This window comes from Pongo pygmaeus, chromosome 7 (genome assembly GCF_028885625.2).
Source record: "Pongo pygmaeus isolate AG05252 chromosome 7, NHGRI_mPonPyg2-v2.0_pri, whole genome shotgun sequence".
Lineage (NCBI taxonomy): Eukaryota > Metazoa > Chordata > Mammalia > Primates > Hominidae > Pongo > Pongo pygmaeus.
Window position 1 is genome coordinate 156,624,323 of NC_072380.2, and position 69,745 is coordinate 156,694,067.

The 69,745-nt window shown below is 49.8% G+C and overlaps 2 protein-coding genes and 1 non-coding gene across 17 annotated transcripts in view; 2 read left to right on the forward strand and 1 right to left on the reverse strand.

The window, feature by feature from the left end:
- The first annotated feature begins 11,671 nt into the window (after window positions 1–11,671).
- Window positions 11,672–27,359, forward strand: ZNF623 (zinc finger protein 623). 7 transcript variants are annotated; one of them, XM_063669187.1, is made up of 4 exons: window positions 11,691–11,825; window positions 16,259–17,097; window positions 17,609–18,698; window positions 24,887–27,359. In XM_063669187.1, the coding sequence occupies exon 4, from the start codon at window positions 24,982–24,984 to the stop codon at window positions 26,470–26,472; it is 1,491 nt and encodes a 496-aa protein (XP_063525257.1). In that variant the 5' UTR covers window positions 11,691–11,825; window positions 16,259–17,097; window positions 17,609–18,698; window positions 24,887–24,981; the 3' UTR covers window positions 26,473–27,359. The 7 variants fall into 7 exon arrangements, with proteins under 7 accessions (XP_054354746.1, XP_063525257.1, XP_063525255.1 ...); XM_063669186.1 differs by having other exon boundaries at window positions 11,702–12,095; XM_063669185.1 differs by lacking the exon at window positions 17,609–18,698.
- LOC129043294 (U7 small nuclear RNA) lies at window positions 21,235–21,294 on the reverse strand. Its single transcript, XR_008504386.1, has one exon. It is a non-coding gene; the product is annotated as a U7 small nuclear RNA (small nuclear RNA).
- A 32,409-nt stretch (window positions 27,360–59,768) lies between the features above and the next one.
- ZNF707 (zinc finger protein 707) overlaps window positions 59,769–69,745 on the forward strand; it is a 10,160-nt gene continuing 183 nt past the window's right edge. The window contains exons 1-7 of one of the 9 annotated variants that reach the window (XM_054498953.2): window positions 59,769–59,868; window positions 60,082–60,440; window positions 64,503–64,600; window positions 65,346–65,412; window positions 66,363–66,489; window positions 66,890–67,003; window positions 68,238–69,745. The exon at window positions 68,238–69,745 is cut by the window's right edge and continues 183 nt beyond it. In XM_054498953.2, coding sequence (XP_054354928.1) covers window positions 65,398–65,412; window positions 66,363–66,489; window positions 66,890–67,003; window positions 68,238–69,097 — 1,116 coding nt within the window. In that variant the 5' untranslated portion in view covers window positions 59,769–59,868; window positions 60,082–60,440; window positions 64,503–64,600; window positions 65,346–65,397 and the 3' untranslated portion in view covers window positions 69,098–69,745. The remainder of the gene's footprint in view (window positions 59,869–60,081; window positions 60,441–64,502; window positions 64,601–65,345; window positions 65,413–66,362; window positions 66,490–66,889; window positions 67,004–68,237) is intronic. The other 8 variants (XM_063669188.1, XM_063669190.1, XM_054498955.2 and 5 more) reach the window with 8 other exon arrangements.

Below are 69,745 nucleotides of genomic sequence, written 5' to 3' on the forward strand. Positions count from 1 at the left end.
GGAGTGCAGTGTCCAATCATGGCTCACTGCCTCTTCGGCCTCCTGGGTCCAGGCAATCCTTCTACCTCCTGAGGAGCTGGGACTAGGGGTATGCACCACCACACCCAGCTAATTCTTGCATTTTTTTTGTAGAGATGAGGTCTCCCTATTTTTTTTTGAGACGGAGTCTCGCTCTGTCGCCCAGGCTGGAGTGCAGTGGCGCAATCTCGGCTCACTGCAAGCTCTGCCTCCCAGGTTTGTGCCATTCTCCTGCCTCAGCCTCCTGAGTAGCTGGGACTACAGGTGCCTGCCACCACGCCTGGCTAATTTTTTGATTTTTAGTAGAGACGGGGTTTCACCGTATTAGCCAGGATGGTCTTGATCTCCTGACCTCGTGATCCGCCCGCCTCGGCCTCCCAAAGTGCTGGGATTACAGTCCTGAGCCACCATGCCCGGCCGAGGTCTCCCTATTTTGCCTAGGCTGGCCTCAAACTCCTGTACTCAAGCAGTCCTCCTGCCTTGGCCTTCCAAAGTGCTGGGATTACAGTCCTGAGCCACCATGCCCAACCCAGAATTAGTTTTAAAGAGTTTATTCAAGCAAAAAGCTGGGAATAGCTACCTAGGAGACACTGACTCCAGAGAAATGGGTTCAGTGTTCCTGTATTAGTCTGCTTTCACACTGCTGATAAAGACATACCCAAGACGGGGCAATTTACAAAAGAAAGAGGTTTACTGGACTTACAGTTCCATGTGGCTGGGGAGGCCACACAATCATGATGGAAGGTGAAAGGCATGTCTCATGGTGGCAGGCAAAAGAGCTTGTGCAGGGAAACTCCCCTTTATATAACCATCAGATCCCGTGAGACATACTCACTATCACGAGAACAGCACAGGAAAGACCTGCCCCCAAGATTCAATTACCTCCCACCAGGTTCCTCCCACAACACGTGGGAATTCCAGATGAGATTTGGGTGGGGACACAGTCAAACCACATCAGTTCCAAACAGGCAGAAAACAAAGACGTTTACCTGGATTACCAAATTTTCTATACAAGGCTGGTTTAAGAGGTGCAACAAATTAATTAGCTGGTTTCAGTCTGTTTTCTTTTCCCTACAGCTTTTCATTTCCTTTCTAACTTAAAAGAGTATATTTAGCATTCCATCTTAACACAACTCGAGAGCCATGAAGCCTTTGTGTGAGGCAGGTAAGAAGGAGGTTAATCTACAGTGAAAGTCAACATTGGAGAGGCAAGGGCTCTTCCCTGGTGCCCTTCAGCCATTTATAGCCTTTTACAAAACAATGCAAGTAAGGAAGAAGGCTTAATCTAAAATCAGAGAAAAAAAAGGTTCTAGTTGCCTAGGTTACATACAACTGTCCGTCACACGACTCAGGTCCTAAGCATTCTTTTTTTTTTTTTTTTTTTTTTTTTTTGAGATGGAGTCTTGCTCTGTCGCCCAGGCTGGAGTGCAATGGCGTGATCTCAGCTCACTGCAACCTCTGCCTCCCAGGTTCAAGCAATTCTCCTGCCTCAGCCTCCTGAGTAGCTGGGACTAGAGGCACACACCACCACACCCGGCTAATTTTTGTATTTTTAGTAGAGACAGGGTTTCACCATGTTGGCCAGCCTGGTCTTGAACCCCTGACCTCAAGTGATCCACACCCATCAGCCTCCCAAAGTGCTGGGATTCCAGGCATGAGCCACTGGGCCTCATCTCATAATCATTCTTTTAAGGCTTAAAATAATTTAGAGTTTCAACAGCTTAGATTTTGAATTATTTATTTTCACTGATAATTTACAGCTTCATTTATTGGCAAATCTCAAAAATCTCAAAAAACATAACATGGAATGAAAAAGGCAGTGCTGTGGGTTGAATTATGTCAACCAAAAAGCTGTATTCAAGTCCTAACCCCCAACTTACCGGTGAAGGTGACCTTTTTGGGAACGGGGTCTTTGCAGATGTCATCAAGTTAACATGAGGTCATATGGAGGTAGGGTGGGCCCAAATCCAGTGACTGATATTCTTTTTTTTTTTTTGAGACAGAGTCTCCCTCTGTCGCCCAGGCTAGAGTGCACTGGTGCCATCTTGGCTCACTGCAACCTCCACCTCCTCCCAGGTTCACGCCATTCTCCTGCCTCAGCTTCCCGAGTAGCTGAGACTATAGGCGCCTGCCACCACGCCCGGCTAATTTTTTGTAGTTCTAGTAGAGATGGAGTTTCACCGTAGCCAGGATAGTCTTGATCTCCTGACCTCATGATCTGCCTCCCTCGGCCTCCCAAAGTTCTGGGATTACAGGCGTGAGCCACCGCGCCTGGCCTTTTTTTTTTTTTTTTTGAGACAGAGTCTCGCTATCGCCCTGGCTGGAATGCAATGACACGATCTTGGCTCAGTGCAACCTCCATCTCCCGGGTTCAAGCAATTCTCCTGCCTCAGCCTCCAGTGTAGCTGGCATTACAGGCGCATGCTGCCACGCCCGGCTAACTTTTTGTATTTTAGTAGAGACGGAGTTTCACCCTGTTGCCCAGGCTGGTCTCAAACTCCTGAGCTCAGGCAATCCGCCCGCCTGCCTCAGCCTCCCAAAGTGCTGGGATTACAGGCATGCGCCACCATGCCTGGCTAATTTTTTGTATTTTTAGTAGAGATGGGGTTTCTCCATGTTGGTCAGGCTGGTCTTGAACTCACGACCTCAGGTGATACGCCCACCTCGGCCTCCCAAAGTGCTGGGATTACAGGCTTGAGCCACCGTGCCCAGTCCGATATTCTTATAAAGAGAGGAAATCTGGACACAGGAAGAAGACGGCTCCGTGATGATACAGGCAGCTATTGGAGAGGTGCCGCTACAGCCAGAGAGTGCCAAGGATTGCCGGCCATCACCAGAATCAGGAAGAGGCAGGAAAGATTCCTCTAGAGCCTTTGGAGGGAGGACAGTGCTGCTGACACCCTGATTTTGAACGTTTAGCTTCTAGAACTACAGGACAATAACCTTGCGTTGTTTTGTGGCAATTAGCTGAGGCAGCCCCACGAGGTGTCTGCAGGCCTGCGTACACATCCTGCCTGTGCAGATGAGCGCCCTGACAGGGAGGGAGAACTTCCCCTCCACCCTCTGAGCATCTGATACCTGAGCCTGTCAATCAATTGACCACAAGCAGATGAACAGGAGAAAAGGTGGACAAATATCTTCCATGCACAGGGCCATCCCAGGAAAGAAAAGTAAATATCTACACTAAACCCAGGGAGATCTAGAAGCTCTGACACTCTCAGCACAGGGGAGATGCAGGGAGATGCAGGCAACTTCAGGAGAGTCGATGTATTACATGATATTTTTTGTATTTTTAAATTTTAATTTAATTAATTAATTTTTTTGTTTTTGAGATGGAGTCTCGCTCTGCGGCCGACGCTGGAGTGCAGTGGCACCATCTCGGCTCACTGCAACCTCTGCCTCCTGGGTTCAAGCAATTCTCCTGTCTCAGCTTCCCAAGTAGCTGGGATTACAGGCGCCTGGCACCATGCCCAGCTAATTTTTGTATTTTTAGTAGAGGCAGGGTTTCACCATGTTGGCCAGGCTAGTCTCAAACTCTTGACCTCAAGTGATCTGCCTGCCTCGGCCTCCCACAGTGCTGGGATTACAGGTGTGAGCCACTGTGCCCAGTCCCTCTGTTTTTTTTACTCCAAAGGTAAACCATTTTAAATGATTTCTTATTAATACCTCCAATAATCTTTCTCTAAAGAGAAAACCAATTTTTATCTTTGCATCAGTATGCTACTAATAACAAAGTTAATTTTTTTTTTTTTGAGACAGAGTCTTACTCTGTCACTCAAGCTGGAGTGCAGTGGCATGATCTCGGCTCACTACAACCTCCACCTCCTGGGTTCAAGTGATTCTCCTGCCTCAGCCTCCTGAGTAGCTGGGATTACATGTGCCTGCCTCAATGCCTGGCTAATTTTTGTATTTTTAGTAGAGACAGGGTTTCACCATGTTGGCCAGGCTGGTTTTGAACTCCTGACCTCAGGTGATGTGCCTGCCTTGGCCTCCCAAAGTGCTGGGATTACAGGTGTGAGCTATCGTGCCCAGCCCCTGAAGTTAATTTTAATATAACTTTATAAACATATATATCTGATTTCAATTTTTACCACAGAAGATAAGATTTCCAAAAACATTTTATAACCTTTTACAACTTTCTATTAAAGAGCAGATCAATGCTCCAGGAAAAGTCTGTTATTCCAACACAGGGGCCCAGACTCTGGCCCTGCATCTGTGTGCTTTGTATATTAATGCTCAATTTTTAGTAAAACTAAATAATCCCCTTCTAATTTTAGCCAACTTGATCACACACAATTTTTTCTTTTCTTTTCTTTTTTTTTTTTTTGAGATGAAGTCTCGCTCTGTCACCAGGCTGGAGTGCAGTGGCGCGATCTCAGCTCACTGTAATCTCCGCCTCTCAGGTTCAAGCGATTCTCTTGTCTCAGCCTCCCGAGTAGCTGGGATTACAGGATGCATCACCATGCCTGGCTAATTTTTGTATTTTTAGTAGATATGGGGTTTCACCCATGTTGGCCTCTTATTTTTTTTGAGACAAGGTCTCACTCTGTTTTCCAGGCTGGAGTACAGTGGCATGAACGTGGCTAACTGCAGCCTTGAACTCCTAGGCTCAAGCAATCCTCCTGCCTCATCCTTCTGAGTAGCTAGGACCACAGGCATGTGCCACCATACCTGGCTAATTCTTTGGATTTTTAGTAGAGATGAGGTCTTGCTATGTTGCCCAGGCTTATCTTGAAGTCCTGAGCTCAAGCAGTCCTCCCACCTTGGCCTCCCAAAGTGCTGGGATTACAGGTGTGAGCCACTGAGCCCAGCCAGAAAATTCTTTTCACAAGATTAATCTTCCACAAACCTTGTACAACTCACTACACCTCCAGTTTTAGCCTATACCTCCTTTTTATATTGGCATTCTGTATTAGGACCAAAATTTGTTTTCCTTCCCCCATTATTTTGACCACACAAAATTCTCTTACGTAAAAGAAAAAAATTGGCCAGGTGTGATGGCTCACGCCTGTAATCCCAACACTTTGGGAGGCTGAGGCGGGTGGTTCACAAGGTCAGGAGTTCGAGACCACCCTGGGCAGCATGATGAAACCCAGCCTCTACCAAAAATACAAAAAAATTAGCTGGGTATGGTGGAAGGCGCCTGTAATCCTAGCTATTCAGGAGACTGAGGTAGGAGAATCACTTGAACCTGGGAGGCGGAGGTTGCAGTGAGCCAAGATCACACTACTGCACTCCAGCCTGGGCAACAGAACGAGACGCCGGGTGCGGTGGCTCACGCCTGTAATCCCAGCACTTTGGGAGGCCGAGGCCGGTAGATCACCTGAGGTCAGGAGTTCGAGACCAGCCTGACCAATATGGTGAAACCCCGTCTCTACTAAAAATACAAAAATTAGCCGGCATGGTGGCGAGTGCCTGTAGTCCCAGTTACTCGGGAGGCTGAGACAGGAGAATTGCTTGAACCTGAGGCAGAAGTTGCAGTGAGCTGAGTTCGTGCCACTGCACTCCAGCCTGGGCGACAAAGCGAGACTCCATCTCAAACAAAACAACATACACACACACACACACACACACACACTGTGAACCACTGCTGTTGGCCACCTCCAAAACTGCACAGCCCCTTGTGTAATTAACACTCACTGCAGACCACTGCTGTCAGCCACCTCCAAAACTGCAGCTCTCACCTGTGACTAACTAGCCATCACACACGCAAAAGCACGTAGTGTCTCACCGTACAAAGTAATCTCTGGTGGCCAGGTGCAGTGGTTCACACCTGTAATCCTAGCACTTTGGGAGGTCGAGGCTGGTGGATCACCTGAGGTCAGGAGTTCAAGACCAGTTTGGCTAACATGGTGAAACCCCATCTCTACAAAAATTCAAAAAGTAGCCTGGCGTGATCGCGGTTGCCTGTAATCCCAGCTACTCAGGAGACTGAGGTGGGAGAATCGCTTGAACCTGGGAGGTGGAGCGTGCAGTGAGCCGAAATCGTGCCATTGCACTCTAGCCTGGGTGGCAGAGCCAGACTCTGTCTCAAAAAAATAAAAACAAAAAAACAAAGTAATCTCTGGTGCCCCCCAAAGCCAAAGAGATCAGGTGATACAATACAAAGAGAGCAGAGTTTTAGACCTGAGAGGACCCTGTCCATGACTCTTCAGCCTCCACAGGAAGACCCAAAAGGGTGTGAGGGCGTCTTTTTCTGTGTTCCTTAAGGGGTCTGAGACATTGGACATCTTATGATACCAAAGACAGCAGAGGAGGGAGGAGTTTGAACCTCAGCTTTCAGTTAAGCTGACTTTTAACTATAGAGCTCTTTTTTTTTTTTTTTTTTTTGGATATGGAGTCTCACTCTGTTGCCCAGGCTGGAGTGCAGTGGCGTGATCTTCGCTCACTGCAACCTCTGCCTCCTGGGTTCAAGTGATTCTCCTGCCCCAGCCTCCCAAGTAGCTGGGATTATAGGTGTGCGCCACCACACCCAGCTAATTTTGTATTTTTAGTAGAGATGGGGTTTCACCATGTTAGCCAGGCTGGTCTTGAACTCCTGACCTCAGGTGATCCGCCCACCTCAGCCTCCCAAAGTGCTAGGATTACAGGCGTGAGCCACCATGCCCGGCCAGAGCTCTTTTAAAAAAATATTTTTGATGAAGGGCAGGCAAGCCCCAAAATTGTGGCTTAGCCCACGAGGGTTCTTGGCTTTGCCCGGGAAAGAATTCGAGAGCGAACCTATGGTGTTCGAAGCACCTTTGATTGAAGCGGCGTGTACAGCAGCAGCAGAGGGACTGCTCCTTGCAGAGCAGGGCTACCCCATAGGCAGTAAGCCCAGGGAAGCAGCTCAGAGGCACTTCTGCAGTCACATGTATATCCACTTTTAATCATATGCAAATTAAGGGGTAGCTTACGCAGAAATTTCTAGAATTAGGCCAGGTGAGGTGGCTCATGCCTGTAATCCCAGCACTTTGGGAGGCCAAGGCAGGCAGATCACCTGATATCAGGGGTTTGAGACCAGCCTGGCCAACATGGTGAAAACCCATCTCTACTAAAAATACAAAAATTAGCCAGGTGTCGTAGCGCACGCCTGTGGTCTCGCTACTTAGGAAGCTGAGGCAGGAGAATCACTTGAACCCTGGAGGCAGAGGCTGCAGTGAGCTGAGATCACGCCATTGCACTCCAGCCTGGGCAACAGAGTGAGACCCTGTCTCAAAAAAAAAAAAAAAAAAGAAATTTCTGGAATTAGCGTGGTAAGTTCCGCATTGTCTGGTTGTTGCCATGGAAAGAGGCGGTAGCTTCCGGTGTTACCATGGCAATGGTAAACTGATATGGCACACTGGTGGGTGTGCCTTGTGGGAGGCTCTTCTGCACTGGACCCATTTTAGCTAGTCTTCAGTTTGGTCCCGTGTCCAAGCCCCGCCTCTGGAGTTGAGCTCCACCTCCTACCTCATTTTCTTTTTTTCTTTTTTTCGAGACGGAGTTCCACTCTTGTTGCCCAGGCTCTAGTGCAATGGCATGATCCTGGCTCACTGCAACCTCCGCCTTCCAGGATCAAGCAATTCTCCTGCCTCAGCCTCCCAAGTGGCTGGGATTACAGGTGCATGCCACCACATCCAGCTAATTTTTGTATTTTCATTAGAGACGAGGTTTCATCATGTTGGTCCAGCTGATCCGCCCGCCTCAGCCTCCCAAAGTGCTGGGATTACAGGGGAGAGCCACCCCACCCAGCATCATTTACTTTTGGATGTGCTTTGTGATAGTCAGGAGAGACCTGCCTCAGCCCACCCCTACGTTCTCTCTCCACCTGCAGGCACCTGAGTCCGCCTCTGTCTCATCCATCTCGAGTCCCATGTGGGCTCAGTGATGCCCCTCCTTGCACAAATCACTCGTTTTCTCCCGGGGTCTGTCCCTCAAGATAGCCACTACTGCCACAACTCCCATCTGCTCGTCTCAGGTCCCTCTCCAGCTACCAGCAGATTTTAAAAATCTTTTAATTCTTTGGCCTCACTTAGCAGCAAGGTCTCAAACTTACACCCCAAAGTGACCCTCTGTTCTTCTTTCACCTTTCTCCCACCTGCCCCACCCTGCGTCACCATGGATGTCAGCTTCCTGCCCACTCCCCATCCTCCTGTGAACCCTTCCTCGGCCTTCAGAGCCGGTCCCTGCCTCTCCTTCCTGGCTTGGTCCAGTCTCACCCCAGCTGCTCTGCCGTGTGGCTGCCATCACCACCGTCCTCACCCTGTCCTCTGTGGTCACCATGTAGCCATGTCTTTCCAGCGTCATCTGGCTTTCGTCACACTCCTGCTCAGAAGCCAGCGTGGGCTTCCTGTGTGGCTTGGACCGGGACCACACAATCTGCCCCACCCAGTTATCTTGGAAAGACTAATTCCCAAACTGTCTTCAACCCTCCATTCTCATCAACTTGTCCCCAGACTCCATTCGCCCAAAGCAGGAAAGCTCTGCTCATGGCCCGGACACAGTGGCCTTCCTCGGGGACATTTCCCAGACAGTTGTGTGCTTGCTCCCGCACCAAGACCACTCATGGCCTGTTTTCCTAAACCCCACATCCCAGATAGCTTGAAACTACGTTTTGGGATCTTTTATCAGAATTTCTGCTTTGTCTTCAGAATGGCTCCGTCCTCTCAAATTCCTACAAATTCCCTTTCTGGCTGAATGCAGTTTCTTTGGACAGCTTTCCTTTCTTGAGCTCTGGTTATGGCAACAGCGCCAGCCTCATCTTGCATGGCAGCCTCCCCTCGGGCCTTTTGCCTTCCAGCCACACCCCCTGGTTTTGGCTTTGTACTTGCTCTAGGTCAAGGACTTTGGAGGCAGATGGCCACATCTGAGGCCTCCTCCAGCATGTCCTGGCTGATGCGTTAGGTGAGCCATTCGGCTTCCCTATTTCTCAGTTTCCTCATCTATAAAATGGAGATAATATTAGAAGTCACCTGACAAGGCTGTTGTGGCTCAAGGGGGCTCCTAAGTGGGTAGCAGACTTTCACGGAGTGGTGTTGGGCCTGTGGAGGGGAAGACACAAGAAGCAGCAGTGGGGCTGTGATGCCATCGAGCACAGCAGCTACTGGTCCCCCCCCCAGGGAGCTCTGCAACAGAAGTGGTCCTCACGGCTGTTCTCGGTTGGACCAAGATGGCCAGGACTTTGCAATGTGGGCTGTCCCAGGGAAGGGTATGACCCTGGCAAGTTGCAGCTGATGGCTGAAGGCCGCTTACCACACCCTGAACAACTGGGACACCCAGCCTGTCACTGGAGGGGTCTCCCGGGGCCTCTCATCACAGCATCCACCACAGTTGCTGAGGTCCACATGGGCCAGGCACTGGGCTAGACATGGAACGAGACGGGGGTCCCTGACCTCATGGAGCTTCCTTTCTACTAGCAAGGACAATCAGTACCAAACAAGTAAACTCAAAGTATTAAGCGCCGGCGGGGCGCGGTGGCTCAGGCCTATAATCTCAGCACTTTCGAAGGCCGAGGCGGGTGAATCACGAGGTCAGGAGATCGAGACCATCCTGGCTAACACGGTGAAACCCCATCTCTACTAAAAAACAAAAAATTAGCCGGGCATGGTAGCGGGCGCCTGTAGTCCCAGCTACTCGGGAGGCTGAGGCAGGAGAATGGCATAAACCCGGGAGGCAGAGCTTGTGGTGAGCCGAGATCGCGCCACTGAACTCCAGCCTGGGTGACAGAGCGAGACTCTGTCTCAAAAAAAAAAAAAAAGTATTAAGTGCCAAGATGCAGCCATGTGTTAGCTGTTGGTGGGGTTGAAGTGGCAGGCGTCAGGTGTACAAGGCAGATTTTGATCTGTGACAACCTACTCAGGTGGTGTTCTCAAGCTCTTCGGGCCTGCAGACAGAGAGGCTGAAAGGTCTGTAAGCCCTGTGGGGAAGAGGCCCCAAGTCCTTCTCGCCTTAAGAGCTGGGTCCCATGGTAAGCTGGCAATAGGGTTGTTGTAGCAGCTGAGGTCTCCGGGCCTGGATGAAAGGTGGGGTCACTCAAGGTAGGGCTTTCACACACAGCCCTGGAACACAGAAGCCTTTCCAAGAGCCAGGGAGCCCCTGGAGAGTCACAGCAGGACTTCCACATGGATTCTGCCCTGGAATTCCTGTAGAAGGTCCTTGGATGAGGGCACGCGCCTAGCGTGTCCCCCTTGGCCACAGCTCCTTCCCCCACGTTGCTTCTCTTCCTTTATTCACCCTGGTACCTGGGCTGTCCTCCTCATCAAAGGGACAATTCAAAACTCTGCAGTTGATTTTAAGAAAGTAGGTGAATTTATTGGCTGGGAAAGACAATGTAGTTTGCACTTTAGGTTACTTCTAATTCTTTGTTTGCTTCTGTCAAAATTTAAAAAGGGCCTATTCAAGTGGTCAACTGACAGGTCATTAAGTACACTTGGTGATAAACTGCTGTTATGTTTTTTGCATATTAAGTCAGAAGCAGCTAAAGAAATTGAGCGTTGGCTGGGCACAGCAGCTCACGCCTGTAATCCCAGCACTTTGGGAGGCCAAGGCGGGTGGATCATGAGGTCAGGAGATCAAGACCATCCTGGCCAACAAGGTGAAACTCTGTCTCAACTAAAAATACAAAAATTAGCTGTGCGTGGTGGCGCGTGCCTGTAATCCCAGCTACTCCGGAGGCTGAGGCAGGAGAATCGCTTGAATCAGGGAGCCGTAGGTTGCAGTGAGCAGAGATCACGCCACTGCATTCCAGCACTCTAGCCTGGCGACAGAGCAAGACTCCATCTCAAAAAATAAAAATAAAAATAAATTGAGAGTCATTGCTAAAACAAAATTCCTCCCAATCCTATCTAACAATTTAGGTAAACAAGATTCCTCAGTGCTAGCAGAAAAACGGAAAAAGAAAACCCAAAATGCGAATATAATTTTTTTTTGGGGGGGACAGTGGAATGTAATTATTTCGATTATTTCGGACTGTGACTCATTCTAGCAATGAGTAATGTCTACCAAGAATCAATGAGCCTCCCAGAGGCTCGCGCCTCTGGTCCCAGCACTATGGGAGGCCGAGACGGGAGGACCACCTGAGCCCGGGAGGTCGAGGCTGCAGTGAGCCGAGATCGCGCCACTGCACTGCAGCCTGGGCGACAGAGAGAGACCCTGTCTTAAAAAAACCAAAACCCGGGGGGAGGGATACCATTAGGAGATATACCTAATGCTAAATGACGAGTTAATGGGTGCAGCACACCAGCATTGGCACATGTATACATATGTAACTAACCTGCACATTGTGCACATGTACCCTAAAACTTAAAGTATAATAATAATAATAAAAGAAAAAAAGTTAATTACAAAAGAAAAAAAAACCCAAACCCGAAAACCAAAAAACCCCACAGCGCGCCGCTTCCCCGCCTCTCTGGGGCGCAGAAAGAAGTGAAGTTTGGCCCTCACGGTATTTACTTCCCCGGGGTCCTCGCCTCCTGAGAAGCTGGTCTTGGGTTGCGGTCGGACCTCGCCGCGAGCTCCAGACCCGAGTTTCCGAGTCCCCGCTTCCCGGCACGCAATCCTCTCGACCGCATAGCGACGCCGGGCCTGGCGGACACCCCTAGACCCTCCAGGGGTCTTAGTCCCCGCGCCCGGAAGTCCGCACCACCGAGAGGGGAGCCGATCCCTGGAGCTCCTAGAGCGGCGCAGGAAGTTTCCCAGGCGGGGCCTCTCGCGACTTCCGGTCGCGGCGGGCTGGCGGCGGTGCGGGCTTTGTCTGCGGGTCTGCGGGTCTGCGGGGCCCGCGCCCGCGGGGTCCAGTCAGCTGCTGCGGGGTCGGGCTCGCGCCGTCCTCTCCCCGCCCGCGCCGGGTGAGTGGCGCGTTCCGGACGGGGGCGGGTAACGCCTTAGCCGCATCCCCGGCTGGCTCCGGAGCCCGGCGGCCTTGCCAGAGCACAGTCCGCCGGGAGGGCCGGGCGGGGTCCGCAGGCCGCGGCCCGCCCCGCTAGGGCGTCCAGGAGCGGGGCCTTGGCTAGCCAGTCTCCCGGACGCAGCCACGGCCGCCCCCGCGAGGCTGCAGCGTCTCTCCAGCGAACCCGCCTCGGGCCCGAGCCTGGGGTCTTCTCCCTGAGGAGCGACGTGTGGGTACCCCTGGTTCCCTCTCCTTCCCCCCGCCCTGAGCCCAGGCCGTAGAGCCGCGGGCTTGAGTTTCCGTGTCGCAGTCTTCAGGCCCGCCAGGCCTGCGTGAGGTTGATGCCGCAGACATGTTTTACGGTGTGACAGGACTGGGTGTGGGCGTTCCCGCAGCTGTGCCTGAACCCTGCCTCCGCTCCCTGGGGCCTCGAGGCCTCTCGCTGCTGGAGGAGATGCAGCGCCGGCATCTTCTGTGCTGTTGGGGATGGGGTGGGGAGGGAAACGTGGTGAGCAGAATTAGAATTAAGTACAAGACTTGGACCTGGAGGAGAATTCGCAGATGGGGAGAGGTGGTTTGGCTACGCTGTCCTGCTTTTTCTTGAAGGTACCCTTTTCCCTTCGAGTCTTTAGGACTCCCAGTGGCGTTCTCTGTGTTTATGTCAAGGTTGTCTTGCTCCCATCACACACAGGCTACGTCATGGTCCGGGGACTCTCAGGGTCTGAGCAGCGCCTGGATGCAGGCCTCAGACTCAGGTAGGTAGTGTGAAGCAGCTCAGGGAGCGGCCGAGCTTGTCTTCGCTGCCTCAGCGTCATGGAAGATGACCGAGGAGAGGACACGGGGGGCTCGTCGTTGTCTTTGGGCAGAGCCCTGAGCAGCATGTCGGTAGCAGAAGTCAAATGGCCTGGGTGGGGCGGGGGCAGTTGACAGCTGGCTCCAGTTCTCTGACCTTACGCTTGTTACCTCCCTGAACCTCCGGGGCATCGTGGGGAGCACTAGGAACACAAGCGCTCCCTGCCTAGCATGTGGCGCCCAGTAGGCCCCTTGATGTGGCGCGGGGCAAGGAGGTCCAGATGTTGGTGGAGCTCTAGTCCACTTCTCAGTCGGTTGCCCTCTGGTTCTGCTTTTCCTGTTTCCTGGGGTGAAGCTTGGTGTATCCTGTTAATTTCTTCAGGCTGTAAGCAACACACAGTGACTCTGGCTGGGAGCTTGAGGCTGGAATATCCCCTTACCAGTGTGGGTGCAAGAGCTGGGGGCTTCTAGTGCTAGATGGGACACCCCTAGACACCCCAGAGCTGCTGTGGCTGCTGATGATACACAACATCTGCTGTTGAGACAATTTCAGGTGATATTTATTTGTTTATTATTTATTTTTGAGACGGAGTCTTCCTCTATCGCCCAGGCTGGAGTGCGGTGGCATGATCTCGGCTCACTGCACCCCCTGCCTCCCGGATTCAAGTGATTCTTCTGCCTTAGCCTCCTGACTTTTTGGGACTACAGGCACACGCCACCACGTCCGGCTAATTTTTGTATTTTTAGTAGAGATGAGAGGTTTCGCCATATTGGCCAGGCTGGTCTTGAACTCCTGACCTCGTGATCTGCCCACCTCGGCTTCCCAAATTGCTGGGATTACAGGCATGAGCCATTGCGCCTGGCCTCAGGTGATGTTTTATCCAGCAAATTCTGTGTTATAACAGGAGATGGGTCCATGCTAATCAGTTTGTTGTGTGGAGCCACAAGTCAGGTGGCTTCTTTTTTTTTTCATTTCATGTCAGTTTCTTTAAATGAAAATGTATTGATTTAATTTTACTTAAATTCATACAAGAAAAAGTTAAGCAAAAACTGAAGATAGCTGTTTTGAGATAAGTGTTTCTTCAAAGCAAGGTATTTGCAATTTTAGAAACTTTCTCTAGAGGCGGGCAGATCATGAGGTCAAGAGTTCGAGACCAGCCTGACCAACATGGTGAAACCCCATCTCTACTAAAAGTACAAAAGCATGTGCCTGTAATCCCAGCTAGTCAGGAGGCTGAGGCAGAAGAATCACTTGAACCTGGGAGGTGGAGGTTACAGTGAGTGGAGACCATGCCATTGCACTCCAGCCTGGGCGACAGAGTGAGATTCTGTCTTAAAAAAAAAAAAAAAAAAAAAATTTCTCAAAAGTTCAAAAATTATGAAAATTATTAAGAGGCACACATACGGTTTTAAGATACGTTCTTGTAAACAGAAACAGCTTGTTTCTGGCCGGGCGTGGTGGCTCACGCTTGTAATCCAATCCCAGCACTTTGGGAGGCCGAGGTGGGTGGATCAGCTGAGGTCAGGAGTTTGAGACCAGCCTGGGTAACATGGTGAAACCCCATCTGTACTAAAAATGCAAAAAAATTAGCTGGGCATGGTGGCAGGCTCCCGTAATCCCAGCTACTTGGGAGGCTGAGGCAGGAGAATCGCTTGAACCCATGAGACAGAGATTGCGGGGAGGCGGAGATTGCAGTGAGCCGAAATTGTGCCACTGCACTCCAGCCTGGGCGACAGAGTGAGACTCTGTCTCAAAAAAAAAAAAAAAAAAAAAAAAATCAAATAAATAAAAAATAAACAGCTTGTTTCCAGGTAGTATAACAGCCATTTTAAAATTTAAAATCAGAAGATATCAACTGAGTTCCAAAAGAAGAAACCAACATCTCCACCCCACCGTTCCCCCACTTTTTTTTGAGACGGAGTTTTGCTCTTGTTGCCCAGGCTGGAGTACAATGGCGTGGCCTCAGCTCATTCCACCGTCTGCCGCCCGGGTTCAAGAGATTCTCCTGCCTCAGCCTCTTGAGAAGCTGGGCTTACAGGCGTGTGCCACCACACCTGGCTAATTTTGTATCTTTAGTAGAGATGGGGTTTCACCATGTTGGCCAGGCTGGTCTCGAACTCCTGACCTCAGGTGATCTGCCTGCCTCGGCCTCCCAAAGTGCTGAGATTACAGGCATGAGCCATCATGCCCAGCCCACCCCCTTTTTAATTTATTTTTATTTTAATTTATTTTTTATTTTTATTTATTTATTTTTGAGATGGAGTTTCGCTCTTGTTGCCCAGGCTGGAGTGCAATGGCGTGATCTCGGCTCACCGCAGCCTCCATCTCCGCCTCCCGGGTTCCAGTGATTCTCCCGTCTCAGCCTCCCAAGTAGCTGGGATTACAAGCATGTGCCACCATGCCCAGCTAATTTTGTATTTTTAGTAGAGACGGGGTTTCTCCATGTTGGTCAGGCTGGTCTCGAACTCCTGACCTCAGGTGATGTGCCTGTCTTGGCCTCCCAGAGTGTTGGGATTACAGGCGTGAGCCACTGCATCTAGCCTGTCTTTTTAAAGTAGAGACTGTGTTTCACCATGTTGACAAGGCTGGTCTCTAACTCCTGAGCTCAAGCAGTCTACCTGCCTCAGCCTCCCAAAGTGCTGTGATTACAGGTGTGAGCCACCACACCTGGCCCAGTTTGAATTTATCATCATGGGGAGAATTGAATCTGAATATTTGAGTTGTATATTAGCATTATTTAAGACGTACGTTAAAGTTGCTATAAACAGATTCAAATACAGTGTTTCAAATAAGAAACTTGAGTTGTCTTATTCTCTCTTAAAGGTAGGGGGTGGCCTCCAGGGACTCTGGCTGCCCTGCCTCATCAGCACTGTGGGGAGGGGAGAGAGTGGACGGCACGCACACATCACTTCCCTTCTCGCCTCGTCTTGGTCACAAACTCACCTAACTTCAGGGGAGACTAGGAAATGTCATTTGTGGGGCAGTCATTAGTAATTTGATGGGGTTTCTAACACTAAAAGGAAGAAGGAAACAGGAATGCTGGGGAACCACATTGGCCACCCAGGAGTCCAGTGGACCTTTCATCCCACACCTGGGGATGTGCTGGTGTGGGTCCAGACCACTGCAATAAAGTGAATAGCAAAACAAAGCAAGTCGCAGAAACTTGTTAGTTTCCCAGTGTATATAAAAGTTACGTTTAAGGTATGCTGTGGTTACTATTAAGTATGCAATAGCATTATGTCTAAAAATGTAAATAATTTAAACATACTTTATTGCTAAAAGATTATCATCTGAGCCTTAAGTTGTAATCATTTTGCTGGTGGAGGGTCTTGCCTTTCTTGATGGCTGCTGACTGATCAGGGTGGTGGTTGCTGAAGGTTGGTGTGACTGGCAGTTTCTTAAAATGGGACGATGAAGTTTGCCACATCAGTGGAATCTTGCTTTCACAAAAGATTTCTCTGTGGCATGCAAAGCTGTTAGCTAGTATTTTGCCCAAGTAGAACTTCTTTCAAAATTAGGGTCAAGCCTCTCAAACCCTGCCTGTGTTTTATCAACTATGTTCATGGAATCTTCAAAATCCTTTGTTGTCGTTTCAACAGTGTTCACGGCATCTTCACCAGGAGCAGATTCCATGTCAAGAAACGTACTTGTTTTCCTCATTTCTAAGAAGCAACACCTCAGCCAGGCACGGTGGCTCATGCCTCTAATCCCAGCACTTTGGGAGGCTGAGGCAGGTGGATCACCTGAGGTCAGGAGTTTGAGACCAGGCTGGCCAACATAGCCAAACCCTATCTCTACTAAAAATACAAAAATTAGCGGGGCGTGGTGGCGCACTCCTGTAATCCCAGCTACTCAGGAGGCTGAGGCAGGAGAATTGCTTGAACCCAGGAGGTGGAGGTTGCAGTGAGCTGAGATTGCACCACTCCACTCTGCCTGGGGAACAAGAGTGAAACTCCGTCTCAAAAAAAAAAAGCAGCAACACCTCATCCGTTCAAGTTTGATCACGAGATTGAAGCAATTCAGTGACATCTTTAGGCTACACTTCTAAATCTAGTTCTCTTGCTATTTTCACCACATCTGCAGTTGCTTCCTCCACTGAAGTCTCAAACCCCTCAAAGATTGATGAGGGCTGGAATCAAGTTTTTCCAAAATATCAAATGTTGATATTTTGACCTCCTCTCACGAATCATGAATGTTCTTCGTGGCATCTATAATGATGACTCCTTTCCAGAAGGTTTTCGGCTGATTGCCCAGATCCATCAGAGGAATCATTATCTATGGCACCTACAGCCTTGTGAAACATATTTCTTAATAAGACTTGAAAGTTGGAGTGACTCCCAGCCACAGGCTGCAGAATGCACGTTGTGTTGGCAAAAGAAGAACATCAGTCTCCCTGTTCATCTCCATCAGAGCTCTTGGGTGACCAGGAGCATTGTCAGTGAGTAGTGTTTTGAAAGGAATCTTTTTTTCTGAGCAGTAGGTCTCATTAGTGAGCTTTAAATACTCTGTAAACCATGCTGTAAACAGATGCGCTGTCATCCAGGCTTTGTTATTCCATATCTAGAACACAGGCAGAGTGGATTTGGCATCATTTTTAAGGGTCCTAGAATTTTTGGAATGGGAAATGAGCATTGGCTTCACGTCACCAGCTGCATTCGCCCCTAACAAGAGAGTCAGCCTGTCCTTTCAATCTTTGAAGCCAGGCATTGACCTCTCTAGCTGCGAAAGTCCTAGATGCCATCTTCTTCCAATAGAAAGCAGTTTTATCCACACTGAAAATCTTTTTAGAGTAGCCACCTTAGTCAACCATCTTAGCTAGATCTGGAGAACTTGCTGCAGTTTCTCCCGTAAAACTTGTGGCTTCACCTTGCACTTCTATGTGTGGAAGTGACTTCTTTCCTTAAACCTCATGAACCAACCTCTGCTGGCTTTCTGCTTTTCTTCCGCAGCTTCCCTCACCTGTCTCAGCCTTCACAGAATGAGGACGGTTACGACCTTGCTGTGGATTCAGCTTTGGTTGCCAGTCACACCAGGCGTCGGGCAAAGTTGTTTTAATCTCTCCAGACCACTCAGACTTCCTCCACATCAGCAATAAGGCTGTCTTGCTATCCTATCATTTGTGTGTTCACTGGAGCAGCTCGTTTAATTTCCTTCTGGGGCTTTTCCTTTGCATTGCCGCTCGGCCGTTTGATGCAAGAGGCCCGGCTTTCTGACTGAGTTTTAGACATGCCTTCCTCACGAAGCTTAATCATTTCTAGCTTTTGGTTGAAAGTGAGAGGTGTGGGATTCCTCCTTTCACATGAGAAGCCATGGTAAGGTTACTAAGTAGCCGAATCTCAATATTGTTGTATCCAGGGTAGAGGGAGGCCGGAGGAAAGGGAGAGAGATGGGGAACAGCTGGTCGGTGGTGGATGTAGGAAACACACATTGATAATTCAGCTTCTTATATGGGTGCGGTTCGTGGTGCCCCAAACAGTGACAGTAGTTTTAGATTCCTGTTACCTGCCGGGCACCTGGCATGGGTGTGGAGGGCAGAGTTCTGAGGTGGTCTCTTAGATTCCTGGCCCCTGATGTACACACCCCTTCTTCCAGTTACTCATTCGGACACTCATCTGGTACTGTCATGAAGAGACTTGCAGATATTGGGAGGTCCCAGGTTAGTGAGGTGAGAAGGGAGGCCGTCTGGGAGAGCCTGACCTAATCACACAGGCCCTGGGAAGCAAAGGTTCCTCCATCTGGTTGGAGAACAGAGGCTGAGATTAGACGTGTGAGAAAAATGTGATGTGCTGTGCCTGCCTTGAGGTTCAGGTGGCCCCTAGGGACGGCTCCTGCTCACAGCCAGTAAGCACGCAGGGTTCTCAGTCCTACAGTTGCAGGGAACTGGATTCTGCCACAAAATCTGAATGAGTTTGGAAACCAGTTTTCCTCAGGGCCTCCAGATGAGAGCTCAGCCCGATGACATACAGTTGCAGCTTTGCGTGACCCTGCGTGGAGATCCCAGCTGGCCTGGCCTGGATGTGTGACCTGCAGAACTGTGGGGTAACAAATGCATGCTGCTTTAAGCTGCTGAGTTTGTGTAAATTGTTTTTGGAGCAGTGGATAACTGAGTGGGAGAGGGCTTGGCACTGGGCGGATGGAGTCCCCTTCTTGGAAGCAGTTCCCAGAGTGAGGATTCCCAAACTGCAGGCTGGGGCATTGCCCTCCACAGCGGGGCTGGGTAGAGCATCCCAGTGCCTGCGTGAGGTCGCATAATCCCGGGCCCAGTCAGCTTTTCCAAAGTGAGCACCTGTGTGACTCAGGGCACCATGTGCCCCTGCCAGCGACAGTGTCTCCTGAACACCATTGCAGCTTACATCCTTCCACCAGGGATTGGCTCTCTGTTTTCTAGCTTTATGTAAATGGAGTCGTACAATATGAGCTCTTTTGTGCCTGGTTGGTTTTGCTCAGCACTTCGTCTGTTGTGAGGTCCACCTGCGCTTTTGTGTGTGGCAGTTTTTTTTCTGTGCACTATTGTTTGCGTGTCTTCTGTTGCTAGATATTTAGGGTGTAAGAATATTGCTAAGAACACTCTAGCTACAGACTTCTGCAGGGTAGGCTTGCAGTTTCTCCAGCAACCTAATTCCCTTGAAAATATCATCACTGTTGGGGCTGCTTGCTGCCAGTGCATCCCATGTCACAGCTCTGGTTTTTGTTTTTGTTTTTTATTTTTTGAGATGGAGTCTCACTTTGTCACCCAAGCTGAAGTACAGTGTTGTGATCTCTGCTTACTGCAACCTCCGCCTCCCAGGTTCAAGTGATTCTCCTGTCTCAGCCTCCCAAGTAGCTGGGATTACAGGTGTGTGCCACCGCCTGGATAATTTTTATATTTTTAGTAGAGATGAGGTTTCACCATAGCCAGGCTTGTCTCGAACTCCTGACCTCAAGTGATCCGCCCGCCTTAGCTTCCCAAAGTGTTGGGATTACAGGCATGAGCCACTGCACCTGGTGCAGCTCTGGTTTTTAAACCAGCAGATCCTCCAGTTTTATTTACTGGCTTCTGCACTGGGCTGATCCCCCTCTCTCATTATATTGGCAGTGGCCTTGAGGTACTGGAAACAGTAGTGGATGGGAAGGCAACATTACCGATCTTCGCAGTGGCCCGGCTCGCACTGCCCATCAAGAACCCCAAAGAGAAGGCTCCTGAGGCGAGAGAGTCAGCTTTCTCATCCTGAGAGCCACATTAATGGGTCCTCAGTGCATAAGCAGAATACATATGGAAATTAAAAAGCAAATACATGGCCAGGTGTGGTGGCTCACCCCTGTAACCCCAGCACTTTGGGAGGCCAAGGGGGGTGGACCGCTTGAGGCCAGGAGTTCGAGACCAGCCTTGCCAGTATGGAGAAGCCCCATCTCTACTAAAAATACACAAGAATTGCTTGAACCCAGGAGGTGGAGGTTGCAGTGAGCTGAGATCGCGCCACCATGCAATCAGCCTGTGCGAGAGAGCAAGACTGTATCTTTAAAAAAAAAAAAAAAAAAAAAAAAAAAGGCGGGGCGCAGTTGCTCATGCCTGTAAGCACTTTAGGAGGCCGAGGTGGGCGGATCACCTGAGGTTGGGAGTTTGAGACCAGCCTGACCAACATGGAGAAACCCCATCTCTACTAAAAATACAAAATTAGCTGGGTGTGGTGGCGCATGCTTATAATCCCAGCTACTTGGCAGGCTGAGGCAGGAGAATCACTTGAACCTGGGAGCTGGAGATTGCGGTGAGCCGAGATTGCGCCATTGCACTCCAGCCTGGGCAATAAGAGCAAAACTCCATCTCAAAAAAAAAAAAAAAGAAAATACAAATGCTCGGCCGAGCATGGTGGCTCATGCCTGTAATCCCAGCACTTTGGGAGGCCAAGGTGGGCGGATCACAAGGTCAGGAGATCGAGACCATCCTGGCTAACGGTGAAACCCCGTCTCTACTAAAAATACAAAAAAATTAGCCGGGCGTGGTAGCGGATGCCTGTAGTCCCAGCTACTCGGCAGGAGAATGGCATGAACCCAGGAGGCAGAGCTTGCAGTGAGCTGAGATGGCCCCACTGCACACCAGCCTGGGCAACAGAGCGAGACTCTGTCTCACAAAAAAAAAGACAAATCCTCAGACTTGAGGCTGGTAAAGTGCAGGCGCCAAGAAAGATACTTTCTCTCAAAGCAGTCACCGTTCCTTTGGTCTCTGCTTTCAGAGAGTGGATTCTGGCTTCCTCTCTTTCCATGGCAGAGCGTCAGATATCATTGTTTCGCTATAACGTCTATGAGGGATAAAGTGATTCCTGGCTGGGAGCACCATGTGTGGAGTGTGCACATTCTCCCCACGGCCGCCTGCTTTCCTCCACATCCCAAAGGTGTGTCCATTAGGTGATCGGGGTGTCTCCTTGGTCCCAGCATGAGCGAGTTTGGGTGTGTGAGTTGCCCTGCGGTGGGACCCTGTCCTATCCAGGGCTGGCTCTCACCTCACACCCTGAGCTGCCAGGATAGGCTCCAGCTACCCAGGACCCTGCATTAAAATAAGTGGGTAAATAATTATCTTTTCTTAATTTTTCTTTTTATGGGAGATTTTCCAGTAAAAACTGAGAAACCTGCTAGACATTCTAAAAGAGCTGTAGCAAGCACTGTTAATCTTTCTTTAAGGTATGTATAACTTACATTTGTTTCAGTGTTTAATACTAGAGCTGTTGGAGCTTTTTTTTTTTTTTTAAATTAGAGACAGGGTCTCACTCTGTCACCTAGGTTGGAGTTCCATGGCACAGTCATGGCTTACTACAGCCTCAAACCTCTGGGCTCAAGTGATCCTCCTGCCTTAGCCTCCCAAATAGCTGGGACCGCAGGTATGCAACATCACACCCAGCTAATTAAAAAAATTTTTTTTAGAGATGGAGTCTTGCTGTGTTGCCCAGGCTGGTCTTGGACTCCTGGCCTCAAGTAGTCCTCCTGCTTTGGCCACTGGAAATGCTGGGATTATAGGCATGAGCCACTGTACCTGGCTTATTACCTTGTATTGAGCGTATTATGTATACATGATAGAACATTCATTCATACAACAGATATTGATGAAATGTATTACTTTATGCCAGAATTGTTTGGGTTGCTGAGGATAAAGAACAGAACAAAGTTCCTGCCCACACAGCACTTACATACTTGTGGGGGAGACAGCAAAACACATAGTTTGTTGCCTGTGGGGGGGGGGGGGTGTGTGTGTGTGTGTACATGCATGTATATATCACAATTCGTTGATTCTAAGACACACTTTCTCCATATTTTAATATCTCTGAAATTGAGTTGCCTGTTAGAATTGATGGAGTGTTTTTTGTTGTTTTTTGAGACAGGGTTTTACTCTGTCACCCAGGGTGGAATGCAGTGGCACAAGCATGGCTCACTGCAGTCTCAACTTCCTGGGCTCCAGTGATTCTCCTGCCTCAGTCTCCCATGTAGCTGGGACCACAGGTGTGCTACCTCGCCTGGCTGTTTTTAAAAATGTTTTTTGTAGAGATGGGATCTCTCTACCTTGCCCAGGCAGATGTTGAACTCCTGGTCTCAAGTGACCCTCCCACCTCTGCCTCCCAAAGTCTTAGGATTACAGGAGCGAGCCACTGTGCCTGGCTTGATGGAGTGTTTTCATTTAAATTGGTACTTTCATTTTCCTTCATGGTTCATAAAATTGTGTCACATCTCACAATCGATGGCTCCTTTGATTGGGTGACTTATGATTGGTCAAGTGGTCAGAACTGTGCAGAGAAAGCAGAGGCAGGAGAGAGGGCATGCTGAGGGTGGGGGTGCCTTGCTGTTTATAAGTGTGACTAGGAAAGATTCTGATCCGGTGACGTCAGCACAGACACCTGAAGGACGAAGGACATCTAGGAGTGAACCATGCAAATATTTTTGGAGTCTTTCTACGAAAGTGCAAAGGGCCCGAGGGGGCAGGGACTGCAGGGGCCAGTGTGACCAAAGAGGGAAGGGGAGGGCAGGGTGAGCAGCAGGAGTCCAGGCCCGGTGGCCCTTGTGGGGCCTGAGTAGGGGATGGGAAACCCTTGTAAGTTTTGAGTAGAAGAGTGACATCTGATTTATGATTTTGAATCGTGATTCTGCTGGTTGTGTAGAAAAGAGCTGGAGAAGGGGAGAAGTAAGAAGGTGGGAGGCGGTCACACTTCACGGTGAAAGGCGATGGTGCAGATGGCAACCCTGTAGGCTGTGGGCATCTGGCGCTGGGCATGGTTTTGAACAGATGTGGAGTGTGAACAAAGGGAAAAGGATTCAAGGGTTATTGCAGCATTTGTGGCCTGAACAAATGAGATAATGGAGAAAACTATAGAAGGAGGAAAATCAGAAGTGAGGCTGGAGGCATTAGGTTGAAAAACTTCTGAGAGCATCCAAATGAAGGTGTTGGGTGAGGAGCTGGTCAGGTGTGGGGGCTGGAAAGAAGGCCAGGTTGGAGGCAGGCGTGTGAGTCTTCAGCATAGATGGCATTGGTGTCTGATAATAAGTGCACTCCCCTCTGTAATGGACAAAGATGAGGGCTGAGCCCTAGACATGCCAGGGCTTTGAGGCGTCAGGGGACACTGGGAGGAGCTATCAGTGAGGCAGTTAGGGAACAGAGAAAGGCTGTCCCAGATAAGGAGAGTGACTTCTGAAGGAGCGGAGCTGTGTCAGTGCCGCCACAGGTTGAGTTGGAAGTGTGGCCATAGCTGACCCCTGATCTGGTGACGTGGATGTTTGGGGTGAGAGCCCTACTGTAGTAGGCTCAGGGGAAGGAGGAAATGGAGAAATCGAGCGTGGGGTGGGGGCTCTTTGAATGGGGCTGCAGAGCAGGAGAGTCATGGGGTAGTAATTGGTGGGACATGGGGCCCATGACGTGCATTTTTCAGGTAGCTGGGAACTGGTGTACTTCTTCATGCTGAGGGGAGTGGTGGGCTTGGAGGGCAAGGACTTGAGGATGGAGGAGAGGGGTGGGTGCTCAGGTGCTGTCCCTGCATGTGTGAGAGGGAAAGGGAGCTCACACACAAGGGGAAGTGTTCCCTTTAAGTCAAAACAAGGGCCGTTTAACCCAGGTAACAAGCCTGGCAGAGGGTGGGTGGAGAAACAGGCTGGCAGGAGATGTGGGAGGCAGTGGATGTCCTTGTCTGATTTCTTCTGTTTTGTCGTTGAAACAAGAAGCAAGGTCACCAGTGGGGAGGGAGGAGGGAGTGCTGGGTCTGTAAGAAGACAGGAGAAGTGGAAGGTCCTGTGGGGAGTGGGAAGGGTAGGAGTTGCTGGCAGCTCTCAGGCCCCATTAGGCAAGCAGCTCTGAATTTAAAGAGTTCAGTCAGCTGGCTGGACACAGTGGCTTACGTCTGTAATCCCAGCAGTTTGGGAGGCCGAGGTGGGCAGATCACGAGGTCAGGAGATCAAGACTATCCTGGCTAACATGGTGAAACCCCATCTCTACTAAAAATAGAAAAAAATTAGCCGGGCCTGGTGGTGGGCGCCTGTAGTCCCAGCTGCTTGGGAGGCTGAGGCAGGAGAATGGTGTGAACCCGGGAGGCGGAGCTTGCAGTGAGCCGAGATTGCACCACTGCACTCCAGCCTGGGTGACAGAGCGAGACTCCATCTAAAAAAAACAAAAACAAACAAAAAACAGCAAGAGTGCAGGTGCAAATCAGGACACAGCCTCGTTTTAACCAAAGCTTGGGCTTTCCCATCCAAGTATGATGGAGGGAGAAAAGGGCAGGGGAGCCCGATTCTGTGCAGGAGGGTGATTCTCATGTAACTTACAGTGAACATAGTACCCCAGATCATGGGGTCTAAGCTAGATATGGAGGGGAGAAGAGGATATGAAGGAAGGAATGAGGAACAGTGAAGAGGTGGCAGGGCTGATGTGTTTATACGTTTGCTTAAAATATCTGTCTTGGTTTTTTAATGGAGTTCAAGCATATCCTCACCCCTCTGCAACTCATCCAGAATTCACTAATGGTCAGAGGAGTGTTGTGCACCACAGACCAGTCTGTCCTGGTGTTGGATGTTAAAAGTGGAGCCACAAAGAAGCCATCTTATGTGGGACAGGCTTGGGTGTGAGACCAGAGCTGTGGGTAGCAGCATGTTGGGTCAGGATGGGGAGGGGTAGAGGAAACTCTTTCCACCTCTTGGATATTAATTTTATCTTGCCCTGATTCAGGAGATCCCCATCTGTTAAGTAAGGGGAAAGATGATTTTGTTGTCTTTTGTTTCAGATTCTAATGTAGGAACTGGTGAGAAGAAGGTGACTGAAGCCTGGATTTCTGAGGATGAAAGCTCACATAGGACGACGTCAGACAAACTCACAGTGATGGAGCTCCCCTCCCCCGAGTCTGAGGAAGTCCATGAGCCCAGATTAGGGGAGCTCTTGGGAAATCCAGAAGGTCAGAGCCTGGGGAGTTCCCCCCCTCAGGACAGGGGCTGCAAGCAGGTGACAGTGACCCATTGGAAGATCCAGACAGGAAAGACAGCTCAAGTGTGCACCAAGTCAGGAAGAAACCGTATTCTGAACTCAGACCTTCTTCTGCTTCAGAGAGAGCTCATAGAGAGGGAAGCCAATCCTTGCGATATCTGTGGCAAAACGTTCACGTTTAATTCGGACCTAGTTAGGCATCAGATTTCGCATGCTGGGGAGAAACCTTACACGTGCGATCAGTGTGGGAAAGGCTTTGGCCAGAGCTCACACCTTATGGAGCATCAGAGAATTCACACTGGAGAGAGACTCTACGTCTGTAATGTGTGTGGGAAAGACTTCATTCACTATGCAGGTCTCATTGAACATCAGCGCGTTCATTCAGGAGAAAAGCCCTTCAAATGTGCGCAGTGTGGGAAGGCATTTTGTCACAGTTCAGACCTGATTAGGCACCAGAGAGTTCACACCAGAGAGAGACCTTTTGAATGCAAAGAGTGTGGAAAAGGCTTCAGTCAGAGCTCCTTACTTATTCGTCATCAGAGGATTCACACGGGAGAAAGGCCCTATGAGTGCAATGAATGTGGGAAATCCTTCATAAGGAGCTCGAGCCTCATTCGCCATTATCAGATCCACACAGAAGTGAAACAGTATGAATGCAAAGAATGTGGGAAGGCATTCCGTCATCGCTCAGACCTTATTGAGCACCAGAGAATTCACACCGGAGAGAGACCCTTTGAATGCAATGAGTGTGGGAAAGCCTTTATTCGGAGTTCAAAGCTCATTCAGCATCAGAGGATCCATACTGGGGAGAGGCCTTATGTATGCAATGAGTGTGGGAAGCGCTTCAGCCAGACGTCAAACTTCACCCAGCATCAGAGAATTCACACTGGAGAGAAACTCTATGAATGTAACGAGTGTGGGAAAGCTTTCTTTCTGAGTTCATACCTTATTCGACACCAGAAAATCCACACTGGAGAGAGAGTGTATGAATGTAAGGAATGTGGGAAAGCGTTTCTCCAGAAAGCCCATCTCACTGAGCACCAGAAGATCCACTCTGGGGACAGGCCCTTCGAATGTAAAGACTGTGGGAAAGCCTTCATCCAGAGCTCCAAGCTGCTTCTGCACCAGATTATTCACACTGGAGAAAAGCCCTATGTGTGCAGTTATTGTGGGAAAGGCTTTATTCAGAGGTCAAACTTCCTTCAACACCAGAAAATTCATACTGAAGAGAAGCTCTATGAACGTAGTCAGTATGGGAGAGATTTTAACTCAACTACAAACTTTAAAAATAATCAAAGTGTTCACCAAGAGGGACTCTCCTTGAGTAAGGCCCCCATACATTTGGGTGAGAGGTCTGTAGATAAGGGGGAACACACAGATAACTTATAAAATAATTATTCTCCTGCCCAATGAGTGAAGTTTGGAAATGCGTGGAATTAGGATTCACGTGGTTTCTGAGATTTGGACATGTCAGAATTTTGTGAGTCATGGATGGGGCTGCTTTTGGAGTGGGTGCCACCTGCCACTGTGCAGCACTACGAGGCTCAGCCCTTCTCTTCAGCTGTGAGCACGGTCCTCAGGAGAGTCAAGGGCTTGACACCTGACTCTGAGCTGGAACAGTAGGGGCAGGGAGAAGACAGGTCTCAAGAAAAGGTTTTTAAAAAATTTTATCCCCAGTTAAACAGTCCATCCTTGAGTTAAATCCCTTTTAGAGCAGAACTGTGTATCTAATCTTATTACTTAGGAGAATGTTACCTAGGACATTTTGATCTGTTAAGTTGAAGAAAGGTAACTCGTATACAAACCCTGAGCCATTTCCCTGTTGTCCTGAGGAGGAACTCCAGGCCTCCCATCGTGTGCCCTAAGGTCTCCTGCGTCCTGGAGCCTCGCCTCCCGCTGCCTGACTTCCTGCCACACAGTTAATGCTGCAGCAACACCGACTGCTTCATCTTACCTGTGCTCCATGTGGCTTCCTACCTCTCTCGCCTTTGTTCTTGTTGAAGGGTCTCTTCTCAGCTAATTAACTCTGAATCATGGTTCAAGACATGCCTCAGGCATCATATCAAGGGATGTTTCCCTCAGGCTCAGTTGGCAGCTCTCCACACTTCTGTAGCTCGGTGATTACTGCTATTACTGTATTTACTTGCGTATGTGAGAATGACTCGATAGACTGTCTCTGTCATTATGCTCTTGAGTTCCTTAGGACAGTGATCATGTCTGATTGATTTCCATGTGTCCACTGTCTAGCACAGGGCAATAAAAAATACACCCCTAAATCTACGTGTAATTGGCATCTCTTGCTTTGTCCTTTCTATACTGCCATTCTAAAAATTTTCAGCTGTTGGCTGTTTTTTTTGTTGTTGTTTGTTCATTTTGTATCAGTATAATCTACGATTCTGTTAGAAGTATCTTCTCAGCCCTGCTACTGTCTGCTGCTCCTACTTAGAAGTTGCAGGCAATAGCCTGTGCACATCCACGCCCTCCCGTGTGCCACTTTACAGCTCATGCAGAACTGTCCACTTGATCTGGAGGGCATTGACACCTGGCTCAGCTGGCACAGTGGGGACAGGAGGAGGCAGGTCTCAAGAGAAGGTCTTCACTTGTCTGTATCTTTCTGTCTCACTTGAAAGGCACAGTCTCAATGCATTACATAACTCTTCTGTTGTAGCAGTTCTAAGGTTGAACTGAGCTCTTGTCATTTTCCATGCTCTCTGGCTCATTTTGTCATTTCAAAATGTATTGATATCTATAAGGAATAGTCCTAAATGTTGGGAAAACAGATGAGCAACCCACTACCCTGAAGTCATCCACAGTGTAGTGGGGAAGACAGATCACAGTAGGATGTGCTCTCAATTGTGAAGGAGCACAGGTGAGGGGGTGCCTGATGTGGCACAGAGCTGGGAAGGCATTACAGAAGAGGTGACATTTCAGCTGGGCCAGAGATCAGTAGAGATCAGCTAAAGAAGAAAATAGGATCCAGGAGAGGGAATCTGCAGAAACATGGAGTCATGACAGATGGCTTTTTGGCTAGGACGGTTCAAAAGCAGGCGAGGTAAATGGACAGTGGACAACCACCTCACAAAACCGTTAGTCTTTACCTCTGAATTTCATCTGAACATGAACCCCAAAGTCCAGTTTTGTAACCATAGAATTTTTTTCTCATGAGGCCATATTTTGAGTTCTTAAATACTACCAACCCTGAAAGCCTCAGGACAAATAATTCAGAAAAGAGATCTACATTTTCTGGAAAATCAGCATTACTAGAGATGTTTCAAATGTAGATTTTACCAGACCATTTTAATCAACTTTATTGAGATTCAGTTTTCATATAGTAAAACGCCTATTTAAGTGTACAGGGTTTTGAAAAATCTATACACCTGTGTAACCACCACTGCCAGAACCAAGAACAACGTTTCTATCACTCAAAAAAGTTCCCTTTTGCCTTTTCCTAGTTAAGCCCACTCCAGCCCCAGATAACCACTTTCTATCCGCATAGATTAGTGTTGCTTGGTTTAGAGCCTCATACAAATGGATTCATTTAGTATGTGTTCTTTTGCGTCTGATGTCTTTCACTTTGGCATGTTTTTAGACTCATCCAAGCTGTTTTGTGTTTCAGTAGTTCTCCTTGCTGAATAGTATTCCATTGAATGGATAAGCCATCATTTGTTTATTCATCCACGTGTTAATGGGTTTCCAATCTCGGCTCTTAAAACTATGAGCATTTGTGTAAAAGTATGTATTTGCACATGTGTTTTTATTTCTCTTGGGTAAGTACCTAGGACTTTAATTGCTGTGTTGTAAGTGTCTTAGTCCATTCAGGCAGCCGTAACAAAATACCATCAACTGGGAGGCTTATAACAACAGAAATTTATGTTTTACAGTTCTGGAGGCTGGGAAGTCCAAGATGAGGGTGTCAACATTTGGTGTCTAGTGAGGGCCTGCTTCCTTTTAAGTAGATGTCTTCTCACTGTGACTGCACGTGGTGGAAAGGGACTAGCAAGCCCATTCCTGAGGGCTCTCCCCTTGTGATTCTCTCCCCTCCTCAAGACCCCACCTCATATCATCTTACAGGTTAGGAATTTGACATGAATTGTGCAAGGATGTAAACATTCAGTCCGTTGCAATACGTGTTTCTAACTTCCTAAGAAATTGTCACACAGCCCTCCGTAGTGGTTGAACCATTTTACACTACTACTACATTATGGGAAGATTCCAGTTGCTCCATATCTTTGCTAACACGGCATTGTCAGTCTCTTAAAATTTAATCCGCTCTAGCCTCCTTATGATTTTAATTTGTATTTGCCCACTGAATAATGTATGTCTATGATTTCATCTGCCTATTGCTTTTCCGTGTCGTCTTTTGTGATGGGTCTGTTCGTACCTTTTGCCTGTTTTTAAGTTGGGATGCTCATTGTTGACTCAAGTTCTTTCCATATTGTGGATGAAAAATATATATGTAATATATATAATTCTTTGTCTCTATTTGTGACAAATATTGTGAATATTTTCTTTTCATGTTTGGTTTGCCTGTTCATTTTCTTAATGGTGTCTTTTGAATATTTTTTAGTAAGTCTAATTTATCAAAGATTTGGGTGTGGTGGCCCATGTCTGTAATCCCAGCACTTTGGGAGGCCAAGGTGGGCAAATCACCTGAGGCCAGAAGTTTGAGACCAGCCTGGCCAACATGGTGAAACCCTGTCTCTACTAAAAATACAAAAATTATCTGGGCGGGTGGCACGCTGCTGTAGTCCCAGCTACTCGGGAGGCTGAGGCAGGAGAATCACTTGAACCCAGGAGGCAGAGGTTGCAGTAAACCAAGATAATAATAATAATTATTTATGATATTTTATAATAATTTGAGTTTAAGAAATTTGCCTACTCAAAGGACATGATTTTTTCCTGTTTTTTATTTTATGGAACTTTTATAGTTTTACATTTAAGTCTGTGATCCATTTTGAGTTCATTTTTGTGTACCATATGTGATAAGGGTCAAAATTCACTTTTTTATCTGTGTGGTTGGTTGTTTCGGTTCTATTTGTTGAGACTCTACTTTCCCAATGACCAAGTCTTCACAGGTTTGTAAAAACTTAAGTGACATAGAAGTGGTCTGTTCTGGACACCATTCTTCTTGTGTGTATAACTTTACACCAATATGACACTATATTGATTACTGTAGTTTTATTTGAGGCAGAATCTCATTCTGTTGCCCAGGCTGGAGTATAGTGGCACAATCGAGCTAATGTAACCTCGAAACATCTGGGCTCAAGTGAGCCTCTTTCCTTAGCCTCCCAAGTAGTTGGGACTGTAGGCATGCATCACCATATCTTGCTAATTTTTTATATTTTTTTGTAGAGATGGGGGTCTCACTATGTTGACCAGGCTGGTCTTGAACTCCTGGCTTCAAGGGATCCTCCTGCCTCAGCCTGCCAAAGGGATTACAGGTGTGAGCCACCACTCCTGGCCAACTGTAGTCGAACTCAGGTATTGGAAGAGCTTCCGTTTTGTTCTTTTCCCATTTTTTTTTTTTTTGACTTCTAGATCCTTTGCATTTTCATATAAAATTTGGAGTCAACTTTTATCAACTTCAGGCCAGGCCCATGGATCATGCCTGTGTAATCCTAGCACTTTGGGAGGCCGAGGCAGGTGGATCACTTGAGGTCAGGAGTTCAAAACCATCCTGGCTAACATGGTGAAACCCCACCTCTACTAAAAATACAAAAAAATTAGCCGGGCGTGGTGGCAGGCGCCTGTAGAATCCCAGCTACTCGGGAGGCTGAGGCAGGAGAACTGCTTGAGCCTGGGAGGTGGAGGTTTCAGTGAGCTGAGATTGTGGCATTGCACTCCAGCCTGGGCAACCAAGAGCGAAACTGTCTCAAAAAACAACTTTTATCGATGTCTACAAAAAGAAAGTCTTCTGGGATTTATAGATCAATTTAGGGAGAAATGACATTTTAACAATTCTGAGTTTTCCAATTGTTGAACATGGTGTACTGCCCCATTTATTTAGATCCCTTAATTTCTCTCAGTTTGCAGTTCTCACACATTTTGTTAAATTCATGTATTTAATATTTCTGCATGCTATTGCAAATGGTAAGGTTTTTAAAAAGCTATTTTGTAGTTATTGCTAGTATATACAAATGCATTAGACTTGTACATTGATCTTGTATCAAGCAACTTAGATCAGTTATTAGTTCTAGTAGCTTTTTTCTAGATTCTTTAGCATTTTCTATGTAGATAATCATGTCATCTGTGAATAAAGTATTTTACTTTTCCAATTTATATGGACTTTGTTCCTTTTTCTTATTGTACTGACTAGGGCATCTTGTTCCGTTTTCCTTAGAATTGGTAAGAGTATGTCCTTGTTCTGATACCAGGATACTGTTACTCTCAAAGAATTGTGAATTATTCTATCCTCATCTGTTTTCTGAAGTTGTTTATGTAATATTGATACTGTTATTTCTTCCTTAAATGTTTTCTTCCCTTTTTTCCTTCTTTTCCTCCCTCCCTCCCTCTCTCTTTCTCTCTCTTTTTTTTTTCTTTCTTTTCCTTTTTTTTTTTTTTTGAGACCCAGTCTCACTCCATCACCCAGGCTGGGGTGCAGTGGTGTGGTCTCGGCTCACTGCAACCTCTGTCTCCCAGGTTTAAGCGATTCTCCCACCTCAGCATCCCGAGTAGCTGGAACTACAGGTGCGTGCCACCACGCCCAGGTGTTTGTATTTTTAGTAGAGACAGGGTTTCACCATGTTGCACAGGCTGGTCTTGAACTCCTGGCCTCGTGATCTGCCCACCTTGGCCTCCCGAAAATGTTGGGATTACAGGAGTGAGCCACTGTGCCCAGCCATAAATTCAATTTTTTTAAACAGCTATAACAGTTCAGGTTTTTCTATTGTGCCAAGTTTGGTAACTTTTATCTCTCAATTATTCATTTCATGTAAAACAGTGAATTATTGGCATAAAGTTCAAAACATTCCATTACATTTTATTGCATTTTATTTGACATTCTATTTTAATTATCTTTAAAAGGATGTCCTCTGGCTGGGCGCAGTGGCTCACTCTGTCGCCCGAGCTGGAGCGCAGTGGTGAGATCTCGGCTCGTTGCAGCCTCTGCCTCCTGGGTTCAAGCAATTATCCTGCCTCAGCCTCCTGAGTAGCTGGGATTACAGGCGCCCACCACTACGCCAAGCTAATTTTTTGTATTTTTAGTAGAGACGGGGTTTCACCATGTTGGCCTGGCTGGTCTCAAACCCTTGACCTTGTGATTCGCCTGCCTCGGCCTCCCAAAGTGCTGGGATTACAAGCATGAGCCACCACGACCGGCCAGAGTAGATTAATTCATTTGAGAGCTTCACCCTCATGATCCAATTACCTCTTAGACGCCACCTCTCAGTATTGCCATATTGGGGATGAAATTTCTACATGAGTTTTCATGGAGGGGCAGATACTCAGCATTCTGTCCAAAACTCATGTCCTTCTCAAACAAACAGATCTGTTGCAGTCCCATAGTCCCCAGATTTTATTCCAGCACTGAATCAAAAGTCCAGAGTCCAAAGTCTCATCTGTGAGCCTGTGAAATCAAACAAGTTATCTACTTCCGAGATACAATGATGGTGTACAGGCAAAAGACATTCCCACTCCATCAGGGAGGGGTAAGCAATAAGAAAGGGTTAGCAGGTCCCAAGCGAGTCCGAAACCCTGCAGGGAAGGCATTAAATCCTGAAGTTGGAGAATCATCTCTTGACTCAATGTGCCACTTCCTGGACACCCCAGGGTGAGGGTTGGGTCCCCAGGGCCTTAGGCAACCCCACTCTATGGCTTTGCTCTACCTCCTATGGGTTAGAGTCTGGTGCCTGAAGCTTTTCCAGGCAAGCATGCGTGCTGCCAGTGACTCCACAGTTCTTGGGTCCCAGTGGTGGTCCCACTCGTCCCACTCCCAGGGCTCGCCAGACATGACCCTGGTAGGGACTCTCCAGCAGCTCCAACTCCTCATTTCCATTCAGCATGGCTTTACTGGGGGCTCTCTGTAGTGGCTCCACCCCTGCTGCAAGTCTCTGCCTGGCCCCTAAGCTCTCAGTGGTATCCTGTGCAATCTGGATGGAGGCTGCTAAGCCTTCACAGCTCTGGCTTTCCCTAAGCCAGCAGAATTAGCACCACATGGATGCCACCAAGGAAGGTTTAGGGCTTGTGTCTTCTGGAGTGAGGCATTCACATCTGGGGCTGCTTGAACAATGGCTGTGGTGCCCGGAGCAGAGTCCTAAGGTGGTCCTGGGCGAGCTTGTGGAGGGCTCCCAGGGTCTGTCCCCTGAAAGCATTCTGCCTTCCTAGGCCTCTGAGCCTCTGATGGGAGAGGCAGCCTCGATAATCTGAAAAGCCTGCTGGGACTTAGTTTCATTGTCTTGGGAGAATTGCACCTGGCTCCCTTCTACCCAAGCTCATTTCTTTCACAAACTTCACTGGGCCATACCCTTGGTTTCCTCTTCTGAACATACTTTTACTCTACATGGCCAGGCTGAGTTTTCCAAATCTTTCCACTTTGCTTCCTTTTAATTTATAAATTCTGTTTTTAAACTATTCCTTTGCTCTCAAAGCTCAGCATAAGAGGCCAAAAGTAACCAGCAGCTCCTCCTCCTTTTTTTTTTTTTTTTTTTTTAAGACGAAGTTTTCCTGTTGTTGCCCAGGCTGGAGTGCAATGGTGCGATCTCGGCTCACCGCAACCTCTGCCTTCCGGGTTCAAGCGATTCTCCTGCCTCAGCCTCCCGAGTAGTTGGGATTACAGACATGTGCCGCCACACCCAGCTTATTTTATATTTTTAGTAGAGATGGGATTTCTCCACGTTGGCCAGGCTGGTCTCAAACTCCCGACCTCAGGTGATCTGCCTGCCTTGGCCTCCCAAAGTGTTGGGATTATAGGTGTGAGCCACCACGCCCAGCCACCAGCAGCTCCTTCTCTTTTTTTCTTCCAGATATCCTAGTTCATCAGTCTCAAGTTTGACCTTCCACAAAGCCCGAGGCATGGACACAATTCAGCGAAGCTCATTGCCAATTTATATTAAGGATGACCTTTACTTCACTGTCCAACACCTTGTTCCTCTGTTCCGTCTGAAACTTCATCAGAATGGCTTTTATAGTTCATATTTCTATCTGCATTCTGGTTGTGACCACTTAATGGATCTCTAAGGAGGTCCAGTCTTTCCCTAGTCTTGTCTTCTAAGCCCTCACCAGAATCTAGGCCTTTTCTAGCCTGCTCCCCCAAATTCTTCCAGCTTCTGCCCATTACTCAGTTTCAAAGCTGCTTCTACATTTTTGGTTATTTTTTATTAGCAGCACCCCACTCTCAATACCAATTTTCTGTCTTAGTCCACTTTCTGTTGCCTACAACAGAATACCTGCAACTGGATTATTTATCTGTTTGACAGAATCTCACTCTGTTGCCCAGGCTAGAGGGTAATGATGCCACCATAGCTCGCTGCAACCTCAAACCTCTGGGCTCAAGTGATCTTCCTGCCTCAGCCTCCCGAGTAGCTGGGACTACAGGTGTGTGACACCATACCTGGCCTGAAACTGGGTAATTTATAAAAGAAAGGATTTATGGAGGCAGAGAAGTGCAAAGTCAAGAGGCCCCATCTGGTGAGAGTCTTCTTGCTAGTGGGGACTCTGTAAAGTCCAGAGATGGTGCGGGACATCAATGGTGAGGGGCCGAGCATGCTTACGGGATAGCTCAGGTCTCTTCCTCTTCGTACAAAGCCTTCAGATCCCCTCCCTGGTAACCCATTGATCTATTAATCCACAAATGAGAGCAGAGCCGTCGTGATCCAGTCACCCCTTAAAGGCCTTACCTCTCAGTACTGCCACATTGGAGACTGGAGATTAAATTTCTTTCCTTTTTTTTTTTTGAGGTGGAGTTTCACTCTTGTTGCCCAGGCTGGAGTGCAATGGCGCGGTCTTGGCTCACTGCAGCCTCTGCCTCCCAGTTCAAGCGATTCTCCTGCCTCAGCCTCCCGAGTAGCTGGGATTACAGGTGCCCATCACAATGCATGGCTAATTTTTTGTATTTTTAATAGAGATGGGGTTTCAACATGTCAGCCAGGCTGGTCTCGAACTCCTGACCTCAGGTGATCTGCCCCCCTCAGCCTCCCAAAGTGCTGGGATTACATGGGCATGAGCCACCATGCCTGGCTTTTTTTTTTTTTTTTTTCCCCAAAAAAAAAAAAGAGTCTCGTTACGTTGCCCAGGCTGGTCTGGAACTCCTAGGCTTAGGCAATCCTCCCGCCTTGGCCTCCCAAACTGCTGGGATTACAGGTGTGACCCACCATGCTCGGCCAAGTTCTTTCAACTTTTATCTTTGGAAAATATTTTGATTTTGCCTTCATTTTTGAAGGATGTTGCTGGATATAGAATATGTAATTTACTTTGCTTCTGAGTGCTTGTAAGATTTTCTCTATCACTGGCTTGTAGTTGTTTGATTATGATGTGCCTTGGTGTGGCTTTCTTTGTTTATATCCTTCTTGGGGGTTATTTATCTTGGATTTGTGGCTCTATTATTATTTTCCTTTTATTTGGAATGTTTTCCATCACAGTTTCTTTTTCTTTTCTTTCTTTCTTTTTTTTTTTTTGAGACGGAGTTTCGCTCTTGTTGCCCAGGCTGGAGTGCAATGGCACAATCTCGGTTCACCGCACCCTCTGCCTCCCAGGTTCTAGCAATTCTCCTGCCTCAGCCTCCTGAGTAGCTGGGATTACAGGCGCCTGCCACCACACCCAGCTAATTTTTTTGTATTTTTAGTAGAGACAGGGTCTTGCCATGTTGGCCAGGCTGGTCTTGAACTCCTGACCTCAGGTGATCCACCCGCCTCAGCCTCCCAAAGTGCTGAGATTACAGGTGTGAGCCACCGCACCCGGCCCACAGTTTCTTACAATGTTTTTCTGCCACCCACCCACACCAAGAGGAATTCTAATTTTATTTATTTATTTTGTTTTCATTATTATTTTTTGAGACAGAGTCTCACTCTGTTGCCCATGCTGGAGTGCAGTCCCATGATCTCAGCTCACTGCAACCTCCACTTTCCAGATACAAGCAATTCTACTGTCTCAGCCTCCCGAATAACTGGGACTACAGGTGCCCACCACCACGCCCGGCTAATTTTTGTATTTTTAGTAGAGATGGGGTTTCACCATGTTGGCCAGGCTGGTTTCAAACTTCTGACCTCAGGTGATCCACCCGCCTCAGCCTCCCCAAGTGCTGGGATGACAGGCGTGAGCCATCGCTCCTAGCCAGGAATTGCAATTTTAGGTGAAATTTGCTTCCTGTTGCCCTCAGGGCACTGTGGCCCTGTTTGCTGGTGCCTTCCTGCTCCTTCCCTCGCTGTGCTGCAATGTGGGCATGTTCTGTGGGTTTGTCTTCAAGTCCATTGACCTTTTCTTTTGCCTTTGAGGTCTTTTTTGTTTGTTTATTTTGTTTTGTTTTTATTTCTAAAAGGTCACCTTGGGTTCAGAAGCCTTTGTGGTCTCATGTTCATTCCACCATTGAATTTTTCATTTCAGATCTAGGTTTTTCAGCTGTAGAAGTTCTACTGGATTCTTTTTTATACCTTTCATTCCTTTTCTCATTACCACGTTTTCCTTTAAACCTGTGAAATTACTCATATGGCTTTTTAAAAGTTCTTATCTGCTAATTCCACCATCTTTAGCATGTCTGGTTGTTCTTCGGGGTTTTGTTTTGTTTTGTTTGAGATGGAGTCTTACTCTGTCGCGCAGGCTGGAGTGCAATGGCGCGATCTCAGCTCACTGCAACCTCCACCTCTCAGGTTCAAGCAATTCTCCTGCCTCAGCCTCCCGAGTAGCTGGGACTACAAATGCATGCCACCACGCCCGGCTAATTTTTGTATTTTTAGTAGAGACGGGGTTTTGTCATGTTGACCAGGCTGGCCTCAAATTCCTGACCTCAAGTGATCTGCATGCCTGGCCTCCCGAAGTGCTGGGATGACAGGCGTGAGCCGCCACACCCGGCCTGGATGTTCTCCAGTTGATGGATGTTTCTCTTGGCTGTGGGTGACATTTTCACCTCTGCGTGTTTAGTAAATTTTTTGATAGATATTGTGAATGTGACATTGTTGAGGGTCTGAAATTTGTTGTCTTCCTTTCAAAATTGTTGAATTTTTTTGCAGGCAGCTTAATGACTGTAGATCAGCTTGGTCCTTTGAGGCTTGTTTCTGAGCTTGGCTGAGGCTGGTCTACAGCGGCCTTTACTCCAGGTTAGCCGTGCTCCTGGTGGGGCTGGACCCTTCGCAGTTCTCACTGAGTGCTGCCGCTGGGCAGCAAGGCCCACCACTCTGGCTCATCACACTTTGAGCACCTCCCAGGCCTGCAGGCTATTTGGGGATTGTCTGCTGTCAGCTCCCTGTGGCTTGTGGCCTGGCCCCATGGTGTGTGCAGCTTAACGTTCATCCAAACACTCATGGCGGCACTGGGGACTTCCTCTTCGTGGGTCCCAGTTTCTTTCTTGTACTGGACCCCATAAATGCGAGCCTTCTGTACCTCCCCAGAGTCCAATCTCTGCCTCCTCAACTTAGTGAGTTGATACCATGCCTGTGTTTCCCCTTCATATGCTGTATTCTAGAAAATGCCACCAGGCAGAGAGCTGGCATCATGGGAGGTGCCCCCCCATCTCCATCCTCCTGGGCAGGTCACAGCACTGCACCCTCCAACATCTAACAGCAGCTGTTGCATGGATTTTGTCCAGTTTTCTAGTTTAGGGCAGGAGAGCAAGTCCAATACTTGTTACTCAATCATGGCTGGAAGGGGAGGTCACCGTACCATTTTTTATGCAACCGGTAAATATAAATTGGTAAGGAGTTGACAATCCTATATAATTTGGAGTCAGCTACCTGGTGGCTGTCAGTCTCATTCTCTCTCCTGCCCGCCTTACCTGCCTGTGTTCCTGGCGTTCTTTTTGAAAGCAGGCTGTAAAGAGTCATATCGTCACCCTGGGGCGTTTGCCTGTGCTTTGTGCTGCCTGGAAGAGCTCATAGCCAAGGAAGGGTGAAGACGGTGCGCTGCGGCGCGTGGCTTCCAAGGAAGGGTGAAGACGGTGCGCTGCGGCGCGTGGCTTCCAAGGAAGGGTGAAGACGGTGCTCTGCGGCGCATGGCTTCCAAGGAAGGGTGAAGACGGTGTGCTGCGGCGCGTGGCTTCTAGGCTCTGGAGCTCTAGTGTTGGCTTTTGGGTTCGGGGACCCACTGGGCCACTGTGAGGTGGGCTGGAGCTGCATTTCACTGACTGCCTCGCTGCAGGAGCCCTGCTCTGACTGGAGGGCCACAGAGCACACCGGGCCCCTCTGTAAGCCAGGTACGAGACTACCCGTCTCCTGCAGCAGGGCTCAGGGACCTCCCCATGGAGCCACAGGCGTGGGCTTGGGGAGAGGCCCAGTGGAGAATAGAGGGTAGCACGGGGACCTGGGCCATCCTCGTGCCTTCTGGACCTGCGCAAGCCCAATCTTGGACTCCGCTTCCATCTCCCAGTAAACTCCTGACGGCCCCTTGGATGTTCGACTGGTAGCTCTGACAGCACCCAGTCACGATGGGCAGCGCCAGTCTCATAAACACCTTGGCCTCCACGGTCCGGGCCCGAACACTTGCCTAGCACCACCTACCAGCTGGTGGAGTCCCCTGAACGTGACGGGGCCTGGGCTGTACATCCTGCACTGAGGCTCGTCACAGGTGCCACTCGTGTCTTTGCCACACATGTGAAGCCTGTGGAACTTCACGGCCACATGACCCACGTGGCAGGACTGTCTGTCACCCAGGCTGGGCCTGCCTCAGCCCCTTTCCTTGCTCCAGGCCCTACTCAGAGCCGACGGCTTTCCCTCTCCGCTGCCGAGGGCCGAACATATTGCCTTCAAGCCCAAAGAGGCATCGGGCCTGCCCCAGCACCCTGCAGGCCACGGCACCCTGAGAACGTTGCTCATGGGGCAGGTCTCTGAAGTGTACGGAGTCTGCCTCCTGCCCTCCACAGCGCCCGCGTTTTTCTGAGGCCATCAGCGCACCTGCTATCTCTGCTTGAGTCCAGTGCCCATTAAGGCATCCACTGAATGGGCTAACCTTTGCTCGTGGACCATCCAGTGGGTCAGGCCTTTGGGCCACATTGGGACGAGGCACCCCACTTGGTTCTGGAGTGACCGTAACTGTGTGCCGCTGTTTGCCCCACACGGGCAGGAACTGCTCTGATTCCCCTTCCAAACAGGTTTTGGAAATGATGTGTTTATCAGATCAGTAGCCAAAAACTGCATGCACATGGCCACATCAGTCTCTTTTGGAAAGACCATGTGGATGGCCACAAGCGTGCCTCAGCTACTATTGTTTAAGCCTGTGGTAGTCCACTGCTGTCCACCACGGTCATGCAGCTTCCGCAGGGGTTGGGTTTCCAGATTGTAAGGCGGGTGGGGACAGGCAGTTGGGGACAAGGGGGACAAGAACAAGAGGGACAGAGACAAGGGGGGGTACGGGGAAAAGGGGGACGTGGACGAGGGGGATGGGGATGAGGGGGATGGGAAGAAGGCGGGTAGGGACAAGAGGGACAGGGATAAGGGGGATGGGGACAAGGGGTGCAGGGTAAAGGGGGATGTGAATTAAGGGGACAGGAACAAGGTGGATAAGGGGACAGGGACAAGAAGGATGAGGACAAGGGGGATGGAGACGAGAGGGATGGGGATAAGGTGGGTGGGGATGAGGGGGACAGAAACAAGGGGGATGGGGATGAGGTGGGTGGGGACAAGGGGGACAGGAAGAAGGTGGGTGGGGACGAGGGGCACAGGGACCAGAGGCACTGGGACGAGGGGCCTGGGGATGAGGGGGGATGGGAGCAAGGCGAGTGTGGATCTTTTATGTCTTCACAGGTGGCCCTAACGGCTGCCATTCTCCACAGACAGTAGAGTTGCAGGAGCTTCCATTCTGATTTTCCCACTACAAGACTCACTCTGTTGATCAAGGAACCAGTTGAGGGTTTGCCCAGTTGCTAGGTGTGTTCAAACTGATCTTGTTCCTTTCACAGGACATTCCGCCTCCCTGACAGCGTGGGGGATGCTTCTGTGGCCTCCACAAGTTATAAAATACTCCACCACCAGTGGTGTGTTAGTTACACCAGGGTGCCATTAAAAATACTGCAGAGTAGGTGACTTAACAACAGAAATTCATTATTCTCTCACAGTTCTGGAAGCCAGAAGAGACCCAAGTGTCGCAGGTTGGGTTTCGCTGGAGGCTCCTCTCCTTGGCTTGCCGATGGCCGCCTTCTTGCTGTGTCCCTGCCTGGCCCTCCTCCCTCCGTGTGCACACACATTCCATCCTGTGTCCCTGCCTGGCCTCCCTCCCTCCGTGTGCACACAGATTCCATCCTGTGTCCCTGCCTGGCCCTCCCTCCCTCCGTGTGCACACACATTCCATCCTGTGTCCCTGCCTGGCCCTCCCTCCCTCCGTGTGCACACACATCCCATGCCGTATTCATGCATGGCCCTCCCTCCTCCGTGTGCACACACATCCCATGCCGTATTCATGCATGGCCCTCCTTCCTCCGTGTGCACACACATCCCATGCCGTATTCATGCATGGCCCTCCCTCCTCCGTGTGCACACACATCCCATGCCGTATTCATGCATGGCCCTCCCTCCTCCGAGTGCACACACATTCCATCCTGTGTCCCTGCCTGGCCTCCCTCCCTCCATGTGCACACACATTCCATCCTGTGTCCCTGCCTGGCCCTCCCTCCCTCCGTGTGCACATACATCCCATGCCGTATTCATGCCTGGCCCTCCCTCCCTCCGTGTGCACACACATTCCATGCTGTGTCCATTCGTGGCCTCCCTCCCTGTGTGTGCACATATACCCCATGCCATGTCCATGCATGGCCCTCCCTCCATGTGCACGTTCATCCCATGCTGTGTCGTCGCGTGGCCCTCCCTCCTCCGTGTGCACACACATCCCATGCTTTGTCCCCACGAGGCCCTCCCTCTCTCTGTGTGCACACACATCCTATCCTGTGTCCCCACGTGGCCCTCCCTCCTCCGTGTGCATGTACATCCCATGCTGTGTCCCCACGAGGCCCTCCCTCCCTCCATGCAAACACACATCCCATGTGTCTCTGTGCATCGAAATTTCCTCCTCTTAGAAGGACCCTAGTCAGATCAGGTTAGGGCCCACCCAAAGGCCCCATTTTAACTTTACTACCTCTTTAGAGGCCCTGTCTCCAAATCCAATCACATTCTGAGGTACTGGGGGTTAGGTTCAGCATTTGAATTTGGGGGGAAACAATTCAACCCATAACAGGTAGATTTCCCAAAGCCTGCATTATTCAATTTTAATCAAACATGCATTATTATGTATTTTCCCTGTAAAATAAGAGACAAGAGCCAGGCATGGTGGCTCAGGCCTATAATCCTGGCACTTTGGAAGGCTGAGGCAGGCAGATGCCCAGGAGTTTGACACCAGCCTGGCCAATGTGGCAAAATCTCGTGTCCACAAAAAGTACAAAAATTAGCCAGACGTGGTGGCATGCACTTGTTGTCTCAGCTACTCAAGCAGCTGAGGTGGGAAGATCGCTTGAGCCCAGGAGGATGAGGTTGCAGTGAGCCAAGATTGCACCACTGCACTCCAGCCTGAATGACAGAGTGAGACCCTGGCCAAAAAAAAAAAAGACAAGGTTTTCTTCCAAGTGTGAAGAAAGATGGTGGAATAGGGTTTTTAAGGAGTGTTGAAAGAGCTGCTTGGAGAATCAGAAAGAAGACTAGTTGTTGGGAGGCACAGAGTGAGTACTGAGAAAACCAAGGGCCCAAGTGAGGCTTGAAACTGCCAGTTCTCCATTTATTGTCTTTCAGCTTCAAATACATACTTTATCACCTGCTTGGTGAAAATGGAGCTGGGCCCTATATTGTTTCTCCTTTAAAGCAGGTATGATGTTAAGCTTTGTAAGTAGAGGGCACTGGAGGGACCCCGCAGGAGGAAAGTGCTTCTCTTCCTGTTCTGCACTTTCTTCTGTTTTCTTCTTGTTCCTGCCATGTGGCTGCCAGCACAGTCAGTGTTGCTCACCCCCAGCCAACTTCACTTGCAATGCCATGGGTAGATCCTCGTGAGTCTTGCAGGTGCTCCACTGGTCAGCATCCAGCCTCAGCCTGCCCCAGAGAGGTGTTTCCTGCTTGCCAGTCCTGGCCAGGCTCCCTACCTGCCACCTACAACCCCTCTACACCCGCAGGAGTGATTGCCCATTGACTGTGGACCAGCTCTGGCTAGGGGAAAACCAGAGAACCTCTCCATCATCCATACTGCACCTCACAGCATCTCTGCAACCACACCTTTTCCAAGATTTGAGCCCCAACCTTGGGGAGGAGGCCATCTTTCACATTTTCTCCTTCCTTGGGAACTCTCTCTCAGCCCCAGAGTATTCTTTTGCATTATCTTTAGTCCTATACAGATAATTCCATTATAGTAAATAATCCTTTATATTAAACTGCTCAAATGACTGTGCAGTTTCTGTCTGCTGATTGATTGGGCTCTGATGCAGAAAGGTAAAGTAACTCGACATGTTGCACAGCTGGCCCACACAATCACACAGCTGAGACTGCACATGGACAGCTTCCTCTCAAATGTGTTGGAAATAAGAGCTTGGACTTGCAAAGAAAATGAGCACTCAAGGCTGGGTGCGGTGGCTCACACCTGTAATCTCAGCACTTTGGGAGGCCGAGGCAGGCAGATCACGAGGTCAGGAGATCTAGACCATCCTGGCAAACACGGCGAAACCCCGTCTCTACTAAAAAAAATACAAAAAATTAGCTGGGCGAGGTGGCAGGCACCTGTAGTCCCAGTTACTCCGGATGCTGAGGCAGGTGAATGGCATGAACCCAGGAGGCGGAGCTTGCAGTGACCTGAGGTCGCACCACTGCACTCCAGCCTGGGCGAAAGAGCGAGACTCCATCTCAAAAAAAAAAGGAAATGAGCACTCAAATACTAAAAACACACAAAAAAATTAGCTAGGCTGGTGGTAGGCACCTGTAATCCCAGCTACTCAGAAGGCTGAGGCAGGAGAATTGCTTGAACCTGGGAGGCAGAGGTTGCAGTGAGCCAAGATTGTGTTACTGCACTCCAGCCTGGGCAACAAGAGCAAAACTCTGTCTCAAAAAACAAACAAACAAAAACTTACACTGGCTTTTTTTTGAGTGCTCGTAAATTTGCCTTCTCAGCAAGGCAAATTTACTTCTGCAGAAGGGTGCTGCTCTCTCTTCTGGCCACTGGGAGAGCACACCAAACAAAGCAGGGCAGGGGTTTTTATCCCTAATGCAGTCACACCCTGCTACTGTGTCCAGTCCCCATTGGTTGGAGTCACACCACACAATCTAAGCCAATCCCGATTGGCTACTTCAAATAGAGCAGGGGTGGCTACAGTGGCCAAATAAGGAACAGATGTGGGTTTTACAGATTGGGCTGCAGATTGGGAACAGATATGGGTTACAGATTGGGAACAGATGTGGGTTACAGATTGGGTTATAGATTGGGACTGGCGGGAAGGTTGTTTACTGTAAAATAGAACCTTTGAAGAGGAACTCACTGTATCTAACAAATGTAAATCCAATTATATCAAGTCTACTTCAAAGCTTCCTGCCAGGTGCGGTGGCTCACACCTGTAATCCCAGGAAGTGGGCACGTTTTCCATGGCCAGAGCAGGAGGAAGAGAGGAGTGGGGAGATGCCACATACTTTTTTTTTTAATTCTCCAATTTAAAACTTTTAATTGAAAAGTAAACTTTAATCTCGAAAATGCAAACTTGGGGCGGGCAGAAAGATTACACACAAGGCTGTCACTTCACATTTGGAGGGTTGCACAGCAGCCGGGCAAAGGTGCTCCTCACTTCCCAGACAGTAGGGGGACCTGGGCAGAGGTGCCCCTCACTTCCCAGACGATGCTGGGGCCGGGGTGCCACATACTTTTAATGGACCAGATCTCAAGAGAACTCACTATCACCAGAACAGCGCCAAGTGGGAAATCCGCCCTCATGATCCAATCACCTCCCACCAGACCCCACCTCCAGCATTGAGGATGACAGTTGACATGGGATTTGGGTGGGGACACAGACCCAAACCATATCACTCCTGAAGAGCTAGGACTACAGGAATGCTATACTTGGCTAATTGTTTTTGTTTTGTTTTGTTTTTTTGAGACAGAGTCTCTGTTGCCAAGGCTGGAGTGCAGTGGCACGATCTCAGCTCACTGCAAACTCCCAGGCTGGAGTGCAGTGGCACAATCTCTGCTTACTGCAACCTCCGCCTCCCATGTTCAAGAGATTCTCCTGCCTCAGTTTCCCAAGTAGCTGGGACTACAGGCGCCTGCCACCATGCCCAGCTAATTTTTTATTTTTAGTAGAGACAGGGTTTTACCATGTTGGCCAGGCTGGTCTTGAACTCCTGACCTCAGGTGATCCACCCACCTCGGCCTCCCAAAGTGCTGGGATTACAGGAGTGAGCCACCGAGCCTGGCCACACCTGGCTAATTTTTAAAAAATTTCTTGTAGAAATGAAGTCTCACTATGTTGACCAGGCTAGTGTCAAACTAACTCCTGGCTTCAAATGATCCTCCTGCCTCAGTCTCCCAAAGCACTGGTATTAAAGGTGTGAGCCATCATGGTTGGCCTGTTTTTATATCTAGGAACTGTTGCTGTACAAAAGTCAAATATGGTGTTGGAGCGGTTCACACCTATAATCCCAGCACTTCAGAAGGCTGAGGTGGGATGATTGCTTGAGTCCAGGAATTTTATACCAGCCTGGACAACAGGAAGTCTAGGCTGCAGTGAGCTGTGATTGGGCTGTTGCACCCCAGCCTAGGCAACAGAGCAAGACCTTGCCTCAAAAAAAGAAATTAAATATGAAGAATAAGAGTTTTAGGATTTGGTGTTAAGAGGTTTTGTTTTGCTTTGTTTTGAATTTTTGTGAGCACATAGTGGGCGTACGTATTTATGGGGTATATGTCGTTTTTTTTTTTGAGACAGAGTCTTACTCTGTCACCCAGGCTGGAGTGCAGTGGCATGATTTCAGCTCACTGCAAGCTCGGCCTTTCAGGTTCAAGCGATTCTCCTGCCTCAGCCCCCCGAGTAGCTGGGACTACAGGTGAGCACCACCACACTTGGCTAATTTTTGCATTTTTAGTACAGACGGGGTTTCATCATGTTGGCCAGGCTGGTCTCGAACTCCGGTCCTCAAGTGATGTGCCTGCCTCAGCCTCCCATGGGGTATATGTTTTGATACAGGTGTGCAAAGTGTAATAATCACATCATGGATAGTGGGGTATCCATCCCCTCAAGCATTTATCCTTTGCGTTACAAACAATCCAATTATACTCTGTTACTTTAAAATGTACAATTAAATTATTATTGAATATAGTCACCCTGTTGTGCTATCAAATACTAGGTCTTATTCTTTCTAATTTTTTTGTACCCATTAGTTAAGGGTTTTTTTTTTTTTTGAGACAGAGTTTCGCTCTTGTCACTCAGGCTGGAGTGCAGTGGTGAGATCTCGGCTCACTGCAACCTCTGCCTCCTGGGTTGAAGCGATTCTCCTGCCTCAACCTCCTGAGTAGCTGGGATTACAGGTGCGCACCACCATGCCTGACTAATTTTTGTATTTTTAGTAGAGACGGGATTTCACCATGTTGGCCAGGGTGGTCTTGAACTCCTGACCTCAGGTGATCCACCCACCTCAGCCTCCTGAACTGCTGGGATTGTGAGACTTATGATTTATGAAAGGGGTGCGATGGGCCTTCTGTGTGGTGTCCGCATCCTCTCCTAGCTGGTTTTGGGAGAGTGCCGGCCCTCTGGGGCCTCTCTCCCTGGCTCGACCTTTAGAAGGGGTTCACATAGTTAGAACCTTAGCAGTAACGGTAACCTGTGCCTTGTGCAGGGCGGGGGACCTGGTGGGGACCCAGAGGCAATGGTGTCAGCCCCGGTTATGGACTGGCGTCACTTGCAGCAGCCAGGTCCCACTTGCACCCACCCTGATTTAATTAGACCAGGCAGCTAGGCAGGAACACGTTTATTTATTTTTAATTAAGCTTTTTGAGACAATTTTAGATTTGCATGCAGCTGTAAGGTGTTTTACAGAGAGATGCTGGGCACCCTTTACCTCCTCCAGTAGTAGCACCTGGAACCCTGCAGCGCACACAGCTGGGGTATTGACGTTGACAGAGTCCTCACCCTTCCTCACCCTTCCACAGCCACACCCACTCCCTCCCTCCAACCCTCCTTCAGGGCTGGCAACCATTCATCTGTTCTGTCCATTTCTGTAATTCTTTTTTCTTTTCTTGTCCTTTCCTTTTCTTTTCTTTTTTTCCCCTTCCTTCCTTCCTTCCTTCCCTCCCCTCTCTCTTTCTCTCTTTCTTTCTTTTTCTTTTCTTTTCTTTCTTTTTTTTTGACAGTCTTGTTCTGTTGCCCAGGCTGGAGTGCAGTGGCACGATCTTAGCTCACTGCAACCTCCACATTCCAGGTTCAAGAGATTTTCCTGCCTCAGCCTCCCAAGTAGCTGGGATTACAGACATGCACCATGCCTGGCTAATTTTTGTATTCTTAGTAGAGACGAGGTTTCACCATGTCGGCCAGGCTGGTCTGGAACTCCTGACCTCAGGTGATCCACCTACCTCACTTAGCCTCCCAAAGTGCTGGGATTACAGGCATGAGCCACAGTGCCTGGCCCATTTCTGTAATTCCATCTTTTCGAGGATGTCCCGTGAATGGAATCATATACAGTATATATGGAATTGTTCTATTGAGGCCCAGTGTCACCAGTACCCATGGATATACAATCTCCTGGTGGGGCCAGGGTGCACCGTGGCTCATGCCTGTAATCCCAGCACTTGGGGAGGCCAAGGTTGGAGGATTGCTTGAGGCCAGGAATTTCAGATCAGCCTGGGCACCATATTGAGACCTGTCTCTACACAAAATTTTGAAAAGTTAGCCAGGTGTGGTGGTGCACTCCTGTAGGCCCAGCTACGCGGTGGGCTCAGGCGGGAGGATGGCTTCAGCCCACGAGGTAGAGGCTACAGTGCATGTTGCTGGGAAAGTGTGATACATGCAAAAGAATGAAGTTGGACCCTCGTCAGTACCATATACAAAAATTAACTAGAAATGGATCATGCTGGGCACGGTGGCTTGCACCGCTTGTACCTGTAATCCCAGCACTTTGGGAGGCTGAGGAGAGTGGATCACCTGAGGTCGGGAGTTCGAGACCAGCCTGGCCAACATGGTGAAACCCTGTCTGTACTAAAAATACAAAAAAAAAATTAGCCAGGTGTGGTGGTGCACACCTGAAATCCCAGCTACTTGGGAGACCGAGGTGGGAGAATCCCTTAAACCCGGGAGGCAGAGGTTGCAATGAGCTGAGATCACGCCACTGCACTCCAGCCCGGGCAACAGAGCGAGACTCTGTCTCAAAAAAAAAAAAATTAATTAATTAAAATAAAAAGTAAAAATGGATCAAAGATCTGGACACAAGACCTGAAACAGTAAACTCTTGTTAGAAACTGGGGAGCAGAAGCTTTTGACACACACTGGGTTTGGCAATGATTCCTTGGACACCAAAGGCACAGGCAACAACAAGAAATAGCCAAATGGCTTCGTGAAAATTAAAGCCTTTTGTTCATCAAAGGACACTCCTAAAAGAGTGAAAAGCTGCCCCTTCCCCACAGAATAGGGGAGAATATCTGCAAATCACGTGTCCGATGAGGGACTTATATCCAAAATATCGAAGGAACTCCTTGTGGAGGCCAAAGCTGCTCCAGCCTGGATGGTGACTGTTGTGTGGGCTTTTGACTAACCCGTCCAGAGAAGGCCTCTGAGGTTTCCAGGTGATCTGTTGTTCCTTGTGTTAAGGGCAGGCACTTGCCAGAAACCCTGCCGCAGGGTCAGACGGCCCTGATGCCACCCATTGTCCAGCATTTCCCTCCCAACCCTCCCGGTGGTACACAAGCCCTGGGCAGGGGCAACGGCGGGATCCAGTATCTCCTCTCGCCACTGCCAAGACAGACACGGCTTCTGTTTCTAAGTCCCTATTAAGTGTTTCTTTCTAAGAAACTGGGTTTGTTAGCCTTTTTCTTTGACCTCTCAGCTTCCTCGGACTTTGGAGACAGGTTTGCATAGACCTACTTACCACGGAACACTCCAGAAAACGACGGCCAAAAAACAACCTGATTCAAAAATAGGCAAAGGACTAATTAGACCTCTCTCCCAAGAATGGCCCAATAGGCCAGGCGTGGTAGCTCACACCTGTAATCCCAGCACTTTGGGAGGCCGAGGTGGGCGGATCACCTGAGGTCGGGAGTTCGAGACCAGTCTGACCAACATGGATAAACCCTCGTCTCTACTAAAAATACGAAATTAGCCGGGCATGGTGGTGGGTGCCTGTAATCCCAGCTACTCGGGAGGCGGAGGCAGGAGAATTGCTGAACCCGGGAGGTGGAAGTTGTAGTGAGCTGAGATCATGCCACTGCACTCCAGCCTGGGTGACAGAGTGAGACTCCATCTCAAAAAAAAAAAAAAAAAAAAAAGAAAGAAAAGAAAAGAAAAGAATGGCCCAATAAGCACATGAGAAAATGTTCACACCACTCATTATTAGAGAAGTGCAAATCAAAGCCACAATGAGATACCACCTCACACCCATTAGGATGGCAAACAATTAAAATAACAAAACAAACACAAAACAGAAACAACTTAAAACAGAAAAATAACAGGTATTGGCAAGGTTGTGGAGAAGCTAGAACCCTGTGTGCTGCTGTTTGAAATGTAAAATAGTACACCTCCTAAGGAAAACAGCATGGTAAGTCCTCAGCATATGGTGCCTAGAGTGACAGCAGGTCCTCGACATGTGGTTCCTGGAGTGACCAGCGGGTCCTCGGCATGTGGTGCCTGGAGTGACGGTGGGTACTCGGCGTGTGATGCCTGGGGTGACTTGTGGGTCCTTGACGTGTGGTGCCTGGAGTGACGGTGGGTCCTTGGAGTGTGATGCCTGGGGTGACTGGTGGATCCTTGGTGTGTGATGCCTGGAGTGACCTTGTGACCTGGCCATTCCACTTCTGGGCATATTCCCAGAGCTGCGAAAGCAGGCACTCATGCAGACGTTTGCACCCCCACGTCCACAGCAGCACCATTCTCAGCGGCTCAAGAGTCCATCAATGGACAAATGGATACACCGAATATGGTATGGACACATAGCAGAATATTAGCCTTAAAGACGAAGTCAATTCTGACACGCGCTCCAAGAGGGATGAACCTTGAGGACATTGTGCTGAGTGAGATAATCAGTCACAAGAGGACCAATACTGTGTGTGATTCCATTTCTACGAGGTATCCACAGTAGCCAGATTCATAGAAACAAAGTAGAACGGTGGTTGCCAGGGCTGCAGAAGAGGGGAATGGAGAATACTAGAGGATCATAGAAGTTAAAGACTTAAAACAAACTTTAACAATTAAGACAGGATACCAAGATGCAAATGCCTGGTTAAAATGGATCAAATATTCCATCTACACATTAAACAAAAGCAATTGTTATGCTTGCGCACATAGCACTAAGGTGGTCCTCCAGTCGACCAGGCATGGGCTGCATGGTAGCTCTTTTCCAGGATTCTACAGCCTGGAGTAATAAGTCGTGGCAAGCTCTCTCTGCTATATCCGGAAGTCCGGCACCCTGCGGGTCAGTCCCCTGAGGGCCATCCAGCTTCTGTCTCCCAACACTAAGTTCACTTCGTGTCTCTCATGACAGGGAGGAAACAGCATTCCTTGGAAACTTGAAGGGATGTGATGAGCTTAAGAATTTTCAAGAGCTTATTAATCAGTCAGCCCTTGTTCAACTCTGTGCGGATGTGAGGTGGTATTGTGGTGGATCTTTACTGAGCACTCTGCCAAATAACTGGAGTGGCACTTGTGCTTTAGTCCATTTGGCTATCCCTTTCACCCTGGCATTTCATCAACCAGAGGGAGAAAAAATAAGACATCGTAAAGCAAGAGAAGTCCCTTATGAGTCTTTCGACTCTCACATCTATTCAGATGCAATTGGAGCCCCGCAAGGAATACCAGATCAATTTAAAGTTTGAAATCAAATAGCTACAGGATTTAAGTCAATATTTTAGTAGGTGACAGTTAAGAAAAATGTAGATTAGATAAACTACATCTATTACAACCAACAGCAACAAGTTTTCATGAGTTAAAAGAAAAACTCATGTTGGCCCCAGCCCTGAGGTTACCTGATGTGACAAAACCTTTTACACTCTATGTGTGAGAAAGAGAAAAAATGGCAGTTGGAGTTTTAACCTAGACTGTGGGGACCTGGCTAAGGGCTGTGGCCTATCTCTCTAAACAACTATACAGGGTTTCCAAAGGCTGGCCCCCATGTCTAAAGGCCCTGGCAGAAACGGCCCTGTTAGCACAAGAAGCAGATAAACTAACTCTTGGGCAAAACCTGAATATAAAGGCCCCCCTTGCTGTGGTAACTTTGATGAATACCAAAGGACATAATTGGCTAACAAATGCTAGATTAACCAAGTACCAAAGCTTGCTATGTGAAAATCCCCGCATAACCACTGAAGTTTGCAACACCCTAAACGCTGCCACCTTGCTCCCAGTATCAGAGAGCCCAGTTAAACATAACTGTGTAGAGGTATTGGACTCAGTTTATTCTAGCAGGCCCAACCTCCAAGACCATCCTTGAACATCAGTAGACTGTGAGCTGTACGTGGATGGGAGCAGCTTCGCCAACCCCTGCAAAGTGACTCTGAGGAAGACGACAAGCCCTGCTACAGTCACACCCAGAAGCTGACTGGTCCATGCATGGCTAAAGCATGAGAAAACTCATCCCAGGACTCATTTTCCTTAAAATTTGGACTTGTACAGTAAGGACTTCAACTGACCCTCTTCAGACTGAGGACTGTTCCTAGTGTATACATCAAGTCACTGAGGGAGGACAAAATGTTGCTACAGTCCTATTATTTTACGGTTATTATAAGTGTACTGGAACTCTAAAAAGAACTTGTTTGTATAATGTTATTCTATACAAGGTATGTGCCCAGGAAATGACCAACATGATGTGTGTTATGACCCATCTGAGCCTCCCATTACCACAGTTTTTCAAATAAGATTAAGAACTAAAAAGTGGTGGGGGCTCATAAATAATATGAGTAAAGTGTTAGCCAAAACAAACAAAAAAAGAGAGGTGCCCAAACAAGTCACCTTGAAGTTTGATGCCTGTACTGTCATTAATAGTAATAAGTTAGGAATAGGATGTGGTTCTCTTAATTAGGAAAGAGGTTGTATGGCAGAAAATAAGTACATTTATCATGAGTTAGGACTGTGTGGAAATGAATGTAGTTACTGGTCTTGTGTCATTTAGGCTACTTGGATAAAAAATGAAAAAAATCCTGTCCACCTTCAGAAAAGGATTCCTATACCAGTGGTCAGTGTAACCCCTTAGAACTAGTAATAACCAACTCCTTAATCCTCACTAGAAAAAAAGGAAACATATAACCCTAGAAATTTTTTTTTTTTTTTTTTTTTTTGGTGGCGGAGTCTTGCTCTGTTGCCCAGGCTGGAGTGCAGTGGTGCGATCTCGGCTCACTGCAAGCTCTGCCTCCCGGGTTCACGCCATTCTCCTGCCTCAGCCTCCCGAGTAGCTGGGACTACAGGCGCCCGCCACCACACTCGGCTAATTTTTTGTATTTTTAGTAGAGATGGGGTTTCACTGTGTTAGCCAGGATGGTCTCGATCTCCTGACCTTGTGATCTGCCCGCCTCGGCCTCCCAAAGTGCTGGGATTACAGGCGTGAGCCACTGCGCCCGGCCGTAATCCTAGAAATTGATGGGGCTGGACTGGATCTTCAAGTAAATATCGTGGTTTGAGGAGAAGTTTATAAACGCTCTCCTGAGCCAGTATTTCAAAACTTCTATGATGAACTGAATGTGCCAGTACCAGAAATTCCAGGAAAAATAAAAAATTTGTTTTTGCAATTAGCCAAGCATGTAGCCGAGTCTCTCAATGTCACTTCATGCTGTGTATGTGGAGGAACTGTAATAAAAGATCAATGGCCATGGGAAGCCCAATAATTAGTACCTACAGACCCAGTTCCTGATGAATTCCCAGCTCAAAAAAATCACCCTGATAACTTCTGGGTCCTAAAAGCCTCAATCATTAGACAACACTGTATAGCAAGAGTAAGGAAGGAGTTCACCCTTCCTGTAGGATGCCTCAGCTGCCTTAGGCAAAAACTGTATAATGGTACTACAAAAACAGCCACCTAGTGGAGTTCAAACCATACTAAGAAAAATCCATTTAGTAAATTCCCAAAGTTGCAAACCGTGTGGACCCATCTGGAGTCCCATCGGGACTGGACAGCCCCCACTGGATTATACTGATTATGTGGACATAGAGCTTACACCAGATTACCTGACCAGTGGGCAGGTAGTTGTGTTATTGGCACTATTAAACCATCTTTCTTCCTACTGCCCATAAAAACAGGCAAACTCCTAGGCTTCCCTGTCTGTGCTTCCCGTGAAAAGAGAAGCATAGCTATAAAAAAATAAGAAAGATAATAAATGGCCCCCTGAGATGATACAATATTATAGGCCTGCTACTTGGGCACAAGATGGTTTGTGGGGATACAGGACCCCCATCTACATGCTCAACCGAATCATATGGTTACAAGCTGTCTTAGAAATAATCACTAATAAGACCGGCAGAGCCTTGACTATTCTGGCCTGGTAAGAAACTCAGATGAGAAATGCTGTCTATCAAAATAAACTGACTACTTGCAGCTGAAGGAGGAGTCTGTGGGAAATTCAACCTTACCAATTGCTGCCTGCACATAGATGATCAGGGGCAAGTAGTTGAAGACATAGTTAAAGACATGACAAAACTGGCACATGTGCCTGTACAAGCGTGGCACGGATTTGACCCTGAGGCCATGTTTGAAAATGGTTCCCAGCGCTAGGAGGATTTAAAACTCTTATAATAAAAATTACAGTAGTAATAAGAACCTGCTTACTGATCCCTTATTTACTACCTGTACTCCTTCAAATGGTAAAAGGTTTCATCACCTCTCTCCCTCTCCCTCTCCCTTCTTTCTTTGGTCTCCCTCTACTTCTTTCTTCGGTCTCCCTCTGTTGCTGAAGCTGGACTGTACTGCCGTGATCTCAGCTTGCTGCAACCTCCCTGCCTTGGGCTCCTGTGATTCTCCTGCCCCCGCCTGCAGAGTTCCTGGGATTGCAGGCGGGCGCCACCACGCCTGACTGGTTTTTGTATTTTTGGTGGAGACAGGGTTTCGCCGTGTTGACCAGGCTGGTCTCCAGCTCCTGGCCTCGAGTGATCTGCCCGCCTCGGGCTCCCGAGGTGCTGGGATTGCAGATGGAGTCTCGCTCACTCAGTGCTCAATGTTGCCCAGGCTGGAGTGCAGTGGCGTGATCTCGGCTCGCTACAACCTCCACCTCCCAGCCTTGGCCTCCCAAAGTGCTAAGATTACAGCCTCTGCCCGGCCACCACCCCGTCTAGGAAGTGAGGAGCGTCTCTGCCTGGCCGCCCATCGTCTGGGAGGTGAGGAGCGCCTCTGCCCGGCCGCCCATTGTCTGGGAAGTGAGGAGCGCCTCTGCCCGGACGTCCCATCTGGGAGGTGAGGAGCGCCTCTGCCCAGCCACCACCCCGTCCGGGAGGAAGTGAGGAGCGCATCTGCCCGGCCGCCACCCCGTCTGGGAGGAAGTGAGGAGCGCCTCTGCCCAGCCACTCCATCTGGGAAGTGAGGAGCGCCGCTGCCTGGCCGCCCCTTCTGGGAGGTGAGGAGCGCCTCTGCCCGGCCGCCCCTTCTGGGAAGTGAGGAGCGCCTCTGCCCGGCCGCCCCTTCTGGGAAGTGAGGAGCGCCTCTGCCCGGCCGCCCCTTCTGGGAGGTGAGGAGCGCCTCTGCCCGGCCGCCCCTTCTGGGAGGTGAGGAGCGCCTCTGCCCGGCCGCCCCTTCTGGGAGGTGAGGAGCCTCTGCCCGGCCGCCCCTTCTGGGAAGTGAGGAGCGCCTCTGCCCGGCCGCCCCTTCTGGGAGGTGAGGAGCGCCTCTGCCCGGCCGCCCTGTCTGGGAGGTGAGGAGTGCCTCTGCCCGGCCGCCCCATCTGGGAGGTGTACCCAACAGCTCCGAAGAGACAGCGACCATTAAGAACGGGCCATGATGACGATGGCGGTTTTGTTGAAAAGAAAAGGGGGAAATGTGGGGAAAAGAAAGAGAGATCAGATTGTTACTGTGTCTGTGTAGAAAGAGTAGGCATAGGAGACTCCATTTTGTTCTGTACTAGGAGAAATTCTTCTGCCTTGGGATGCTGTTGATCTATGGCCTTGCCCCCAGCCCCGTGCTCTCTGAAACATGTGCTGTGTCAACTGAGGGTTAAATGAATTAAGGGCGGTGCAAGATGTGCTTTGTTAAACAGATGCTTGAAGGCAGCATGCTCCTTAAGAGTCATCACCACTCCCTAATCTCAAGTACCCAGGGACACAAACACTGCGGAAGGCCGCAGGGACCTCTGCCTAGGAAAACCAGAGACCTTTGTTCATGTGTTTATCTGCTGACCTTCTCTCCACTATTATCCTATGACCCTGCCATATCCCCCTCTCCAAGAAACACCCAAGAATGATCAATAAATAATTAAAAAAAAAAAAAGGTTTCATCACTACTCTAGTTCACCAGAATGCTTCAGCACAGCTGGGCGCTGTGGCTCACGCCTATAATCCCAGCAATTTGGGAGGCTGAGGTGGGCGGATCATGAGGTCCAGAGATCGAGACCATCCTGGCTAACGTGGTGAAACCCCGTCTCTACTAAAAATACAAAAAAAAAAAAAAAAAAAATTAACCGGGCATGGTGGTGGGCGCCTGTAGTCCCAGGTACACAGGAGGCTGAGGCAGGAGAATGGTGTGAACCGTGGAGGCGGAGCTTGCAGTGAGCCGAGATCGTGCCATTGCACTCCAGCCTGGGCAACAGAGCAAGACTCCCTCTCAAAAAAAAGAATGCTTCAGCACAAGTGTACATCATGAATCGCTATGGATCTGTCATGCAAGAAGACATACGTAGTGAGGAAGAAGGTGAGAACGCCCACTAATAAAATGAGTGAGAGTCTCAAAGAGGGAGAATCAGGGAGGAGACCACCCCTCATATCGTCTTATGCCCAATTTCTGCCTCCAAAGAAATAAGAAGTAAAAACTAAAAGGCAGAAATGAAATCTACAGGTAGACAGCACAGCGCCACGCCCTGGGCCTGGTAGTTAAAGATTGACCCCTGACCTAACCGGTTGTGTTACCTATAGATTCCAGACATTGTAAAAATCTCTGTCCTGTTCTGTTCCGTTCTGATTATCAGTGCATGCAGCTCCCAGTCACATACCCCCTGCTTGCTCAATCGATCACGACCCTCTCACGTGGACCCCCTTAGAGTTGTGAGTCCTTAAAAGGGACAGGAATTGCTCACTCGGGGAGCTCGGCTCTTGAGACAGGAGTCTTGCCAATGCTCTCGGCCAAATAAACTCCTTCCTTCTTTGACTTGGTGTCTGAGGAGTTTTGTCTGTGGCTTGTCCCGCTACAAGCTCACTGCAACTTCCGCCTCCTGGGTTCAAGAAACAACTTCTGCCTCAGTCTCCTGAGTAGCTGGGACTACAGGTGTGCACCACCATGCCCGGCTATTTTTTGTATTTTTAGTAGAGATGGAGTTTCACCCTGTTGACCACGCTGGCCTTGAACTCTTGACCTCGTGATCTGCCCGCCTCGGCCTCCCAAAGTGCTGGGATTACAGGCATGAGCCACCGCACCTGGCCCATACACCTTTTATAATATTATAGATGTTTTTCTTCCCAATGTTTTATATTCAGATATATATATATATATTTTAAAAGATGGGGTCTTGGCCAAGCACAGTGGCTCACGCCTGTAATCCCAGCACTTTGGGAGACCAAGGCAGGCAGATCACCTGAGGTCAGGGGCTCGAGACCAGCTTAGCCAATATGGTGAAACCCTGTCTCTACAAAACATACAAAAAATTAGCTGGGCATGGTGGCGGGCCCCTGTAGTCCCAGCTACTCAGGAGGCTGAGGCTGGAGAATCACTTGAACCCAGAAGGTGGAGTTTGCAGGGAGCCGAGATTGCACCACTGCACTCCAGCCTGAGCAACAGTCAGACTCCATCCAAAAAAAAAAAGAGTTTTGAAACTGTTGAGCACCCGATTCTATCACTGATCGGGGCGCCACTTGTAACCTGCACGGACTTGGGGGACTGAACAAAGGGGGCGAACTTGGGAATAAAGACAAGAGACAAAAGAGTATATCTGGAAGAGGGGGGTCAGGGGGCACCTTGCCTCTAGTGGACAAGGGCCCTGAGCTTTACACAGCCCTCCGTATCTATTAGGCAAAAGAGATAGTGAGAAAGGGGGGGTGACTGTCGGGTAATTGTCAGTCAGCCATGACAGGCTGTATCCTTTGGACAATAGGTGCTAGATTTCTCAACAGATAACTTCAAGGAGCCCAGCGCCAGGGAGCGAGGCCCTCAGCAAACCTTTTGGTGGCAGGGCAGCGTGAGTTTAGCCACATCCTGCATTCATGATAAACAGTTTGCTGTTTGATCATAGAGCCTCCAGCGGAATGCTGAGTTGGTCATGTCCCAAGGGCCTTCGGCTCCCTGCATGAAGCTATGACACAGGTGCCCTCCCTACAGTCTTTCCCTGTCCTCCTGGGTCTCAAGTAGCCATGTGGCACCCAGGAAGGCTGTCAAGGCTGTCTGAGTCCTTACTGTCTGAGGCCCGAAGTTACATCCTACGTTAGAGCTCAGGACAGAAGACAGAGCTGTGAAGGTGATGACTGGAGGATCGAACCTCTCCCAGAATAGCCAGGAGGCAACGCTGGGAAAAGGGGACCACATGGGGCTGGATTCTGCTTGGGAGCTGCTGGTCTAGGCACTGAGAACTTGTCCCCAGACCTCACCATGGCCACCTGTCCAGCCCCGATTCCAGAGGCTCAAAACCAAAAACATAAGTAACAGCAAATCAACAAGTATTAAATTATATGTAACTAACAATTTTGAAGATATTCCCATTGACACAGGATGTTCTTCTCAGTCATTCTGCAAGCCAGGGACCTCCGGCCAGTGACGCCCCGCCCGGGCCTTGCTTGACCACACTACCTGCTGCAGGAGACAGCCCGCCAACTCCCCCGAGTTCCCAAGTGCTTGTCCATGGCCAGGAAGAATGAGGAGGCTCTGACAATCGAAGAGTGAGCAAGGCGGGGAGTTTCACTGGGTGACGGGGCAGCTTTCAGTGGAGAGGGGACATGGGGCGGTCCCCCTACATGAAGGCAGGAAAGTTCCCCGTGTTATGGACTCAGAATGGGGAGGGCATGCTGATTGGCTTGTGAGTAATGCAAAAAAGGTTAAAGCAAAGGCACCACTGAAAGGTGGGCACGACAGTGCAGAAAGCCAATTAGGAAAGGGTAGATATATGCAAAATAGGTGAAGGGTGGGGACTAATCAGAGGAAAGTGCGCCAGACAGGAACACAGGCTCTCAATCCAGTCTGAGGATTTGACTTGCAGCTTGGCTTTCAGGCTTTAAGCTGTTTTCAGCTTGCAGGTGGAGGTTTCACTGGGGACCTGCCCCCATTTGGCTGGGCATTTGGCTGCATGCCTCCTGTCGCTATCACTCTTTTACCAATGAGGACTAAACTCTGATCTTTTTTTCTCTTGCCCAAGTTCTTATCTAAAGGGCCTGGGGAGTCTGCCCTACAAGCCATAAAATGTCATCAGATGGGTTTTATTTAACCCTATATAATTCGCTTAGTTTCCAACCTGACTCTGGCATAATGTCACATGGCAGATAAAGGAAATCAAAATATTTTACTCTTTTTTTTTTTTGAGACGGAGTCTTGCTCTGTCGCCCAGGCTGGAATGGAGTGGCGCGATCTCGGCTCACTGCAAGCTCTGCCTCTGGGGTTCATGCCATTCTCCCGCCTCAGCCTCCCAAGTAGCTGGGACTACAGGCGCCCGCCACCATGCCAGGCTAATTTGTTGTATTAGCAGAGATGGGGTTTCACCGTGTTAGCCAGGATGGTCTCGATCTCCTGACCTCGTGATCCACCTGCCTCGGCCTCCAAAAGTGGCTGAGATTATAGGCAGGAGCCACCGTGCCCGGCCTATTTTACTTTTAAATATATTTCTTGGCTATACTTTGGATGCTTTCAGGTCATAGATGGATTCAAAGATTTTCTGATTGGCAATTGGTTGAATAAGCTAAGTGATTACCTAAAGACCTGGAATCTATAGAAAGGCGTGTCTAGGTTTGAACAGTTGGCCGCCCTTGTGTGGGTGGAGTATTACAAAATGCCGAGGCAAGAGACTGAAGGCACAAACCGTTTCAGTATAATAAAGAAAATAGAATAAGAATAGTCATAATACAAATTAGATATAGAGATGATCACGAACAATTATCAATCATTATTATAAACATTATTAATCATTAGCTTTTAATATTACTCTTTGTTGCATTGCTAATATAACTTAGGAATAACCGGTGGGTATAGGGTCAGGTACTGAAGGGACATTGTGAGAAGTGACCTAGAAGGCAAGAGGTGAGCCCTCTGTCACGCCCGCTTAAGGGCTGCTTGAGGGCTCCTTGGTCAAGCAGTAATGCCAGTGTCTGGGAAGGCACTCGTTACTTAGCAGACCGCGAAAGGGAGTCTCCTTTCCTTGGAGGAGTCAGGGAACACTGCTCCACCAGCTTCTTGTGGGAGGCTGGATATTATCCAGGCCTGGCCGCAGTCATCCGGAGGCCTAAACCCCTCCCTGTGGTGCTTCAGTGGTCACGCTCCTTGTCCACTTTCATGCTCCTCCCGTACTCCTGGTTCCTCTTTGAAGTTCGTAGTAGACAGTGGTAGAAGAAATAGTGAAAGTCTTAAAGTCTCTGATTAATGCTGACTTATGCTGCCTTCTCTCTCTGCTTCCGCTACCTAAAAGGGAAGGGCCCACTGTCCTGTAATGACGTGACTTGCTTCACCTTGTCAATCACTTAGAAGATGCACTCTCTTTACCCTGTCCCCTTGTCTTCTATGCAATAAATATCAGTGCGCCCAGCATTTGGGGCCACTACCGGTCTCCGCGTCTTGATGGTAGTGGTCCCCTGGGCCCAGCTGTGTTCTCTTTATCTCTTTGTCTTGTGTATTTATTACAATCTCTCGTCTCCGCACACTGGGACAACACCCGCTTAGCCCCGTAGGGCTGGACCCTACACCCTTGATTGGCTGGAACTGGGTGACTGGTACGAGAGCAAGTGACAGTCTGTTCAAACCTCCAGTTAGGTTACAGTTCACTTTGTAGGATAAACCTTTAGGCCGACTTTAGGTTAAGAGGGCCAGGATCGGTGGCTCATGCCTGTAACCCCAGCACTTTGGGAGGCCAAGGCAGGCGGATCACCTGAGGTCAGGAGTTCAAAACCAGCCTGACCAACATGGTGAAACCCCCATCTCCACCAAAATTACAAAAAAATCAGCCGGGTGTCGTAGCGCTTGGCTGTGACCGGTGCGGGGCCTGCCGGCTGGGGCGGAACCACAAGAGGTGGGGAGCGAGGCGGGCGGCCTGGACGGCCTTGAAGGCCAGCGCGCACCACCGAGACGTGGGCTCCTAGAGGGGCCGGAAGCTTTCGGATAACAACTTCCGCTCGGGAAGTTTGTAACGAAGTCTGGGCTACCGGCGCCGCGTAGTGGATGCAGCATCCTAGTTGAGGACGCCCCTCTGGTGAGTGTGCCCGTGCCCCCCGCCGCCCCTCCGTCCCTGGGTCGTGGGCTGTCAAACCTTCTAATTCTGCGGCCGCCCCAGGACTGCGAGACCCAGCGTCGCGGCTGCTGGGACAGACCGGGGAGGCTGCCGGTGTCCCGGGCTATACCGGGGCTGTTCTTCAGCTTCTTCCGGCTCAGCCTCCTCTTCTCTCCTCGCTCCTTACACTTGCAGGTTTGTCAGGACCCGGTTGCGTATCGTCTTGCAGCTGGTTTCTCCCTGGCTGACCCCGTCCACGATCGTGACCTCAGTTATCCCTCATAGACACTTTCCACACCTGTGTCTCCAGCCCGATCGCTCCGATGAAACCGAAGCGCTTAGACTTGGTTCATAACACCCAAAGCTCCCCGGCCCCAGGCTGAGCTCCTGTAACCTCCACACCCCACCCTCTAGTCCTCCCAGGCATTCCACCGCGAAGGGGAGGAGGCAGAAACCCGAGATTCGCTGCTGCTTTCCTGCCCACGCCCAGCCACACAGTCACTGGTGCGTTAGCTCCAGAACTGAACCATTTGCCTCCTTGCCATTCCCACCCTGTAAGTCCTAATCCTGGCCATCTTCATCTGTCACCTGAACGCCTCCCTGTCTTCTCCCCACCCCCATCCTGTTTTGCTGCTTTCTCATTTGTTCATCACAGAGGCTCTTTTTTAAAATGTAGCTTAGCCAGGCGAGGTGGCTCCCGCCTGTAATCTCAGCTCTGGGGATGCCGAGGCAGGTGGATCACTTGAGTCCAGGAGTTCTAGACCAGCTTGGTCAGCATGGTGAAACCCTGTCTCTACAAAAAATACAAAAATTAGCCGGGTGTGGTGGTGCGCGCCTGTAGTCCCAGTTACTCTGGGGAGGCTGAGGCAAGAGAATCGTTTGAACACAAGAGGCAGAGGTTGCAGTGAGCAGAGATCACGCCACTGCACTCCAGCCTGGGAGACAGAGCGAGACTCCATCTTATTAAAAAAAAAAAGGTAGCTTAGGCCGGATGCTGTGGCTGACGCCTGTAACCCCAGCACTTTGGGAGGCTGAGGCCAGAGGATCTCTTGAGGCCAGGAGTTTTGAGATCAGTCTGGGCAACATAGTGAGACCCCGTCTCTGCAAAAAACTTAAACAATTGCAGGGCATGGTGGCACATGCACTTTTGGTCCCAGCTACTGGGGAGACTGAGGTGGGAGGATCACTTGAGCCCAGGAGGTCGAGGCTGCAGTGAGCTGTGATTGCACTACTGCACTCCAGCCTGGGTGACAGAGCAAGACCCTGCCTCAGAGAAAAAAAAATCCTGTGTTAATTTGCCTAGGGGAAAAAAAGTAGCTATGACAATATCCTTCTGTTCTCCTGTATTAAACTTTGTTGCATTACACATGAAACCATGGCTCAGGATGCCTTGAGGAATCAGGCCTTAGCCTCTTTCCTGGCCTATCTCACGGTTCTCCCCGACTCTGCTTTCCAGGCTGGGAAGCCCAGCCCAGGTTGTAGTGCAAACACAGCTGTTGAGCTGAGGGAAGCGGGTGTTTTTTTTTTTTTTTTTTTGAGACAGTCTTGCTTTGTCACCCAGGCTGAAGTGCAGTGGCATAATCTCGGCTCACTGCAACCTCCGCCTCCCGGGTTCAAGCAGTTCTCCTGCTTCAGCCTCCTGAGTAGCCTGGCTAATTTTTTGCATTTGTAGTAGAGACGGAGTTTCACCATGTTGGCCAGGCTGGTCTCGAACTCCTGACCTCAGGTGATCCACCTGCCTCGGCCTCCCAAAGTGTTGGGATTACAGGTGTGAGCCACCGCGAATGGCCGGGAGCTGTTATTTTTATCACTGTGGTCATTGCTACTTGCTAGAGGAACTCGGCAAGGTGTTTTGATTGGAAAACACCACCCATGACCCATGTGCTCAGTGTGCCTTTTCATGTTTTTATAGACCGTTATATAACTTTGGTTGAAGTATCTGTTCTAATATTTTGCCCAGTTTAAATTTTATTTCTCTTTTTTATTGATTTGTAGGAGTTACAATTCTTTATATAAAGTCCTTTGTCAGATACACGTATTGGGAATATTTTCTCTTAGTCTGTGGCTTACCTTTGTGTCTCTTTTTAAAAAAAAAAAAATTTAAGCAATAGAGACAGAGGTCTCCCTATGTTGTTCAGGCTGGTCTCGAACTCCTGGCCTCAAGCAGTCCCCCTGCGTCGGCCTCCCGAAGTGCTGGGATTACAGGTGTGAGCCACTGCACCCAGTCGCCTTTTTTTTTTTTTCTTAACTGCCTTGGTAAACAAAAATTTTTAATTCTGATAAATCCAATTTGTGATTTTTTTTTTTTTTTTTTTTTTTTTTTGAGACGGAGTTTTGCTTTTGTTGCCCAGGCTGGAGTGCAATGGTGCAATATCAGCTCATCACAACTTCTGCCTCCTGGGTTCAAGTGAATCTCCTGCCTCAGCCTCCCGAGCAGCTGGGATGACAGGCAAGCGCCACCACACCTGGCTAATTTTGTATTTTTAGTAGAGATGGGGTTTCTCCATGTTGGCCAGGCTGGTCTCAAACTCCCTACCTCAGGTGATCCGCCCAACTCGGCCTCCCAAAGTGCTGGGATTACAGGCGTGAGCCACTGCACTCGGCCTGGATTTGTAATTTTTTAAAAGTGCTTTTGGGGATCCATGAAAGAAATGTTTGTCTACCCCAATGTTGTGAAGATGGTCTCTCTGTGTCACCCAGGCTGGAGTGCAATGGCACAATCTTGGCTCCCTACAACCTCTACCTCCAGTTTGTGTTTTTTGTTTGTTTGTTTTTGTTTTTGAGATGGAGTTTTGCTCTTGTCGCCCAGGCTGGAGTGCAATGGTGCGATCTTGGCTCACCGCAACTTCCACCTCCCGGGTTCAAGCGATTCTCCTGCCTCAGCCTCCCAAGTAGCCGGGATGACAGGTGCCTGCCACCACGCCTGGCTAATTTTTGTATTTTTAGTAGAGACAGGGTTTTGCCATATTGGCCAGACTGGTCTCAAACTCCTCACCTCAGGTGATCCACCCGCCTCGGCCTCCCAAAGTGCTGGGATTCTAGGCATGAGCCACCACGCCCGACCAACTTCTTTCTTTGTAATCTTATGGCTTTATGTGTTTTTTCTACCTCCTTGCACTGACTCAGGCCTCCAATAAGGTGATAGAGAGAAGCAGTGGGCAGACAGCCCTGCTTGTTCCTGGTCTCAGAGGGAAAGAGCTCCGTAGTGGCCCATGAAGCAGGATGTTTGTTGCAGGTCTGCCAGGTTGAGGAAGTTCTCTTCTGTTCCTTGTTTGCTGAGAGTTTTTGTTGGGATAAGGTGTTGAATTTCAACAAATGCCTTTTCTGCAGCTATTGAGATAATAGCTGTTACATGGTTTTCTCCTTTATTCTGTTGATTTGGTTAGTTATGTCATTTTCTTTTCTTTTTTTTTTTTTTGAGACAGAGTCTTGCTCTGTTGCCCAGGCTGGAGTGCAGTGGCGCGATCTCGGCTCACTGCAAGCTCTGCCTCCCGGGTTCGTGCCATTCTCCTGCCTCAACTTCCCAAGTAGCTGGGACTGCAGGCGCGTGCCATCACGCCCGGCTAATTTTTTGTATTTTTAGTAGAGATGGGGTTTCACCGTGTTAGCCAGGATGGAGTTATGTCATTTTCAAATAACAGTAAATGTTGGGGATTAACTTTGTGATTAAAGTTGATGCTATGCTGTTGAAAGAGTGAAAAAAAAAATCAAGTTGAAAAGCATGTTCATGAAAACATGTAGCAGTTAATGTAACCACCCGTGAGTGTCAGAAGGAGAAAGGGAATGTCTGTGTACCTGCTGTGCTGGAGGTGGGAGGGACGAGGGGTCAGGGTTGAACGCCGAGGGAACCGCCCCATGCAGTGAGTGTTGAGCGCCGGTGGTGGAGGGAGCCTCCTGGGCACCAACTGCAGTTAATGGGGATCGAACCAGCTGTGTACTCTTAGGGTCCACATCACTTGGTCATGACAGAATTCTTTTTATAAACTGCTGGATTTGGCTTCCTAATATTTTTTGAAAATTTGTGTTTATGAGAGTTTGGTAGGTAATTTTTTTGTAATATCTTTTTTTTTTCAGACAGGGTCTCAGTCTAACACCCAGGCTGGAGTGCAGTGGCATGATATCAGCTCACTGCAACCTCCGCCTCCCGTATTCAAGCAGTCCCCCCACCTCAGCCTCCTGAGTAGCTGGGACTGCATATGTGCACTGCCATGGCCTGCTAATTATTGTATTTTTTATAGAGACAGGCTGGGCAACTGCTGGGCTCGAACAGTCCTCCTGCCTCAGCCTCCTAGAGTGTTGGGATTACAGGCGTGAGCCACTGTGCTTGGCCCCTTGTAATATCTCTATCAGGTTTTCGGTTTGGGTTTTGCTGGCCTCATTAAGAGAGACTGGATAGCGTCTGCTCTTCCTCTGTTCACTAAATAGCTTCTAAGATCAGTACTGTGCTTCCGTAGGCTCTGGTGGAGTTTACCAGGGAATCCAGCTGGGTGTGGTATTTTCTGTGTGGGAAGGGTTCAAGTTACATTTTCAATTGCCTTAGCAGATGGAAGGCTTCCCTTTCTTTTGTCAGTTTCATGATACTGTGTTTTTCATCGAGTTTGTCCATTTCATCTCAGTTGCTGAACCTGTTTGCATGAGTTGCTCCTGACGGCTCTTTAGGATACTTCCGTGTCTGTAGGGTCTGGAGTGACATCTCCTCCCCTCCCCTGACGAGGTAACCAGGCATGGGCCATCTTCCTCCAGCTGGTTCTGTCTCTTCTCAGGGGTGCCTGTGGGGCTGGCCTCTTCTGCATCTTGGGGCTCTGACTGCATCTTGGGGCAGGACCCACTGTGGCAGGAGGGCAGTGGGATGCCAGGGTGGTTCTCCACAGACCTGGGGGTAGAAGCTGGATCTCAGTGGGCTGGGGCCCTAAGGTTTAGGGGAGTTTGTGGCTTGATCTGGAGACTCAATGAAGATTAATGGGGTTTCTCGGGGCTGCACCAGGTTTTCACTTGGGGGAAGGCTGCGAGGTGGCCTCCTTGTAGCGTACCCGAGAGCATCCTCCGGGCACAGCGCCGTGGGAACGGGCTGCCCGCCTGTCTCCTGAGGAGGAGCCCCCGCTGCCTCAGTTGCGGTTAGACTCTCCAGTCTGTGTTTGCAGCTAGGCTGTTGGCTTTCAGCCAGCAGTGGCCTCTGTCCTCCTCTGGTGACAGGCCTGGCTTGCTGTCTGGTATTTCAGAGTTCTTGTGTGTGGAGGTGGCACACCGCACCCAGCTGTCCCTTAAAGATATGTTGGCCCCTCACCACCGCCAAGTTTCCCCACACCTGGTGGCTGTCAGTAGTTACAGAGCAGACCCTGTGTGTGCATCACTCATTTTTCCTGAATTCCCTTTGATTTGCTGAGTGGGGGGCTCCTGGGGTCAGGTGAGGTGGGCATTCCTGGGCCGGCTACACCCGCTTACATTTCTTGTCTCCCCAGATCTGCCCTCCTTGGCACTGTGCTTCCCCAGAGGGGTGGCCTCGCTGTTCCCATGGACGTGGCCCAGGTGAGCCCCGCTGCTGCTGAGCACAGCCTCCCTTCTGCCCTGCCGGCTGCCTGAGACCCCAGCACACATGCGGGGAGGGTCTGTGGCAGCAGCTTTCCAGGCACTGTGCCCGTGTCTGCCATTTTGCCTTCTCTCTTAAGGGGTGGGGAAAGAGAAAAGAAAATTGGGGCCGGGCACAATGCCTCATGCCTGTAATCCTAGCACTTTGGGAGGCTGAGGCAGGTGGATCACGAGGTCAGGAGATCGAGACCATCCTGGCTAACACGGTGAAACCCCATCTCTTCTAAAAATACAAAAAATTAGCTGGGCACGCACCTGTAGGCCCAGCTACTCGGGAGGCTGAGGCAGGAGAATTGCTTGAACCTGGGAGGCAGAGGTTGCAGTGAGCCAAGATTGTGCCACCACTCCAGCCTGGTGACAGAGCAAGACTCCATCTCAAAAAAGAAAAAAAAGAAAGAAAAGAAAATTGGATTCATTGACACTAGGAGAGTAGTGGCTGTTGTAGGAAAATAGACTAGATTCTCTTAGTCCACTAGAGCTACCATAACCAAACATGACACAGTGGGCGGTTTACACATACACTTCCTCTGTTCTGAAGGCTGACGTCCAAGATCAGAGTGCTGCAGATCTGGTTTCTGGCGGCGGCCACTGTTGTGCTTTGTTCACGCGTGTGCGGGGAGGGAGCCGGGGGGCTCTCTGGAGTCTCCTGTGAGGACCAGGCCCATGGGTCAGGGCCCCTCCCTTCTGACCTCACTTAACCTTAATTTCTTCCACAGAGGCCCGCCTCCAGACACAGCCACTCGGGGCTCCGGGCTTCAGTGAATGGATTTAGGGGACACAAACAATCAGTCCACAGCAGGGCCACCCCCATTCCCCCTTCCCACCCAGACCTGTGGGCTGAGCCTTCTTTTTCTTGGGAATGGCCTCTTCGGGAGCTGTGTGTGTTGCAGGAGCCGGTGACCTTCAGGGACGTGGCCATCTACTTCTCAAGGGAGGAGTGGGCGTGTCTGGAACCCAGCCAGAGGGCCCTCTACCGGGACGTGATGCTGGACAACTTCAGCAGTGTGGCTGCTCTGGGTGAGGACGGGCTGAGCGCTGTGTGAGCACGGGGTGAGCGCTGGGAGAGCTCTGCTGCTGCCTCTGGGTCTGGCTGGTCCAGGACAGTAGTGGGGCCTCCCAGCCGAGGGGGCTCAGGAGCTAGAAGTTATTGGCCTCTGTAGACAGACGGGCCCACTCAGCGTTTCTCTCGGGCTCCCTGGAGGCAGCCTCATCTTCCTTCCTCTGACCTTGCCAGGGCCTTCCGTGGGCCTTGGTGTCCAGGCCCCTCCCTTCCTGTCATCTCTGCTTCGGGGTGGCTTCTCCAGGGCCTCCCGAGGGCTGGCCTGGCCTCTTAGGCTGATGCACAACTGCTCTGAGCCTCGACCCTCACTTTGTCCTCAGTACAAGTAAAACAGAACCTTTTCTCTCCTTTGAGAAGGATTTTGCAGCCCCAGACCAGACCTCGTCTCTCGCCTGGAACAGTGGGAAGAGCCGTGGGTTGAAGACCGGGAGAGACCTGAGCTCCAGGCAGTGCAGAGAGGGCCCCAGCCAGGTGAGTGCCGGGCTGTCTGGGCTCAGCTGGCCCCGTCCCTGTGGCCCACAGCTCCTGGGTGAGTGCTCAGCACGCTGCAGTGACCGAGGGTGTGTCCTTCCCATGGGAGAGCAGACACACAGCCGCTCTCTAAATTAGACAGGCATTAGAGATGCAGGGGCGGCCACGCTCCTGCCCTGATGGACACTGGCCGGGGGCGGGGCTCGCAAGGCATGGTGGTGCAGGATGACATACAGCTGCAGCTCGGGAGGGGCCCGAGGCCAGAGTGACACTTGAAGGCTGCACCTAGCCACCCAGGTGCTGTCCGGCGGAGGCCATTGGTGTGGGTGTCTGACCTCCTTGTGATGGCCACGTGGGGTCCCAGGCCTGGTACTGACTGCACGTGAGGGTCTCCAGGTATGTGGCTCTGGGTAGGAGTTTGCTCCACGTCCATGTTTGCAAAACTGGGACAGTGACCATACTTCCCTCCATTAGGTGAGGGTTGCTCTTGGGGCAGTGGTCAGAGGGGTTTTGCTTTTTACTTAGATTTTCAGAGTGGGATGGAGCAGCTATGTGAACACGAGCCCTGGGAGGTCCCTGAGTGCGTGGAGTCCCTGACTGGGAAGTGTCGGATCCCTGGGTGTGTGGAGCCCCCGGCTGGGGAGGTATCTGGTCTCTGGTGTGTGGAGCCCCCGGCTGGGGAGTGTCAGGTCCCTGGGTGTGTGGAGCCCCCGGCTGGGGAGGTGTTGGGTCCCTGGGTGTGTGGAGCCCCCGGCTGGGGAGGTATCTGGTCCCTGGGTGTGTGGAGCCCCTGGCTAGAGGGAGCCATGGCTCTGAGGCTGAGTGGTTGAGAATCATGTGGAGCTACCCGTCTTCCAGACAACATCTGGCACGACCTCCACCTGCATGAGTGGGGCCTGCCGGCGTGGACAGGGTGAAAGGACACTCTTGCCCAGTTGCTTCTGTTGGTTGGCAGGCATGTGTTGGTGCTCCCTCACGTCAGCAGTGCCAGGTGGCCTGCGTGCCACCGGGGCTGGGGAAGCATCTGAGCTCATCTTGGTTTCCACTGTTGATATTTGTGGCTCATCTGTGTTTCTTTGAACGAGTTTTCCTGATCACTCGTAGCCATGTGGAATGAGCTGAGTAGACGGAAGCCAGTCCACGCACACAGCAGGAGGGTCCTCTGGGCTTTGCTGGAGGCACTGCCTGGCTGTGGGCCACGGGCTCTGTGTAAGGGTGTCTGTTCCTTCCACAGGGGCAAGGAAGTCTGCAGACCCCAAGAGACACTGTGATCATCCAGCTTGGGCTCACAAGAAAACCCACGTGCGGCGAGAAAGAGCCAGGGAAAGAAGCAGCTTTAGGAAGGGCTTCAGGCTGGACACGGATGACGGGCAGCTTCCCAGAGCTGCTCCAGAAAGGACAGACGCCAAGCCCACGGCTTTCCCGTGTCAGATGCTCACGCAGTGTTGTGGGCTGCGGCCGGGCCGCAGAGAGCGCCGGAAGCAGCGCGCGGTAGAGCTGTCGTTCATCTGCGGCACGTGCGGGAAGGCGCTCAGCTGCCACAGCCGGCTACTCGCTCACCAGACGGTGCACACGGGAACCAAGGCCTTCGAGTGCCCCGAGTGTGGCCAGACCTTCCGGTGGGCTTCAAACCTGCAGCGTCACCAGAAGAACCACACGCGCGAGAAGCCCTTCTGCTGCGAGGCGTGCGGGCAGGCGTTCAGCCTAAAGGACCGCCTGGCTCAGCACCGCAAGGTCCACACCGAGCACAGGCCCTACTCGTGTGGCGACTGTGGGAAAGCCTTCAAGCAGAAGTCCAACCTTCTCAGACACCAGCTGGTGCACACCGGGGAGCGGCCGTTCTACTGCGCGGACTGCGGCAAAGCCTTCCGGACCAAGGAGAACCTCAGCCACCACCAGAGGGTCCACAGCGGGGAGAAGCCCTACACCTGCGCCGAGTGCGGCAAGTCCTTCCGGTGGCCCAAGGGCTTCAGCATCCACCGGAGGCTGCACTTGACAAAGAGGTTCTACAAGTGCGGCCACTGCGGGAAAGGCTTCCGCCACCTGGGGTTCTTCACGCGGCATCAGAGAACTCACAGGCACGGGGAGGTGTAGGGGCGCCCGAAGCGTGGAGTGCTGCGCCTCTGCGGGAGTACTGGGCCCTGAGGGAGGGCTGCAGTGAGAAGTTGCTCTTCAGCCTGGAAAATCAACCTGAAAAGAAGCCTTCTCAGTCCTCAGAGCTCCCCAGTCCCCCGAGTTTTACTGGGAAAACTGCCAGGCGGGAGAAGCGGATCCATGGGTACGCCGGAGATGGCGGGGGCTGCGCCCCAGCACCGGGCATCCTGGGGATGTGCTGAGAGCGTGTGCGACCCCGGAGCCACATGCCAGGCCGGGCTCAGAGGCGGAGAAGCCTGCCCGGTGCCCACAGCTGTCTGGCTCAGGGACTCCACCCTGGCCCCGAGTGGCCGTCTGCTGGGCCTTTCCTTCCCGGCTCTGCACCGCATGCTGGCTGCCCGGTCTGGCTTCCCTTCTTGTCTCTGTCTTGGGGGAGGCAGCTGTGAGCATTGCACAGAGGCAAAGACCCTCCTGCAGCCTCTGCGCTGGGCCATAGAAACAAGAGCCTTTGTAATACTGAACCTCATTCAAGGATTAGGGAGTGGTGATTAGGTCAGGGCCACCCCCAGTGTTGCAGGAACGGCCTCCACCCAGCTCTGTTGGTCAGAGCCTGGGTCACGCACCTGGAATTGGGAGATCAAGTTGGGT

Excerpts from the sequence above, each read along its gene's own strand:
- ZNF623 (XM_063669185.1), top strand. The coding sequence starts at position 16,848 with ATGAATGTTCTTCGTGGCATCTATAATGATGACTCCTTTCCAGAAGGT. Across the intron at positions 17,098-24,886 it reads GGTGACCAGGAGCATTGTCA|ATTCTAATGTAGGAACTGGT; the intron begins GTGAGTAGTGTT and ends CTTTTGTTTCAG.